This window comes from Bos indicus, chromosome 6 (genome assembly GCF_029378745.1).
Source record: "Bos indicus isolate NIAB-ARS_2022 breed Sahiwal x Tharparkar chromosome 6, NIAB-ARS_B.indTharparkar_mat_pri_1.0, whole genome shotgun sequence".
NCBI classification, from domain to species: Eukaryota; Metazoa; Chordata; class Mammalia; order Artiodactyla; family Bovidae; genus Bos; species Bos indicus.
Window position 1 is genome coordinate 110,099,871 of NC_091765.1, and position 72,089 is coordinate 110,171,959.

Below are 72,089 nucleotides of genomic sequence, written 5' to 3' on the forward strand. Positions count from 1 at the left end.
CTCGATGGACATGAGTCTGAGTGAACTCCGGGAGTTGGTGATGGACAGGGAGGCCTGGCATGCTGCAATTCATGGGGTTGCAAAGAGTCGGACACGATTGAGCAACTGAACTGAACTGAACTGAACTGATGTGAAAAGCCAATTCATTGGAAAAGACCCTGATGCTAGGAAAGATTGAAGGCAGAAGGAGAAGGGGTCAACAGAGGATGATGGTTGGATGGCATCACTGAATCAATGGACAAGAGTTTGAGCAAACTCCAGGAGATAATGAAGGAGAGAAGGCTGGTGTGCTGGAGTCCATGGGATCACAAAGAATTGGGCACGACTGAGTGATTGAACAGCAACAACAACAATTCTCTCAGTGAGCCCTGCACACGTTGGTGGGGATGAGCACTCTGAACTCTTTGTGGGCAAATACACTGATAAGGGGACATAGAGAAGGTTGTTGCTTAGGGGGCATCTCTCTTAACTCCCTGGAGGATCTGGAGGTCGTTTAAAGTCTAGAGTAAACCACTGTGGTGAGAATCAAAAAAATCTGAGTTGTTAAAGTGACACCTTTTATCCCCAGAGGTGAAAGGTTTCCCCCACAATCAGGGGGTTAGACGTGTTTTAGCATGTTGCATTGGCCTGTCTACCAGATGATCTAGTGTCTTTAGATGAGATTTGTAAGTCAGGAGTCTATTTATTCCCCTGTATTGGTAATTTAGCACACAAACTCTTCTCAATCTAATCCCAGGTCTGCCTTTAGAGTTTCATATTCTACCTTCACTTCCTCCACACAATTTATGATCTAGCCACATACACACAAAATGCCACTCTCAGGAATTGCTCTGCTTTCTTATATCACTCTCTAAGCTCTCTGCATGTGGTGTGTTCTCTTTTTGGAATACTTAGGCTCTCCCTGTGCTTTGGGCTTCAGTTCAGGAATGGTTCAACACAGAAAAGAATTATTTCTCCCAACTTCCTTGACCTTTACTGCAATGTAGCTAGATTAGGAGTGCTCTCCTCTGTTCTGGTGTGTTACATGTGCAAGCTACATAATATTTACAGCTTATCTCCTTGCAAACAAATTATGTGCCTGCTTGCGCACTAAGTCTCAGAAACAGTTGGGCTTGTAATTTCTTCTACTTGAATGACATTACTCCAGATGCTCCTTATGGCTGCCTCCTTTTCACCATTCAGGTATCAGGTCAATTGTTACTTTTATTTGCTATTTTTCAGTCACTCAGTTGTGTCTGACTCTTTGTGACCCCATGGACTGCAGCACACCAGGCTTCCCTGTCCTTCACTGTCTCCTAGAGTTTGCTCAAACTCATGTCCATTGAGTCAGTGATGCCATCCAACCATCTCACCCTCTATTGTTCCCTTCTCCTCCTGTCTTCAATCTTTCCCAGCATCATGGACTTTTCCAATGAGTGGGCTCTTCGCATCAGGTGGCCAAAGTACTGGAGCTTCAGCATCAGTCCTTCCAATGAATACTCAGGGTTGATTTCCTTTAGGATTGACTTTTATGTAAAGGTCTTTTATAATTTAAAACAAAGAAGACCTACCCTATGCCAGTCATTCTCAATCACTCTCAACCACTCTCTCTCACCTTACCTTATTTTACTCCTACCTGATGTCATCTTCGGAGAAGGCAATGGCAAGTCACTCCAGTACTCTTGCCTAGAAAATTCCATGGATGGAGGAGCCTGGTAGACTGCAGTCCATGCGGTCGCTATGAGTCGGACACGACTGAGCGACTTCACTTTCACTTTCACTTTTCACTTTCACACAATGGAGAAGGCAATGGCAACCCACTCCAGTGTTCTTGCCTGGAGAATCCCAGGGACGGCAGAGCCTGGTGGGCTACCGTCTGTGGGGTCGCACAGAGTCGGACACGACTAAAGCGACTTAACAGCAGCAGCAGCAGATGTCATCTTATTTACTTGGGTACCAATTTATTGGCTTCCACCAGAAATAAATTGCCTTCAGGGCAATGATGGCCCATTTTTTTTTTTATTGTTGCATATCTAGCAACTTGACAATGCCTAATGCATAGTAGCTGCTCAATAAAACTTTTGTTGATTGGCTGATTGTCATCTCCATTAGATAGTGAAACTTTAGAAGAAAAACATTGTCCCTTTTCATACCCATCACCTATTACAAGGTGTGGCACATGTTATGTGCTGCAATATATATATATATATATATATATATATATATATATACATGTATGTATATATATTGATCAAATGCATGACATTTTTCATTAGCCAATCAAGGACTAGTTATGCTTGAGAGGCAAAGAAGACAAGCAATTCTGTGGAGTGTAATTAGTGGGGAGGGGGGCTCAATAGAGACAGGCTGGAAGACAGTAAATTATTGATTACAATACCAGAGAAAGGGAATCCAGTGCTTTGCATGTTGTACAAGCTCAACACATGTTTATAACATTGACTTAACAAAATGGGGTTTTATACTTCAATGCTAATTCTTTAAAAAAAAAAAATCCCATTTGAAACCTACCATGGAATCACCTGCTGCTTCATTCAAGTGGCGGGGGTGGGGGTGAATTGCTTTGTGACAGGGGTCCGACAACATGCTAATAGCCAAATCTATTTAAGACACAATGTTGACATCCAGGAAAGCTTTCTTTTTCTTCCTTGCCCCACTCCCACTTCCAGAAAAAGAAGAATGCTGCTCTCCTGAGAGCATGACAATGGCAGTCCACAAATGAACCCTCTTCCTTTGAGAGAGACTAAACTGTAGGGGAAAAGATAATTGCTTAGTTCCTTTATCTCCAAATCATTTGTAATAAAATCTGAAGTCACACCACAAGGCCTTTCATGAGGATGTCATAAATTAAGATGCATTGGCCTATCTGGTGCATCTGTTCCATTCTCTGGCCCTTTGTCTTCTGCAAAGAGCACACCAACCTCAATACCCAGCAGACAGCATTTACGCAAATGATGCCGTGGTCTACAGCATTAATATTCAGTGATTGTCTGTCATAGACACCTTACTGTACATCTGTTATGCAAATGTATGTTAATTCCGACTCACTGACAGCTGCCTAGCTTCCCTCCCTAAAATGATCTTTTCCATTTTGAAGTTTGCAATCTGTTCCCAAAAATGTTAATCCAACAATTAGCTGAAAATTGCTAAACAGAAATTGTACATGTTCAGTCTAAAATAGAAGGTAGCATTTTAAAATAGATGGCGAACCTTCTTCCCACGCCATTTATTTCATATGTGCTTCCACACATTGTAAACACTGATCTCTGCACAGCTTGGCTTGGGGCAAATGAAGGGTTTGTCTATCCGGATACTAGGAGCTTGACAAGAAGGAATGGTATCACCATCCCTGTCATTCATGGAACTCTGGCATCAAAGATGCTTTTAGGGCCACACAGTGTTTCCCTCCAGGTCTGAAATGTCTCTGTTATCGACATTAAAATAATTAGTATCAAACACTCAGATATTGATACATGAATAAAGTGATGAATGATTGAGGAAATACATCTAAAGAGAATATCCCATGAGACACAGAACACAATAGACACTCTGTACATATTTGATGGATGCTAAAAAGATGCTTTCATATTTACTATCTCTATCATTTTGAAGAATAAATGAAGGTCTTTGGAACAACAATAAAGCTATCTATTTAGATTTTGAAAGGGATTATGGTAGTTAAGATAGGGCTTTCCTGGTGGCTCAGTGATAATCTGCTTGCCAATGCAGGAGATGCAAGCTCAATCCTTGGTCTGGGAAGATCTCCTGGAGAAGGAAATGGCAACCCACTGCAGCATTCTTGCCTGGAAAACCCTGTGAAGAGAGGAACCTGGCAGGCTACAATCCTGACATAACTTAACAACCAAGCAAAAACAGCAACATGCTGCTTGAGTATATTAAAAAAGACCAATCACATTAAGCACTTAGTGAAAACCTACCAAGATCAAGTAAGCACTTATATGGGACCTACTATGTGCTAGTCAGTGTGTTGGCCACATGAGCTAACTTTTCACAGCATTCTTGGGAGGTGAGTGTCGTTATACATCTCATTTTAATCATGCAGATCTAAGTGAGAGGTGACATCTACATATCGCTAATTTTCTGTATCAAGGAAAGCGAGTGAGTGAAAGTCACTGAGTTATGTCTGACTCTTTGTGACCCGATGCACTGTAGCCTGCCAGGCTCCTCTGTCCACGGAATTCTCCAGGCCAGAATACTGGAGTGGATAGCCTTTCCCTTTTCCAGGGGTCTTCCCAACCCAGGAATTGAACTCAGGTCTCCCATATGGCAGATTCTTTATGAACAGAGCCACCAGGGAAGCCCAAGAATACTGGCGTGGGTGTATCAATGAAACACGCAGACAAGTGGAAGACCACAGAGTGTGTGCAGGGAATGAGACGCTACAGTCTTCTGCTTTAACCAGGCTGTTTCTGACTCTCCTCAGGGGACATCTGTTGCTTGGCCTTCTAGAAGACCTAAAGCCCAACTGAGGGAAATGGGTTTGAATCTACTCAGCTCCAGTGATCTCGAGGACTCAGTTTCTACAGGGTATTTACAGACGGGATTCCTCTCTCACCATTAAGAATCCAGTTCTAAAATAATGGTGTGAAACCGGACGCTTCCGAGGCTCTACACTAGTCTAACAATTTTTCCTTTGTAATTCATTTCTGCACTAGTAATGAGAGAATGGATGAATAAAATATATTGAAGATGTCTTGGATAGATGATATATTTTCACTCTTTTTTAGTGACTCCATCACTGAGATGGATACAGTACAACAAATACTCATCATTCTCAGAGGAATTCTTATTACTATTTTGAGAGATTTCAAGATTTTCATATGTTGCAACTCCATTTTATTTCCACTTCATTCTAATAAACTTGATCTTAGGTTATATAATTAGTTGTTATAATGTCTCACATAAGTGCTATCATTTAATCAGTATAAGGTAGCAAAATTTCATAAATAATTCTGAAGGAATTCTGTAACTTTATTTAGATACTGGATTTTTCAAAAGCTAATATATAGAGAGAACTAATTGCAAGACCGTATCTAATCAAGTTCTAGTATCATATAGAAGGAAGCAGAAGCATTAAGAGATTAAATATTTTGTTCACGTTTATATAGCTAGTAAATAGTAAAGCTGGGATTTGCCCCTACACTAAGTCTCTTTGGTGTAGGAAATGGCAACCCACTCCAGTATTCCTGCCTGGAGAATCTCATGAACAAAGGAACATGGTGGGCTCAGTCCATGGGGTAACAAAGGGTGGGATGTGACTGAGTGACTAACACTGAATCTCTTGTTTCTTTTCATATTGCTACACTATGTACTAGCTTCTCAATTATTTTTTTCAAAGAAGAGAAGATTAAAGTAAATCGGCAGTGCGTCCTCCAAATGTTAAGTGGTGTAATTTAGTTTTTCTGTGTGCGCTGTCTTGATGTTTGGAGGTTCAGATTAGAGGATGGTCAATTCTCTTTATTGAGCATTCAGTTAAGACCTTCATTCTCTTTCTTTATCAGGATATCATATTTCAGACCATAATACATCTGCCTTAATCATCCTGGTCCAGGTACCAGGCAACCAAGGGCAACCTCTATGCCCCAAAGCCTGCTGAAATTCTGTACATTAGCAGCTAATCCTAAACTTAGGCACCCTGCCTTGCCCATTTATTCCTGTAGGAATCACAATAAAAAGTTCTTGCTCACAGTTTTTCTCTCTTTCTGCCTTGTGGTCGTCCCTGGTCCTTCCCCAGGGGACCCTACACTTTTCTGTGTTCTCTGCAGGGAATGGTGACTAAAATAAAACTTGTAAACCTTTTTTTGATTTCTCTTTCTTTATCTACATCTGTTCTCACTACACCTTACTCAAGGTAATGTGGTTACAACAGGCAGTAGGTGGTTTAGGGATTAATAATTCACCAACAGTACTTACTGCAGCTCAGAAACTCTGAAAGCCTGGGCACCTGGCCTCATGGTCAGTGAGGGACAGACCTCCCAGCATTATTTTGTTTATCTGTGAAAATGGGAATAATTTCCATCTCAAAAGAGTTGGTGTGAGTTTCCAGTGAGAAGGACACAAGCTACAAAAGCTAGTCCTGTGCTTGGCTCGTGTTAGATGCTCAAAAAGGACGCCCAAGGAAAGGAAGAGGGGAACACATCCTTTCTCAAAAATTATAGTCAAATATACACATTTGTCAGTGTGTGTATTTTTGTTTTGTATTTCGCAAAGTACTTTCCTAGATACTTTCTGGGTGGCTCAACGCAGTGCAGGAGACTCGGGTTCAATCTCTCATGAGGAAGATCCCCTGGAGAAGGGAATGGCAACCCACTCCAGTATTCTTGCCTGGAGAGTCCCATGGATGCAGGAGCCTGGTGGGCTACAGCCTGTGGATCACAAAGAGTTGGACACGCACACACTTCCTAGATACTATCTCATTTGATTCCCTAAAGTCTCTGCTGAAACAAAATGAACTATTTCAATAAAGTCCATTTTGCAGATAGAAAAACTGAGGCATAAGAAAATTAACTGCATTGTCTGAGATCACTTGCTTGAACTGAATAGCAAAACAAACCAAAATAAAAATACCTCATATTCACTCAGTGGAAAGCTTAGTAATCATTCACTTAAAACATATTGCATTTTTGGCGGAAGTTAGCTGCACTGGTTAATCGGTATATCCCTGCAGGGGTCAAGAAAACAGGGTCAAGATCACAGTTCTGCATTTCTATGGGAAATTAATATCTCCTTTACCCTTTGTGATGATTTACAGCACTGAAGTAATTGTATTCATCACTTGTACTTTTTTTATTTTTTGTGTTTAGTACATTATTTCATAAAACATATATTCTCTGAACTTCACAGTTAGGGATTTGGAGTAGTTTCTGTTGTTCTTGCCACTTAACTTCTATTCTTATCTGCGTTTCTGACCAAAGCTGTTATACAAACCATGAATAATCAGATGGTAAAGTGCACAGAACCAGTGGCTGGAATTTTATTTCCTGATTCAAGGTTTCATGTAAATGAAATGCAAGGATAAGGTTTGGAAGCAGAATCTATTACCTTACACCTACTCTTCAATATGTAGAAATGCCTGGGCTCCAAATTATGCCAGAGAGAAAGTCTGCCTTCACTAGGAAGAAAATCTTACCCAACTCAATTTACTACGTAAGGATGGAGACCACATACAGATTTTGATGGTTAAGGCCCACTAGTAAAACATGCTCCAGTAAATGTCTTTTATTTACAAATTAGCACCTTTGCCTCACTTTGAGGAGCTGCTAATGGGAAGAGTGCAGAGAGACAAAAACATGGGAAGGAGGCAGAAAGTTCTTTCCAGAAGAGATGCAGGAATGGTCTCTGTTACTGATATTTACAGGAAATTTCTGAGGCAGGCAAGGTAGCAATTTTAATCCTCATTTTATAGTTGAAGGAAATTTACACCCAGAGCAATTTTACTACTTGCCTAGAATATTCTTACTGGAAAGAGTCACAGCCAAGCCTCAAAGCCAATTTTCCTGACTCCTGCTTCACAGGTTTTTCCACATCCGCAGATGGTGTCTATGGGCTTGGCTTTCACTTTCAAGCTTCACTGACCCTGGATGATGATCTGGGCATCTGAGCCCAGGCAGAGGTGGAGGGGCCAGACATGGTGTGGGCAGCCCACCCACTCTTGCTGCAGTTCAACGGACCCTCCTGATGCACGTCCTACCCTGGAATTGTGATTTATCCCATAGACAAAGCACAAGGAGCATCCATTATCTGGAGAAGCTCCCAGAAGATAAGGTCCCTCTGCACCCAGCCGATGTGACTGTTTCGCTGACTTGGACAGCATGTTGGAGTCAGAACGGGCAATCCACAGGAAAGAGACCACCAAATGGAAGGACCCAGTGAATGCAGCCATGCCACAGACTTAACGGTGTGTATCTGTCCCCACTGTGGATTTGATCACCCTACCCCTGCCTTTGACATCAATTTTGGAAACTTTTTTTTAGTTATTTTATACTGCAGGAGCAAACCTTTTATGTGATATCATTGAAACCAATCACTGCTTGACTAATCAGGAAGGTCAGTTAAATTGAAGAATCATGAAACATCATATATGCCTACCTTAAATATTTCAGCTTAGTATAGCAGGCATTCATTCAGTGAGGATTTGGCAAAATCTTTGACCTATATACAGGTCTCTGACTGGATTTTCACATTGTATGTTCATTGTAAACCTCATTCCTAAAGACTTCTTTAAGACTTCCAATTTCAGTTTCCTTTAAATGGGATAAGATTTAAAGACATTTCTGAGAGAATAAAAATTTAGATTATTTCTACATAATACTTTTTATTTTCTATTTTTAATGTAATGTTGCCATAAATGAACTAATCTGATATGTATTTTAGTGACTTACCAAACCCATTTAATGCAAAACATTAAATTAACCTGGTTTTAATAGAATTAGACAGAAAAAAATTGTTCTAGGGAAGACAATGTGGGGTGGGATTTATATGCCTTTGAAAGAGTTGGTCTCACCATTTTCCAGCAGAACATGCTTCAGCAAAGTGTTTTATCTTATTAAACTCTAGTTGCTGGTGACAATGACAATGATGAGTAACTATCTTGCAAGGCTATTATGCAGCTTCAGTGAGTTGGTGTTTGTGAAAGAATTTGGATGCTTGAAAGGCCAAAAAATTATAAGAAAATGTGGGAGGAAATGTGCTTCTCAGGCGGTGCTTGTGGTAAAGAATCCTCCTGCCGATTCTGGAGATGCAGGAGACACATGTTTGATCCCTGGGTCAGGAAGATCCTCTGGGTGGGAAATGGTGATCCATTCCAGTATTCTTGCCTGGAAAATTTTTCTGGACAGACAGGCCTGGCAGGCTATAGTCCAAGGAGTCGCAAAGTTGGACACAACTGAGTGAGTGAGTGAGTGAGTATACACATGCATGAAATGAGATGGGGAAAAAAAGGACAATACAGGAAGCAGCAAATAGGGCATGAGAAAGATGGCTGTCTCTCTCTGCATTCATTCTTGCCATCAGGTAGGTCAGAGTTACAGACCTGGAAATCACTAAATAGCCATATAATTAGTGCATGCTGAATACCAGTGAGTGTTGTATAGCGTTTATGCCTGAAACGTTAATAAGGGACACATTTTGGACCACTGGAGAGAGTAAGGTCAGTGTGCTTTGCCAGGAAACAAGTGTTACACCAGGAAGAAGAATCAGGGTTGTAGATTGAAGGAAAAAAAAAAATAGTGGAGACTTTCTAAAAGAGAAGATCCATAACTCTGGCCATGAAGCATGATAGATATGGCTGAGTTTTGGGGATGGATGGGTGGTTCTTCCAGCAATAATAAGCATGCCAAACAAGGAAACTGTACCACGTGCCTCATGGAGAACCATCAAACAAAATCATGATAGTGCTCCTGAGAGCTTTTGCTATTCCCTCATCTTTCTGTGCAAAGTTAGCCTTTGATTTAATCTCTTTATCCCCCCAGCTCTCCACGGGGTGTAAACAAACACAAGTCTGATTCACAGGGCTGTTTGTTTTTCCAGCACAAGCAATTGCTGTGGAGAACAAAATGAATTCAGAAACACTTATAGAACTGGAAAGAGGTGTCATTGGTATTTTCAAGTGTTCATGCAAATTACCAAGGGCCTAATTCATCCCATGGTCCTTTTCTCAAAAGCACAGCTTGATATCAAAGAGGCAAAATAAATGTGCCTGAAAAAAGCCAGTGTCCGCTCTTGCTGTCTAGCTGGAGAGATCTAGAAAAAAAGAGAAGAAATATTCCCAGATCTCCCTGTTAATCCTGTATCTCAGGCTTTTGACCCAGGGGGAGCAGCTTCTTGATAAACAAGATCACTTTTTAAATAAGCAGAAAGGAAATATTTCTTCAGAGATTGTTCTGACAGGTTCCAGGTCTTGAGGAGCTGAGTCGTTTTTCCTGTTCAAAACTCACTGATAGATTTAAATTAGGCACAGTAGAAACTCGAGTCTACAAAAGTTGTGCAATTCACAGAACACACATTTGGAGACTTCAGCATCCATGTCTCTTGGTTTATACCACACATGATGTTTTTGTTGTTGTTGTTCAGTCACTAAGGTGTGTCCGACTCTTTTCGACCCCATGGACTACAACACTAAGGCCTTATATGTAATCCTCATAAAAAATAAGCCAACAGCTCCATTACAATCTACACTCACACGTACGTGAGATGGAGGTGCAGTGGTCATCGCAGACCTTCTGGCTTTAGAGCAGAAGCTGTTGAAAGCTGTTTCTCCTAACACTTTCCTCCTAGATACCCTGGGGTGATGATGGTGAAAAGTCCCCATAAAAAGCCCTTCATCCCACCAGGTCAAGAGAGGGCAGTGCTTGAGCACAGGTACCAGTCTGTGCGGAGATCTTCCCCGAGCTCACCCTGACCGGCCTCATGAGGGCATGAGGGTGCCGGGCATCCATCCAGACCCTTGGCTGTCAAGCCGCCTGGTGCCTCCACGGACCCTGAGATCAGGACCATTCACACAGGCTGCTGGCACTCAGGCTTTCCTTGATCTCTTGTCTTGAGCCCCATGATTTCTTCTTCTCCGTGAGCTCCCTCTCTCTCTGCTTTCTTCCCATGTCTACTTGGCTGCCCTCTGCCCTCTTGGCTTTGTTTTCTGCTCCAGCTGCTCTGGCTCTTTCTCTGGCTGAGCCTTACTGCACACAGCCAGCCCACTCCCTGATCCTTCTGTCTCTGGCAGCTTCAGACAAAACTCCCGCTTGACCAAACTCCAACCCCCAGCGCCCACGTGGCCCCTAAGGCGGGATTCCTCCAGTGCTTTTCACATGGCTGAGCAGGTAAATCATGTGGTGGGTTATACAGCTCTAGCTCCAGAGTGGGAGACGGGGGTTAGAAAGCCTTTGGTATCAGACTTGGGCTGATCTCCCAGCCTCACCTGTCACCACTCCTTGGTTCCCCCGCAACTCCTATTCTCCCTTGTCTGAGGGACTTCACACATGAGATTCCCCCTTCCTGGGAGACTCCTCACCCCCGCTCTCCACCACTCTGACTCCAGCTCATTCTTTGGGCTTCAGTTTGACGTCACCCCCCTTGCGGATCCCGCATTGCTGTGTCCCCCAACCCTGGCCTGAATCACCTAGGTGCCGTTTCTTCCTTCTCCTTTGTCACCCAGCACCTCTCCATCACCTCCATGAGGGCTGCGTGCCTCACTGCACAGCACAGTTTAGAGAACTTTGTAAGAATTCTCAAAACTGATTCTCCCCCACAACCATGAGACAGATACCATTTTTTAAATATTTTAATTTCTTTATACAATTATTAAAGGTTATATTCCATTTACAGTTATCACGAAATATTGGCTGTATTCCCAGTGTTGTAGAATACATCTTTGTAGCCTATCTTCCACCCAATCGTTTGGACCTCCCACTCCACTCCAAACCAACCAGTAACCCATTTGTTCTCTATATATCTGATAACCACACACTGGTAATTAGTTTGCTCACTATATCTGTGAGTCTGCTTCATCTTTAATGATTGATTTACTATTTTTATATATGTGTGTAAGGCTACACAGGCAGTTAGGTGCCGTCAGGGGTCGAACCCAGGCCATCTTGCTCTGGAGCCTCTTGCTGTCATTATTCTTACCTTCCTCTTCTGTGTGGCATTTCTCACACCACATGGCACTGTCTGATCATCCCTGTTTCATTCACAGCTGCATCCTAGCATGAAGTATATATCCTGATGAAAAATAAGCTCAATTAATACTTTTTTTGTGCAATACGTACCTGAATTCTGGTTATAGATATTTTGTGTCTCACAAATTCAAATAACACATTCCTGATTCTTGATTTGATGAGATCAAATGTGACAGAAAAACAAAGACGACCAGCTGACGGGTGTGTGGTCTTTGGTCCCTTAACGATCTCTATGTTAATCAATCTTATTTGATAGGAACAATTGCAGCCAAAAGGAAAGTGTTGTCTGTCTCAGCCCCACATTTTACTCAGTCAGATGGAGGCGGACCATTTAAAATGACTTGTACAAGGTCACGCACGGAGCTGGTGACAAACAGGAAGCCAGGTTGGCTGACCTCCAGTCCTGTGTCCTTTCTCTGCACCTGGTCAAACAGAAACTCCTATCACACGAAGGTGAGCAGGTAAAACAAGCACCAAATATGCAACTGGCTTGATTCTGACTGCAAATAACGCCAACGGGCCCCTGGCTCCAGCACTCCCTGGGACGGTGATCAGCCCAGAGTCAACACAGGGCATCTGATAGGGAGGCACGATTGGGCCAAGAAGGGCTTAGACTCTGCAAAGCTCTAAGAGTGTTTTGCTTACAGTTCAGTCTTTATTGCTGTGTGAACTTGAGTGCATTCTTTTACTTCTCTGGTCTCCAGTCCCTTCTATAGTATGACGCAGTGTTTTGAACTGAATGTTTGCACCCCCCTTAAATTCCATGTTGGAACTCTAACCTGGAATGTGATGATATTTGGAGTAGGCCTTTGGGAGGTAGTTGGGTTTATGAGGTCCTGAGTGTAGGAAACCCTGTGAAGGAATTTAGTTGTTAAGTCACTAAGCCATGTCAGAGGACGTCCCTGGTGGCTCAGACAGTAAAGCGTCTTCCTACAATGTGGGAGACCCGGATTCGATCCCTGGGTCGGGAAGATCCCCTGGAGAAGGAAATGGCAACCCACTCCAGTATTCTCGCCTAGAAAATCCCACGGACAGAGGAGCCTGGTAAGCTATAGTCCATGGGGTTGCAAGGAGTCGGACACAGCTGAGTGACTTCACTTCAAGCCATGTCAGAGTCTTTGTGACTTCTTGGACTGCAGCATGTCGGGCTCCTCTGTCTTCCACTATCTCCTGGAGTTTGCTCAAATTCATGTCCATTGAGTCAGTGATGCCATCCAATAACCTCACCCCCTTCTCCTGCCATCAGTCTTTCCAGTATTAGGATCTTTTCCACATCAGGTGGCCAAAGTAGTGGAGCTTCAGCTTTAGAAACACTCCTTCCAATGAAAACCCTTCCAGGGTTGATTTCCTTTACAGTTGACTGGTTTGATCTCCCTGCTATCCAAGGGACTCTCAAAAGTTTTCTCCAGCACCACATTTCAAAAACATCAACTCTTCGGCACTCAGCCTTCTTTATAGTCCAACTCTCACATCTATACACGACTTCTGGAAAACAATAGCTTTGACTATTGGATCTTTGTCAGCAAAGTGATGTCTTTATTTTTTAAATATGCTTTCTAGTTTTGTGACCCACTCCAGTACTCTTGCCTGGAGAATTCTATACACAGAGGAAGTTTGCGGGCTACAGTCCATGGGGATGCAAAGAGTCAGACACAACTGGGTGACTATCACTTCACTTCACCAGATTTGTCATAGTTTTCCTTCCAAGAAGCAAGCATCTTTTGATTTCATGTCTTCAGTCACTCTACACAGTGATTTTGGAGCTACTCCCCCCCAAAAAATTGTCATTGCTTCCACGTTTTTTCCTTCTATTCACCATGTAGTGATCAGACCAGAGCCATGAACTTTGTGTGTGTGTGTGTGTGTGTGTGTGTGTGTGTGTGTGTGTTTAATGTTGTATTTTAAGCCAACTTTTTCACTCTACTCTTTCATCTTCATCAAGAGGCTCTTTAGGTCGTTTTCACTTTCTGCCATTAGAGTGGTATCATCTGCCTATCTGAGATTGCTGATATTTCTCTCAACTGTCTTGATTCCAGCTTGTGATTCATTCACCCCAGGTTTTTGCATGATGTACTCTGCATAGTAGTTAAATAAGCAGGGTGACAATATACAGCCTTGTCATACTCCTTTCTGAGTTTTGAACCAGTCAGTTGTTCCTTATCTGGTTCTACTTGTTGTTTCTTGACCACATACATATTTCTCAGGAGACAGGTAAGATGGTCTTGTATTCTGTTTAATAATTGTCTGCAGTCAAAGGCTTTATCATAATCAATGAAGCAGAAGTAGATGCTTTTCTTGAGCTCTTTTATTTTCTCCATGACCCAATGAATGTTGACAATTTGAAGTCTGGGTCCTCTGCCTTTTCTAAACCCAGTTTGTACATCTGGAAGTTCTTGGTTCACTAATGCTGAAGTATAACTTGAAGGATTTTGAGCATAACCCTGATATTGTTAATAATAGCATGTAGAAGGAGTGCAATTGTACAGTAGTTTGAACATTTTGAGGCATTGAATTTCTTTGGAATCGGAAAGAAAACTGACCTTCAGTCTTGTGGCCCCTGCTGAGTTTTCCAAATTTGCTGACATATTGAGTGCAGCACTTTTACAGCATCACTTTTCAGGATTTTTAAGTAGCTCAGATGGAATTCCTTCGCCTGCACTAGCTTTGTTTGTAGTAATGCTTCCTAAGGCCCACTTGATGTCACACTCCAGGATGTCTGGCTCTAGGTGAGTGACCACACCATCATGGTTATCTGGGTCATTAAGACCTTTTTCGTATAGTTCTGCATGGTCTTGCCACCCATTCTTAATCTCTTCTGGTTCTCTAAGATCCTTGTGGTTTCTGTCCTTTGTTGTGCCCATCTTTGCATGAAATGTTTCCTTGACGTCTCCAATTTTCTTGAAGAGTTCTCTAGTTTTCCCCATTCTGTAGTTTTCCTCCATTTCTTTGCACTGTTCACTTAAGAAGGCTTTCTTAATTCTCTTTGCTATTGTCTGGAACTCTGCATGAGTTGGCCACTGATCATGCCACCATCTATTTAACTAGAAACCAATTACAACTCCTTTCTTCCTAGAAAACTGAGCTCTTATAAAGAGAAGCATATCAGTGAGCTTACCAATATTTTTTTATGCTCATAAATATATTTTCATCTGACTTTGGCACCAAAGGTATTTTGAAAAGGCATTTTTTTTCAGGGAAGTCAGAAGTTTTTCCCAGATCTCCTAATACCGTAGTGTTTACCACACTAGCTCTTCCTGTAAGGATGTTGAATTTTATTTTTGTCCCAAACATATATATTACATTACACATTTAGGGGGTGATATATAGAACTGGGTGTATATTCAAAGGTTATTAGCCAGGGAGTTGAGAAAAAAGCGATATCATGCCAATAATTACAAGAGTAGGTACCAGAATTGAGGAATTTCTCTGTGCCAGATGAATTATACACATCTTTCTAATAAGCCTTTCCTGAAATGTGCTCTGAGGACTATTACTATTAATTACTGAATACTACTATGTAGTCTTTTCCCTTAGAGAGTAGATCTTATAGAGAACACTCTGCATATAATTCACAAGGATTACTTGTTCCCTCCTCCTGCCAGAGCACTTAACAAGCTCCAGTCTTCACTGTTGGCACCTGCTGGGATTCCTAGAGGTAAAACCCTAGAGGGAAATTGTGTATTCCCTCCTAAATCTGTGTTCCCTCAAGAGTTTCTTCCTCATCCTAATTCATACTTATGCCCTAGAAATTAGTCACAATCACTCCTTAAGATTCCTCACCAGCTTATGGTCCCAGTGGCTTTGCTTCAGATACGCAGATCTCAGCTGTAAACCTTTGGATTCAACTGTCTCACCAGACTCGGAGGTAGTAGTGTGTTCTCTGACCTCAGTTCAATGATGGATTCAAGAAAAGTCCTTGATGTTCAATTTGTTCAGTTCTTCTTGTTGTAAGGATGGAAGTAGGGATTTTCAAAGCTCTTTACATGTTGGACTTGAAGTCAAATATTATTTCCTTAAATTTTCAATATTTTCACTAAATACAGAATTTAGGGCTTTTTAGTTCTTTCAGTATTTTATGTATGGCACTCCATTACCTTCCTGTTTACACAATTTATAGTAAGTCTGCTACAAGTCTTACAAATGCTTCTCTCTCAGTAATCTCTCTTACATCTTTTTCTGACTCCTAGATTTTTCTTTTTGTCTTTAGATGTAAATGGTATTATTATGATAGAGTTATGTGTAGTTTCACTGATATTTATTCTACTTTATGTTCTCTGATCTTGGATTTATGGTCTGGTATCTCTTCTTAACTTTGGAAAATTCACTGTCATTATTTCTTCAAACATTTCTTCTCTTCTTCATATTTATTCATATTTATTCCAATTCAATATATCTCAGAGATCATTTGATATTGTCTCTCATAGACATCATATTGAAAAGCAGAGACATTACTTTGTCAATAAAGGTCCGTCTAGTCAAGGCTATGGTTTTTCTAGTGGTCATGTATGGATGTGAGAGTTGGACTGTGAAGAAAGCTGAGTGCTGAAGAATTGATGCTTTTGAACTGTGGTGTTGGAGAAGACTCTTGAGAGTCCCTTGGACTGCAAGGAGATCCAACCAGTCCATCCTAAAGAAAATCAGTCCTGAATATTGATTGGAAGGACTGATGCTGAAGCTGAAACTCCAATCCTTTGGCCACCTGATATGAAGAGCTGACTCATTTGAAAAGACCCTGATGCTGGGAAAGATGGAGGGCAGGAGGAGAAGGGGATGACAGAGGATGAGATGGTTGAACGGCATCATCAACCCAATGGATGTGGGTTTGAGTGGACTCCGGGATTTGGTGATGGACAGGGAGGCCTGGCATGCTGTGGTTCATGGGGTCACAAAGAGTCAAACAGGACTGAGTGACTGAACTGAACTGAGCTGTCTGATGCTCTGTCCTTTTTTTTTTTTTTTTTTTCACTCTTTATTTTTCCTCTTTGCATTTCAGTTTGGGTGATTTCTATTAATCTGTTTTAAGATCACCGATTCTTTGCTCAGTTGAGCCAAGTCTATTAGTAAGCCCAGTGACAGTATACTCCATACTTAGTATAGTGTTTTTTTTTTTCCCTTATGGATTCTATATCTAATAACGTTACTTATCTGATCTTGTATTTTGTCCTCTAATTTTTTCCAGTAGAAGCTTTAACATGTTAATCATAATTATTTAAAGTATTTTGTCCGTTAATTCTAATATCTATGAATATGTGAGTCTGGTTTTGATACTTGCTCTCAGACTGTGTTCATTCAGCTTCTGTTTATGAGTCATACTTACTGTTTTGTTAAAACCTTGGCATGTTGTGTAGGGTAGTAGGTACTAACATCAATAATATTTATGCTAGGAGATAATCATACCTTTTTTCCCCTCAGCTCTTTAATGTGGTGACTTGTGCTATTCTATTCAGGTTGCAGAGAGTCAGACACTATTGAAGCAGCTTGCACACGCTCACACTCAGAATTTCAATTGGGTTTGAAGCTTTCTCACCATCTGGATCACCTGGTAAAGAACCTGCCTGCCAGTGCAGGAGACATAAGAGACTCGGGTTCCATCTCTGGGCTGGGAAGATCGACTGGAGAAGGGCATGGCAACCCACTCCAGTATTCTTGCCTGGGAAATCCCATGGACAGAGAAGCCAGTCTATGCGATCGCAAAGAGTCAGACACAAATGAAGCAATTAAACCCACACGTGCCTCTGGGTCTTTCAATGACTCTACTCTCCAGAGAAAATCTGTCTCTTGCAGTGGTCCTTGCTGCATTCCAATGTTATTTCTACCCAGTGCTTGTTGGTTTGAGGTAGAGGCATCTGGGGACATTCTCTGATGTTTTAAGCCTTAGGCACTGTGAAACTGTGCCTTGTGGGTTTGGATTCTACATGGGTCTCTTTCCTCTTCTAGATGTAATACTGGGTCTTGCATTTATTCTTTGTCATTTCTCAAGGATGGGATTTTATTTCACTATTTCCTTCCCCTCCAGCTTCAGGGGGTTTCAATCGATGCACTCAGGCTTAAGTTTGGTTGCTTTTCTTTATGTAAGTTAAGTGTTTTAAGTTGAGACAGTGGATTTGGGACTGGGCGCAGTGTCAGCAGTAACTCATATTCCTCTCTCCTAGACAGGACCATGGAGAAAGTTTTCTTGGGATTCCCCTGTGTGTTCTTGTGAGCACCTGTTAGAAAAGCCTGGGAGAATGCATTAATATCTCTATGTCCTTGGCCCATAGTAACTTCACACTCTCTCTCACAGTAATATACACAACCTTTAGCTATTTATTAAAATTAGCTAGTGGACTTTTTTTTTTTTTGTCAATCTATGCTGCATTCCCCTGGTAGCTCCATTGGTAAAGAATCTACCTGCAATGCAGGAGACCCTGGTTTGATTCCTGGGTGGAGAAGATTCTCTGGAGAAGGGAAAGGCTACCCAACTCCAGTATTCTGGCCTGGAGAATTCCATGGCCTGTATAGTCCATGGGGTCACAGAGTCAGACACGACTGAGCAACTTTCACTTTCTTTCATACAGCATTCACTGGCAATGTGCCACAAAAGTAAATGCTTAAGTACTGCTTTTAATTACTGATGTGTCTCTCCATCAGGAAAAGTTCAAGGAAGTGTTAGTTGCTTAGTCATGCCCAGCTCTTTGCAACCCCATGGACGGTAGCCCACCAGGCTCCTCTGTCCATGAATTCCTCTGGGCAAGAATACTGGAGTGGGAAGCCATTTCCTTCTCTAGGGGATCTTCCCGACCCAGGGCTTGAATCCTGGTCTCCTGTATTTCAGACAGATTCTTTACCATCTGAGACACCAGGGAAGTCCTATATCTCTCCATATTTTAGGTTAATTATTTGTCCTTCTCACCTAAATTAAAAAAAGAAAAAAAAAACCCAAAAAACTGTTTTCCCAGCAGATTTTCTTGTTACAAGGGTTGGAAAGGTGCTCATTCTAGTTATCTATGAACTGAATTTCTGGCCACTCACATTCAGTTTTTCACCCTAAAGTTTGACATTTCTTTATTCAATCTGCTAGATTTTATTTCCTTGCCCATATAATGACTAGCAGTTCCCTTAATCCAGACTCCTTGGTGCTTACATGCCTCAGCTATTCCCAAACCAGAATAAAAACTCTCAGACTTCCTGAAGATAATTTTTTTTTTACATCTATTTTTTCCCCATGATATTTCCATCATTCATCTTGCTTCCTGGGTTAAAAATTTATAATTTAATGAATTTTGTGTACCTACAATCTTAAAAGAATGAATACAAAGCAGAGCATAGAAATCATAAATTAAGTTGACAAAGTTCTCTCTTCTGTGGAGGCCACATTCCAATCAATAATATAATGTATGCATATACCTGAGATAGGTAACTCAGTGTATAAGGCACAAATCAGAGAAACAAAGAATGTTACAAGAACACAGTTTTATGTGTGTAACAAAACATGTGCTTTAAAAACTGTATGTGCACATTTGCATTTTAAATATTTATACAAATTCACCATGACCATGTAATACTAATGTCAAATGAATTAATATGGAACATAATGTATCTATTTTAAGCTTTTATTTATTTACATTTTTTAGATGTGTGATTATATAGCTGGGATTTTTCCCATTTGTTCCATGGAAGGTGCTAGTGAGGGTATGTAAAACTTCACACAGAGGCAAATCCCCACCAGTAACAAACTGAGCATGCTACGCTTACAGGAAAGGTTTTGAAATATAGCTCTGATTATGTAAGAGAACTCTGGAGCAGACGGGAAACTCAAAAGACAGTGCACTTTGAAAGACTAGTGTGAAAGTGCATCCCAGAATACTTGTATTTCCTATGAGGGTGCAAGTGAGATAGGAGGAGGAAAGTGTGAGGGTAGTAGATTGGTTATGTTTAATGCCTAAGCACAAACTTTCGATTTTCTAAAGAAATCCTTCTAAAGATGGAAGAAGATTTCTGGCAATTTTGGACATAATGGAAAGACTATTCTTGAAGATGCATGCTAGAGCCAGGCTGGAAATATTGTTGGCAGCAAAAATGATACAACAATAGCTTCTGAAGGTTCAGAATGTAGCAGCACCAAGTTCTGCACACCTTGTACATGACTATCAAGCAGTCTCAGAATAAGTCTGTGAATACATATTGCATTCAGAGTTATGATTAAACCTGGAGAAAAAGAGAGAGAAAGTGGTTCAAGGAAGGGCTCAAAGCAGCTGCCACTACATTAAAGCATGGTGATAAAGTGAAAGTGAAAGTCACTCAGTCATGACCGAATCTTTGCGACCCCTGGACCATACAGTCCATGGGATTCTCCAGGCCAGAATACTGGAGTGGGTAACCTTTCCCTTCTCCAGGGGATCTTTCCAACTCAGGGATCGAACCCAGGTCTCCTGCATTACAGGTGGATTCTTTACCAACTAAGCTATTAGGGCTCAAAATTAATATCACATGTTAAATCTCCTTTTTGAGTATATTGTTATATTATCTTGTACAATTCTCTATATGTTTAGATTTTTTTAAATAATAAAAATATGGACAATCCAGGTTTATTTCCAGTTTTTGATTCTACTTATATATGGAGGAGAGGTTCTCTGTTGAACTATGACTTGACATGATGAAAACACATGCTCACACAAGCATATATGCAAACAAGAGAATGATTAGATTAACTATTTAATCTATTACCAATGATGTAGCCAAACAGGGCAGAAACAGATGTAGCACTAAATCAGCATGGCTTTCCTTGGTTCCCCCAAATTCCTGTGGGGGTCACAAAGTTGTGTCACTCTTGCAAGGATAAGTATTACAGGAAGTGTAAAGTTCAATTTTCACTCTATCTTTTCTGTTTTGTACACGACCTTATATCATGCTTCTATAAATGCTTCCATTAATACTGTGTGCGCTGCTTTATAAGAGACATTCTCTAATGTTGAATGTTATTCTTTCTAAAACCAAATTCTGAGTCTGCAGGTTTGCATACTTACTTGGGGAGAAAACTGGGTCAGCAACTGATATCCCAGAATTATTGTGCCACCTGATTTCTAGCAGGTTGGAAGCTAGCAGCCTTTTAAAATGTAGGTTAACAGAAAAAGTGGTAGATCCCCCCCATGAAGAATATTAAATGAGAAATTAGGTAAATGGTGGAACTATTTAAGAAGAAAAGAAAACTATTGGAAGAGTAGGTTTAGGAAAGGGAGAACTTAAGAACTGTGTTTTGATTGTATGTATGAAAAGGCTTCTTGACTTCCAAAGGGAGATTCCAAGCGCACAGTTAGATACATTCACTGGCTATGTGGAACCAAATACTACTGGTTCAAGAGAATCAGTGTCACAGTTGTGGCTGAAAATTGGTCATGCGTTAGGAGAATCTGCACCATAAAAATTATTAAATGCTACAAATCTTTTTTTTTTTTTTTTTCTTTTACAGAGCCCATAGGAATACAAGGTACAGAGAGCTGCAATGAAGTACAGCAAGGATGTCAGATTGAAGACTGAGATTTAATAGTCATCTGTTTATAGACAGTATTTATATTGGATGAGGTTACCTTGGGAGGAAAGGTGGAGAAGAAATAAAGTCCAGGAACTAACATCTGGGTCCCTCCAGAGTTCAGAAGTTGGAATGATCAGCAGTGGGAGTCATTGAAGTAAGAAGAGAACCAGGAGAACATGCTAAGTGAAAAGGTTGTTTCAAGAAAGAGACCAAACAGTTCTGTTCAATCACAGTAAGGGAAGGATTAAGTAAAACAATGGTTAAACGTTAACAGTTCATTTTGGCAACGTGGAATTATTGGTGATAGTGATTACTTGTCACAGGGGTGGAAAGGGTGGTGATCTTATTGGAATATGTTTAGAAGAGAATAATGGCTTTGTTTTTTCTCAATTCACTTAACTACTTCCAGCTTTTCTCCTAAAGCATAGGATTTTCTAGGCTCTTTCAATAATTAATTAGTTAATTAATTTTCTATTTATTTTCCTTATTTTATTCATTGTGCTTTGCACTTTTCTTTAAATCATTTTCACTTAATAATGTAGGAAGATGATATTAGTAAAGCATGGCACATTTAAGCAATATAAGCTATTCCCTAAGTCCTATGGGAAGAACAGCCAAGCTAGTCTTTAGCACATGGCTTCCTCCAACCTAGATTTGCAAACAATGTGAATGCATTCAGGCGTGACAATTTTGTTAGAGTGGGTGTTCAATTTGGATGATTTTAATAAAATATTTTTGCAAATTGCTCCAGCAAATATTTGGATAGTGGAAGCTCAGATAATGAGAGAGACATGCAAAACAAATGAGAATAATCATAAAGAATGTTTCATGTTCAAAAAAAAATTATGTGGAGTAAAGGCAAGACAATGTAGTGGCAGTACAGCCTAGGTTTCAAAAATCTGACTTTGAAGTTTGGTTCTGCAACTCAATGCCTGGTACTACTACCTGTGTGACCTCGGCTAGCAGGTAAGCTACTCTAAGTTTTAATTTTCTCTACTGCAAAATGGGGTTATCATAATAATATCTCAGGATTGTCAGGTGGCTTGAAAGGGATGGTATACAGAAAGGGTTTAGTGTAATACACAGCAGCTAATAGATATCCTCTGCTGCTGCTGCTTCTAAGTCGTTTCAGTCGTGTCCGACTCTTGTGACCCCATAGATGGCAGCCTACCAGGCTCTGCCGTCCCTGGGATTCTCCAGGCAAGAACACTGGAGTGGGTTGCCATTTCCTTCTCCAATGCATGAAAGTGAAAAGTCAAATTGAAGTCACTCAGTCGTGTCCGACTCTTAGCGACACCATGGATGCAGCGTACCAGGCTCTTCCGTCCATGGGATTTTCCAGGCAAGAGTACTGGAGTGGGGTGTCATTGCCTTCTCCAAGATATCCTCTAAATGGTAGCTAAAATAAAACAGAAGAGAGCATTAGCAGAGATGATCTTTTGACATGCATGCATGCATGCTAAGTTGCCTCAGTCGTCTCCAACTCTTTATGATCCAATGAACCATAGCTAGGCAGGTTCCTCTGACTGGGATTCTCCAGGCAAGAATTCTGGAGTGGGTTGTCATGCCTTCTTCCAGGGGATCTTCACCTCCCAGGGACTGAATCTGCATCTCCTGCATCCCTATTACTGCTCATGCTTAGATGCATGGTAAGAAATACTGGAGCCCCCAGCTCTCTTTTTCTCTAATTTTCTATTATCTTACCGTGTAGACACAGAAATAGTCAAGACTGGCTAAACTGGAAAGCAGAAACAAGCAGAGAAATAGTGCCTTAAATGTTTGGGTCAAGTACTTTGGCTCAGGACAGTATTTACTTAATATATGAACAGATTATAAACTGACAAAGCCAAGGAGCTCTCCAATCCCAACCTATTCAGTATCATTATCTTGAACTCAGGAACCACCATTTCATCTAAAATACACTGAGGTTATCTAGTTCAGTTCCCTTATTCTACAACAAAGCCGCTGAGGCTTAGAAGGAAAATGACTCAGACAGACTCCTAAGCCAGCTTCTTTTGTTTAAACCAGATAATCTATGTGGCCTGCTCTGTGTAGTTCAAGAAAAAGGATGAAGTTACTTGAATCTCTCACTCTGAAGGACATTTATTTCTTTTAATATATAGAAGCTCAAACACATTATAGTACTTATCTAGATCCAAGTCCTTATTTTTCAGAGGAAGAAATGAATGCATGTAGAGGAGAAATGGATTGCCCCAAGGTCAGCTAACGATACAGCTGAGCTTGGAATCTATGTTTCCTGACTTACAAACCATTTCTCGGTCCACTAAAATAGAACACTCAGAGGATGCTAAGACTCCAAAGGACATGTAATTGAATTCTGAGATGCTGTCAAATATTAAGAATGAATAGTTGCAAGCTCTTCATTTAACAATAGCCAAGACACTCATCTTGCCTTTCCACTGAAAAATATCAAGTGAGGGACTAGTTTTGCAAACTTTTCTTCTAAGAGACAAACTCCACAGGCACATGGTCTTTTCTTTTTTTCTCAGTGAGTTGAGTTCATGCATAGAGCTTCCATTAAGTTTCCAGTAATCTTTTTCTGTTAATTTCATGAAGAATAGTGTCTATTTTATCTGGAAATATCCTCATCTTCTAGGATACTTTGCTAATTCTTACCAATTCTGAAGAGTACAATTTTGGTTGTGTGAATGAGATTCACTGATAATTAGGCTGTGTGTGTGTGTTAGTCACTTAGTCATGTCTGACTCTTTGCAACCCCATGAATTGTAGCCTGCCAGGCTCCTCTGTCCAGGGGATTCTCCGGGCAAGAATACTGGAGTGGGTTGCCATGCTCTCCTCCAGGGAATCTTCCTGACCGAGGGATTGAACCCACATCTTTTATGTCTCCTGAATTGGCAGGTGGATTCTTTACTACTAGGGCCAACAGGAAACACATACTAATGTACTAATTAGTGAGTATTAGTGTAGAGTGTGGAGAAGGCAATGGCACCCCACTCCAATCCTCTTTGTTGCCTGGAAAATCCCATGGACGGAGAAGCCTGGTAGGCTGCAGTCCATGGGGTCACTAGGAGTTGGACATGACTGAGCGACTTCACTTTCACTTTTCACTTTCATGCATTGCAGAAGGAAATGGCAACCCACTCCAGTGTTCTTGCCTGAAGAATCCCAGAGATGGGAGAGCATGGTGGTCTGCCATCTATGGGGCTGCACAGAGTCAGACACAACTGAAGCGACTTAGCAGCAGCAGCAGCAGCACAGCAGTGTATAGTGAGTACATACTACCCATGAAGTAGCTTAGTGTTATTGGAAAGTATACTTGGATTAGTTGTACACTATAAAAATAAAATTAAAAAATATATTTGTTTTATTGTTTAGTTGCAATGTCATGTCTGACTTTTTGTGACCCCATGGAAAGTCATCCACCAGGCTCCTCTGTCCATGGGATTCTCCAGGCAAAACTACTGGAGTGGGTTGCCATTTCCTTCTCCAGAGGATCCTCCCAACCCAAAAATCAAACTCATGTCTCCTGGACTGTCAAGTGGATTCTTTATATATATATATATATATTTATTTTAATTGGAGGCTAATTACTTTACAATATTATAGTAGTTTTGCCATATATTGACATGGACCCACAGGTGTACATGTGTTCCCCATGCTGAACCCCCTCCCACCACCCTCCCCACCCCATCCCTCTGGATCATCCTAGTGCACTAGCCCCAAGCACCCTGTATCATGCATCAAACCTGGACTGGTGATTCGTTTCACGTATGGTAATATACATGTTTCAATGCCATTCTTGCAAATCATCCCACCCTCGCCCTCTCCCACAGAGTCCAAAAGACTGCTCTATATATCTGTGTCTCTTTTGCTCTCTTGCAAGTGAGGTTATTGTTACCACCTTTCTAAATTGCATATATATGCATTCAGTCAGTTCAGTCGCTCAGTTGAGTCCGACTCTTTGCGACCCCGTGATCGCAGCATACCTGGCCTCCATATCGATCACCAACTCCTGGAGTTCACTCACACTCATGTTCATTGAGTCAGTGATGCCATCCAGCCATCTCATCCTCTGTCGTCTCCTTCTCCCCCTGCCCCCAATCCCTTCCAGCATCAGGGTCTTTTCCAATGAGTCAGCTCTTCACATGAGGTGGCCAAAGTACTGGAGTTTCAGCTTTAGCATCATTCCTTCCAAAGAAATCCCAGGGCTGATCTCCTTCACAATGGACTGGTTGGTCTCCCTGCAGTCCAAGAGACTCTCAAGAGTCTTCTCCAACACCACAGTTCAAAAGCATCAATTCTTTGGCCCTCAGCTTTCTTCACAGTCCAACTCTCACATCCATACATGACCACTGGAAAAACCATAGCCTTGACTAGACAGACCTTTGTTGGCAAAGTAATATCTCTGCTTTTCAATGTACTATCTAGGTTGGTCATAACTTTCCTTCCAAGGAGTATGTGTCTTTTAATTTCATGGCTGCAATCACCATCTGCAGTAATTTTGGAGCCCCAAAAAATAAAGTCTGACACTGTTTCCACTGTTTCCCCCTCTATTTCCCATGAACTGATGGGACCAGATGCCATGATCTTAGTTTTCTGAATGTTGAGCTTTAAGCCAACTTTTTCACTCTCCTCTTTCATTTTCATCAAGAGGCTTTTTAGTTCCTCTTCACTTTTTGCCATAAGAGTGGTGTCATCTGCATATCTGAGGTTCTTGATATTTCTTCTGGCAATCTTGATTCCAGCTTGTGCTTCCTCCAGCCCAGCATTTCTCATGATGTACTCTGCATATAAGTAAAGTAAGGAAGGTGACAATATACAGCCTTGACGAACTCCTTTTCCTATTTGGAACCAGTCTGTTGTTCCATGTCCAGTTCTAACTGTTGCTTCCTGACCTGCATACAAATTTCTCAAGAGGCAGATCAGGTGGTCTGGTATTCCCATCTCTTTCAGAATTTTCCACAGTTTACTGTGATCCACACAGTCAAAGACTTTGGCATAATCAATAAAGCAGAAGTAGATGTTTTTCTGGAACTCTCTTGCTTTTTTTGATGTTCTAGCAGATGTTGGCAATTTGATCTCTGGTTCCTCTGCCTTTTCTAAAAGCAGCTTGAACATCTGGAAATTCATGGTTCATGTACTGCTGAAGCCTGACTTGGAGAATTTTGAGCCTTACTTTATTAGCGTGTGAGATGAGTGCAATCATGTGGTAGTTTGAACATTCTTTGGCATTGCCTTTCTTTGAGATTGGAATGAAATCACCTTTTTCAGTCCTGTGGTCACTGCTGAGTTTTCCAAATTTGCTGGCATATTGGGTGCAGCACTTTCACAGCATCATCTTTGAGGATTTGAAATAGCTCAACTGGAATTCCATCACCTCCACTAGCTTTGTTCATAGTGATGCTTTCTAAGGCCCACTTGACTTCATATTCCAGGAAGTCTGACAATAGGTGAGTGATCACACCATTGTGATTATCTGGGTCGTAAATCTCTTTTTTGTACAGTTCTTCTGTGTAGTCTTGCCACCTCTTAATATCTTCTGCTTCTGTTAGGTCCATACCATTTCTGTCCTTTATAAAGCCCATCATTGCATGAAATGTTCCCTTGGTATCTCTAATTTTCTTGAAGAGATCTCTAGTCTTTCCCATTCTGTTGTTTTCTTCTATTTCTTTGCATTGATTGCTGAGGAAGGCTTTCTTATCTCTCCTTGCTATTCTTTAGAACTCTGCATTCCAATGCTGGTATCTTTCCTTTTCTCCTTTGCTTTCATTTCTCTCTTTTCACAGCTATTTGTAAAGTCTCAGGCAGCCATTTTGCTTTTTTGCATTTCTTTTCCATGGGGATGGTCTTGATCCCTGTCTCCTGTACAATGTCACGAACCTCAGTCCATAGTTCATCAGGTACTCTATCAGATCTAGTCCCTTAAATATGTTTTTCACTTCCACTGTATAATCATAAGGGATTTGATTTAGGTCATACCTGAATGGTCTAGTGGTTTTCCCTACTTTCTTCAATTTAAGTCTGAATTTGGCAATAAGGAGTTCATGGTCTGAGCCACAGTCAGCTCCTGGTCTTGTTTTTGCTGACTGTATAGAGCTTCTCCATCTTTGGCTGCAAAGAATATAATCAGTCTGATTTTGGTGTTGACCATCTGTTGATGTCCATGTGTACAGTCTTCTCTTGTGTTGTTGGAAGAGTGTGTTTCCTATGACCAATGCTTTCTCTTGGCCAAACTCTATTAGCCTTTGCCCTGCTTCATTCCGTATTCCAAGGCCAAATTTGCCTGTTACTCCAGGTGTTTCTTGACTTCCTACTTTTGCATTCCAGTCCCCTATAATGAAAAGGACATCTTTTTTGGGTGTTAGTTCTAAAAGGTCTTGTAGGTCTTCATAGAACCATTCAACTTCAGCTTCTTCAGCATTACTAGTTGGGGCATAGGCTTGGATTACCATGATATTGAATGGTTTGCCTTGGAAATGAACAGAGATCATTCTGTCGTTTTTGAGATTGCATCCAAGTACTGTATTTTGAACTCTTTTGTTGACCATGATGGCTACTCCATTTCTTCTAAGGGATTCCTGCCCGCAGTAGTAGATATAATGGTCACCTGAGTTGAATTCACCCAATGCAGTGCATTTTAGTTTGCTGATTCCTAGAATGTCGACGTTCACTCTTGCCATCTCCTGTTTGACCACTTCCAATTTGCCTTGATTCGTGGACCTAACATTCCAGGTTCCTATGCAATATTGCTCTTTACAACATCGGACCTTGCTTCTATCACCAGTCCCATCCACAACTGGGTGTTGTTTTTGCTTTGGTTCCAACCCTTCATTCTTTCTGGTGTTATTTCTCCACTGATCTACAGTAGCATAGTGGGCACCTACTGGCCTGGGGAGTCCCTCTTTCAGTATCCTATCATTTTGCCTTGTCATACTATTTATGGGATTCTGAAGACAAGAATACTGAAGCGGTTTGCCATTCCTTTCTCCAGTGGACCACATTCTGTCAGACCTCTCCACCATGACCCGCCCGTCTTGGGTGGCCCCACACGGCATGGCTTGGTTTCACTGAGTTAGACAAGGCTGTGGTCCGTATGATCCGATTAGCTAGTTTTCTGTGACTATGGTTTCATTGTGTCTGCCCTCTGATGCCCTCTTGCAACACCCACCATCTTTCTTGGGTTTCTCTTGCCTTGGACGTATGATATCTCTTCACGGCTGCTGTATTGGTGTTTTTCTTTCTGGCTTACTTCACTCTGTATAATAGGCTCCAGTTTCATCCACCTCATTAGAACTGATTCAAATGTATTCTTTTTTGGCTTAGTAATACTCCATTGTGTATGTATATCACAGCTTTCTTATCTATTTGTCTGCTGATGGACATCTAGGTTGCTTCCATGTCCTGGCTATTATAAACAGTGCAGCTGTGAACACGGGGGTACACATGTCTCTTTCAATTCTGGTTTCTTCAGTGTGTATGCCCAGCAGTGGGATTGCTGGGTCATAAGGCAGTTCTATTTCCAGTTTTTTAAGGAATCTCCACACTGTTCTCCATAGTGGCTGTAGTAGTTTGCATTCCCAAAAACAGTGTAAGAGGGTTCCCTTTTCTTCACACCCTCTCCAGCATTTATTGCTTGTAGACTTTTGGATAGCAGCCGTTCTGACTGGCGTGAAATGGTACCTCATTGTGGTTTTTGGTTTGCATTTCTCTGATAATGAGTGATGTTGGGCATCTTTTCTTGTGTTTGTTAGCCATCTGTATGTCTTCTTTGGAGAAATGTCTGTTTAGTTCTTTGGCCCATTTTTTGATTGGGTCGTTTATTTTTCTGGAATTGAGCTGCAGGAATTGCTTATATATTTTTTGAGATTAACTCTTTGTCAGTTGCTTTGTTTGCTATTATTTTCTCCCATTCTGAAGGCTGTTTTTTCACCTTGCTTATAGTTTCCTTTGTTGTGAAAAAGCTTTTAAGTTTAATTAGGATTATTTACCATTAAGCCACCTGGGAATATTCTAAGGAAAGTCAGGGAAATTTAAACATTACAAAATTCTTCCAGCCCTTTGCCATCCTGGCTCTACTGTGCATTGTGTACATGAATCATGCATTGACCTAAGCTCCCCATTGGCAGAAATACCTGCTCAAACATAAAGAGCATCAGTCTCCTAGCATCAACAAAATAACTCCTTAGGAGATAGCCTTCCTCTTAATGTTATAAGGGACCATGATGACCCATGACTCACTACTCGATTTGCATGTGCAGATCTGGATTGTGTAAACTGTCAATATTTCATAACATAACGTACAGCCCTCTGTATCAACAATTTACATAGCTGCGCTTTGACTTCTAATATGGAAACAGTTCTCAGAGCTTTCTGAGAGGCTGTTCCTGGGTTGTAATCCTCAATTTTGCACAAATAAAAATGTTCATCTCTTTCTTGGATTAATTAGTTTTTTAATCTATGTAAATGTATATTGCAAATTCTAGGACACCACTTAGAAAAGAAGTATAACCCATAAGCTCAGAAAAGAGAAAAAAATGAATTAAAAATGCTCTTAAAGCTACTAAAGATAGGAAGATAAAGACAAGAACAAGGTCAATGAATAAAAAAATAGTAATGAGTATGACATATTAATCCAACCATATTAATAATCAGTTCAAACATCAATGGTCTAAATGCATCAATTAAAAGATAGAGTGGATCAAACAAGATACAACCATATTTTGTCTACAAGAACCACCCTCCCCCCCATAAAGACATATAGAGATTAAAAGTCAATGGATAAAAAAAAAAGAAAAGTCAATGGATGGAGACATATTTTTGTGTGTGGCATAATTCTAGCTTTGTAGAGTTGCCTGTGAGTGAATTGTATGTTAGTGAGTGTTTTTATGGCCTAGGATTTTAAAAATATGAACTGGCATATTAATAGTTGTCATTATCATGTGTAAGTTATTTTCTAAAATTATTTAATTACTCAATTACTATCAGATGGTGGCTCATCAGTAACGAATTCTCCTGCAATGCAGGAGACACAGGAGACTCAGGTTTGATCCCTGGATTGTGAAGATCCACTGGAGGGGGGCATGGAAACTCATTCCAGTTTTCCTGTCTGAAGAATTCGATGGACTGAGGAGCCCAGGACTGAAGTGAATGAGCACGTGCACACACAAACACACACACACACGCATATTATTCATAGTATTTTTGAAAGTGAAAGTCACTCAGTTGTGTCAGACTCTTTGTGACCCCATGGACTATACAGTCCATGGAATTCTCCAGGTCAGACTACTGGAGTGAGTAGCCTTTCTCTTCTCCAGGAGATCTTCCCAATCAGAGATCGAACCCAGGTCTCCCGCATTGCAAGTAGATTTTTTACCAGCTGAGCCACAAGGGAAGCCCAAGAATACTGGAGTGGGTAGCCTATCTCTTCTCCAGCAAATCTACCCAACCAAGTAATCTAACCTGGGTTTCCTGCATTGCAGGTGGATTCTTTACCAACTGAGCTATCAGAGAAGCCCTTCACACTTTGTGAAATTATATTAAAATTCTAACAACAAGATTGATAAATGAACAAAGTATATAAACAAAAAATTCACAGCAGGAGAAATGCAAATGTCCAGTAAATATATAAAATAAATATTCAATATTACTAACAATCAAATAAGTGTAACAATCAGAAAATGTCATATTTTTCACTCAAAGTAGCAGTTTGAAAAAAAATTGACATTCACACTGAAGGTGTGTATTGAGACATTCCTTAATCATGACCAGTAAGAATGTAAAATTCAGCAATATTTAAAAAAAATAATTTGCCAGTATTTATGAATACCTTTACTAACAGTTACTTTTTAAGTCTGTAAGGACTCTTGGAATCTATCTTGGATTAGTTTGGACTTGAGACAAAGATGCATCTGTTATATTCATCAAAAATTTTTTTTTACAATAATTAATGGTGGTAACAAACTTATGCATTTAACAGTTGAGGAACGATTCAACAAATGATATTGTATAGACAGGATAAAAACAATGCATGCTTTTTCAAAGAGAATGTGTGTGTGTGTGTGTGTGTGTGTGTGTGTGTGTGTGTGTGCACATGTGTGCTCAGTAATATCCATCTTTGTGACTCCATGGACTGTAGCCCACCAGGCTCCTCTGTCCATGGAATTTTCCAGAATAGACTATTCGAGTGGGTTGCATTTGCTCTTGCAGGAGATCTTTGTGACCCAGGGTTTGAACCCATGTCTAATGTGTCTCCAGCAATGGCAGGCAGGTTCTTTACCAGCCAGGGAAGCCCTCAAAAAAGAATAAAGACCAAAAAACCTATAACAGAAGAAAATAAGACAGTATTCATATTATTCCCATTTTGAATATTTAGATGTACATAAAAACATCAACATGCGGAATGTGGTTCTCTTTGCATTATAGGATTATTGGAAGCATTATTACTTCTTTACAAAATTTTTTGTTTGTGTACTTCAGAAATATGTAAAATAAGGTCTTAAAATTCAGATCAAGGATGTTAAGTGACCTGGACATAAAGACCAGGTACTTTTCTGCGGAAGTTCAGACTTTTTCCCGTGTTTGCCGTGTCCCCCGTACAGTGCTGCGTCACAAGGCTGGGTGCTTCTTACATGAAACCATATTGTTTGCAGGGACATTCTGACTCAATGCAAAAATTCTGGCTTTTCAAATTTTCAGTTTTAAAAAGATGGCAGATTTCCTCATCCTTTTCCAGACCCTTGTCTAATTTCTGAGTGTAGACTCTTTCTAGCTCCCAACTCAGAGACTGTTGGGAATGAGGGATATTGATATGAAGTTCAAAAGTGAGCAAGTGTCCACTCTTTGCGATCCCACTGTAGCCCACCAGGCACCTCTGTCCATGGGATTCTCCAGGCAAGAATACTGGAGTGGGTTGCCATGCCCTCCTCCAGGGGATCTTCCTGACCCAGGGATCCAATCCATGTCTCTCATGTCTCCTGCATTGGCAGGTGGGTTCTTTACCACTAGAACCACCTGGAAAGCCTCAAATCCATTTCTAATAGAGGTTTATTTTTAGATACTAAAAAAATTTTTTTAATACTAAACAAAAATAGTATGTTGTTGTTGTTCAGTCTCCAAGTCATGTACAACTCTTGTCAACTTCATGGACTGCAGCACGCCATGCCAGCCTGTCCCTCACCATCTCCCAGAGTTTGCCCAAGTTACAGTCAATTGCACCAGTATTGCCATTGACTCATGTCATCCTCTGTCACCCTCTTCTCCTTCTGTCTTCAATCTTTCTCAGCATCAGAGTGGTTTCCAATGTGTCAGCTGTTCGCATCAGGTGGCCAAAGTATTGGAGTTTCAGCATCAGTCCTTCCAATGAGTATTCAGGACTGATTTCCTTCAGGATGAACTGGTTGGATCTCCTTGCAGTCCAAGGGACTCTCAGGAGTCTTCTCCAGCACCAGAGTTGGAAAGCATCAATTCTTTGGTGCTCTTCCTTCTTTATGGCGCAGCTCTCACAACCAGACATGACCACTGGGAGGACCACAGCCTTGACTAACAGAGCTTTGTTGGCAAAGTGATGTCTTTGCTTTTTAACACACTGTCTAGGTTTGTCATAATTTTCCTACCAAGAAACAAACGTCTTCTAATTTCCTGACTGCAGTCACTACCCACAGTGATTTGAGAGCCCAAGGAGAGGAAATCTGTCACTACTTCCATCTTTTCTCCTTCTATTTGCCATGAAGTGATGGGACTGGATACTATGATCTTAGATTTTTTAATATTTAGTTTTAAGCCAGGTCTTGAACTCTCCTCCTTCACCCTCAACAAGAGGCTCTTTAGTTCCTCTTCACTTTTTGCCATTAGAGTGGTATCATCTGCAATATGAGGTTGTTGATATTTCTCCTGGCAATCTTGATTCCAGCTTGGACCTCATCCAGCCTGTCATTTCTCATGATGTGCTCTGTGAATAAGTTAAATAAACAGGGTGACAATATACAGCCTCGTTATACTCCTTTCTAAATTTTGAACCAGTCAATTGTTCCATGCAAGGTTCTAACTGTTGCTTCTTGACCTGCACACAGGTTTCTCAGGAGACAGGTAAGATGGTCTGGTATTCCCATTTCTTTAAGAGTTTCCCACAGATTTTTGTGATCCACACAGTCAAAGGCTTTAGTGTAGTCAATGAAACAGAAACAGATGTTTTTTTCTTGAATTCCCTTGCTTTCTCTATGATCCAGCATATGTTGGCAATTTGATGTCTGGTTCCTCTGCTGTTTCTAAACCCAGCTTGGACATCTGTAAGTTCTTGGTTCACGTAATGCTGCAGTCTAGCATGCAGGATTTTGAATATCCCTTACTAGCATGGGAGATGAGTGCAACTGACCAGTGGTTTGAACATTCTTTAGTACTACCCTTCTTGGGAACTGGGATGAGGATTGACCTTTTCCAGCCTTGTGGCCACTGCTAGGTTTTCCAGAATTGCTGACACATTGAGTGTCGCACTTTGATAGCGTCATCTTTTAGGATTTGAAATAGTTCTGCTGGAATTTCATCACCCACCCCAGGTTTATTGACAGCAGTGCTTCTTCAGTCCCTCTAGACTTCACAATTCAGGATGTCTGGCTCTGGGTGAGTGACCACACCATAGTGGTTATCAGGGTCATTAAGATCTTTTTTGTACAGTTCTGTGCAAAATAATAGTATGTTATATTACAAAACCCTACATTGTTTTATAGAAATATACATCTTTCCACACAATTTACTTATGGCGTGATTTCAGTTTTGTGAATAATGTTGTGTGTGAATTAATGTCTATGGTGTAAGTCTAGAAAAATGTGAATGAACATATTAACAACTATTATTTCTTGGTGCTATGTTTATAGACGAATTTTTATTTATTGCTCATTTCTTATCTTCTAAAAGTAGTTAGTAATTCTATATTTTCTGATAGAAAGCTATATTTTATAGCTTTTTGAATAAGATAAACAATGTGGGTGTTTAACATAACATAAACCTTATATTGTTTGTTGTTCAGTTGCTCAGTCATGTCCGACTCTTTTGAGACCCCATGGACTGTAGCCTGCCAAGCTCCTCTATCCATAGCATTTTCCAGGCAAGAATATTGGAGTGGGTTGCCATTTCCTCCTCCAAAACATTATATAAAAAGCAGAAAATTGTATATTGCTTGTATGTTCTATAAACACTGTAGAATTTAATAAAATAAAAGTTAAATGTCTCATAATTTGTGTTAGAGATGAAAGAGCAAGCATTAGAAGTATTCATTGTGTATATTTCCTCATTATAAACAATAGCAAGTTTACATTTTAGCCTTGCCTTTTTAGTTTCTCTGCACTCTGATTTCAAAGTGGCAATATTGAAAAAAAAAAGAAAGAAAGAAAGAAAGAAACTCAGCATCCATTATCTCCTTTGTCTCCAAGATAATATTCTATTAAACTGACTTCCTGCTGAAGGATGCATTGACACGAATGTTACTCAGAAGCAGAAGAAAGATTAGGATCATCCCCACGTAGGCATGAGCACCATCTGGACCAGGGCTTCTCTGTAGACCAGAGTCGGTTCAATCACCCCTTCATCACAGATCCAGACCTGGCAGATTTCTAACACACACAGCCACCTGGAGGCATAGCGCTGCCCAAACCCAGCTGAGCTTTCACTCTGTGGTTTTCATTCTCTTGTATTTGATGTCCAGCACGCTTCCCTCTGATGTTGGCTTCTGAATTCCCTGACTTATGATCAGCATTAGAGAGAACTGCAGTGATGCTCAGATGATTTGCGAAGACCTGCAGCAGCAAATGCCTTCCAGTGTTCCCTAGATCCCACACTGTTCATCATGTTTCCTTTTCTCTTTTTTTCCAAACAGCATCTATTTCCAAGCCCTTTCCCCCATTCATTCTTCAATCCTAGAATTTAAACTCTCAAAAGTATTTACATTTAAATGGAGTGCTGAGGCCTTTTGGTGTTTGAAAAAAGCTTTTGAGATTTTTTTAATGAACTTCTAAGAGGTACTTGGATTGAAGCATTGCCAAGAGTAGGTCTATTCGGAACAATGGGAAGCCTGGGTTCAATTTAGAACTAGCCGGTCATCAATTCAGGACAAATTAGAGCCTTCAGAACTCTGCAATTGTTCCTGCTCCTTAGCCTTACGTTCAAGACCTTTGCCAATCGGTTACTGCTTACTTTGTCAAGCTCATCTCTGACCCGACAGGAGCCACAGCAGCCTTCCTGCTACTCCTCAGATGTTTCTGCTTTCCTATGATCTTTCCTCCTCTCTTCATCAATTGCCTTTTCAAAATTCATGGGCTAAGTTCAATATCACCTCCATCATGAAATTTCTCTTTGCTGCACATGGGTGGTTTAGGGAAAAGTGTATATATTACTCCCCAGAAATTTCTAATTTTCTAGCTTCTACAAGCCCTCAGAAGTTACATAACTAAGACACATATAATACAGCTCTATTTTAGGTAAGATAAAACATCATTTATTTTGTATAACTTCTGTGTAAACAAAGTCATATATATTTACTTATTTATGTTGGAGTCTGATTTACAATGTTTTGTTACTGTCTTCTGTACAGTGAAGTGAATCAGCTATACACATATATAACATATATCCACTCATTTTTAGATTCTTTTCCCATACACGTCATTACAGAGTGTTGAGTAAATTCAAAGTCATGTTTATGAAGTTCTCCGGATATAATAAGTATCTCCATAGCTCTGGAAATTGGGTAAAGTTATTTACCCCATCACTGCCCCCAGAATTTCCACTCCTGAAAAGCAATCTTCAAAAGATTGTAATAAAGATTAAATGAGGAAATCTATGTAAAAATCTTAAGAGAAATATCTGGCAGATAATAGCAGTTCATTAAAAAATTTTAACAATCCTTATTAACCAATGTTCTCTTCCTGGCTCTATCTGTGTGTGCTCAGTCGCTAAAAGTCTTGTTCACCTCTGTCTCCCATAGCTCAGCAGGCTCCTCTGACCATGGTATTTCCCAGGTAAGACTACTAGAGGGGGTTGCCATTTCCTGCTTGAGGCGATCTTCCTGGCCCAGGGATCAAACCCACATCTCCTGTGTCTCCTACATTGCCAGGCGATTCTTTACCCGCTGAGCCATCTGGGAAGCTTGCCTGGTTCTGTGCTTATTTGAATAAGCTCTTAATGGCAGTATTTAGTGCACCTGTGTTCAGGTTCTTCCCCAAACACCACATTCTATTTGATAACAAGAACCATATGAACACAAAGCCCAAGATCATGTGTGTGGTGTGTTATAAGCTTTTAATACACTGTTCATGCAGTACAGTCAAACTAAACCCAGAAAAAATATAAGTCCTCTGCTATTTTAATGGCTCCATATTGTTATCTGACAACATGAACAAATAGATGTACCAAAGGATGTGATTGATGAAGTCAGTTTGACTTTCAAATAAACCTCATTCTCACTTAGCTCTCACTCTGTTGCTTCTTTTGGAAAATGAAAAAAGATCAATGTTTCCCCCAAATAACATGATGATTCCTTTGACTTTTGGCTGCTTTATTTTTTCTTTGGAAGGCAGACCACAATAGGGTGCATGTTATGGGCAGATGACATTTCTTTTTGTAATTTAGATGAAAGGACTATGAAATATTGGTATTTGGTTGAACATACTGGGCTGTTCCAAACAAAGACTTTTGATCCTGAGTGTAGACCTGCCAGGACTCTATATTTCAGATTGATGGATGATCTTTCCAGCATCGTATTTTCATTATTTTCTACTTTCCTGTTCTATGTGTCAAACCACCATTAAATCACAGATACTAAATGCTGAATAAAATAAAACATCTATGAATTAGAAATGAGTCCTTTCATTTCCTTAATGCAGCTCTCTCATCCCATGCTGCATTTTACATCATTCATCTGGTTTTCCCAGTCTCCTGGTATATCCTTCTTTTTGAACTTTCGGTTCCTCACATTTTAATGAAGTCAGTGTGAGGGAACAAAATGGCTTTGAGCTGAGTGTCAAAGGACCTGACCATAGTCTCAGATTTGCCTCAGCTAGTGTTGTGCCTTGAGAATCTCTTTTCTCATCTTTCAATAAGAAAAATGTACAACATGGTCTTTAAGTCATTGAAACTCTATGATTTCTGATTTTTATCTAGAGCTCTGCCCCTTGATAATCTATTTTGAAAAAATGGATCCTTTCCCCACCTTTAAAAAAAAATTCATGTTGACCAGTATTTTAATTATGTCTCCTTTTGTTTACTTTCTACTGAGGGCTGCTTTGAAAAATAATAAAATAATCTGCAGTAAATATTCTAGCATAATTTACCTTCTTTTCTAGTTCTAGTTAAGCTCTGCCTTCTCTACTTCCTCTATATCATACTTGTTTATATTATTCTTTTATTCTAAAGTCCTCTTTGATTCTCCCAATATTTCACAACCTCAAATTTAATTCATTAGCAAATTCTTTTATAAGTTTATTAAAGTACATAGCTACTGTGGGCCAAAACTGGGTTATTTTGCTGTTTTGGAGTGTTGAATAAATAAAATTCCCATTCTCTGCCTGAGCTTGAAATTAGTTAAGATGTAGATTAAAGAAGATGAGATGAAGATAAGTATAGCCCGTTGAAGCTGTTGGAAGATGCTACATTTCAGTTCAATTCAGTTTAGTCACTCAGTCGTGTCCGACTGTTTGCAACCCCATGAATCACAGCATGCCAGGCCTCCCTGTCCATCACCAACTCCTGGAGTTCACTCAAACTCATGTCCATCGAGTTGGTGATGCCATCCAGCCATCTCATACTCTGTCGTCCCCTTCTCCTCCTGCCCCCAATCCCTCCCAACATCAGAGTCTTTTCCAATGAGTCAACTCTTCACATGAGGTGGCCAAAGTATTGGAGTTTCAGCTTTATCATCATTCCTTCCAAAGAACACTCAGGGCAGATCTCCTTTAGAATGGACTGGTTGGATTTCCTTGCAGTCCAAGGGACTCTCAAGAGTCTTCTCCAATACCACAGTTCAAAAGCATCAATTCTTTGGTGCTCAGCTTTCTTCACAGTCCAACTCTCACATCCCTACATGATCACTGGAAGACCCATAGCCTTGACTAAATGGACCTTTGTTGGCAAAGTAATGTCTCTGCTTTTCAATATGCTATCTAGGTTGGTCATAACTTTTCTTCCAAGGAGTAAGTGTCTTTTAATTTCATGGCTGAAGTCACCATCTGCAGTGATTTTGGAGCCCAAAAAGATAAAGTCTGACACTGTTTCCACTGTTTCCCCATCTATTTCCCATGAAGTGATGGGACCAGATGCCATGATCTTTGTTTTCTGAATGTTGAGCTTTAAGCCAACTTTTCCACTCTCCACTTTCACTTTCATCAAGAGGCTTTTTAGTTCCTCCTCACTCTGCCATAAGGGTGGTGTCATCTGTATATCTGAGGTTATTGATATATTCTCCTGGCAATCTTGATTCCAGCTTGTGCTTCTTCCAGCCCAGCGTTTCTCATGATGTACTCTGCATATAAGTTAAAAACTGCATTTAGTCTGTCCCAAATTCCCAAAGCAGGATAGTGGTATTTCTCCCAATTATTCTCCCAAATATCTCATGTAGCCAGGTCTCTTCCCTGTTCCCTACAGAATATGCATGGGAATAGAAAGGTGAATGGGCACGAGAGAGGCCAGAGTGTTACTTATGTAGGTTCTACCTCAGAGCAACATGAGTGTGTGGATTCTAGTGTCTACCAACACAAGGGCCTGGGGACTTCGCAGTAAGTCACCCAGGAGCATCTTTTCTGTGGAATTTATAGTTTGCATAAAGAATATAGAGTTTGAAACATAGTCAGAAATGTGTAAGTGTGTCATGCAGAAATATGCTAAGGAATGTAAGACAGGGAATGTAAGACAGGAAGCTTACCTCCCTCCAGCGAGTCAAAGAAAGCATCTCTTAGGAACTGATGCATGAGCAGAAGCCAAGAAGCTCACTGATGGGATGAGAAGAGGGTTCCAGGCAATGGGAAATGCACAAGAAAACTCGTGGCACCTTTGGAGAACTGGAGTGAAAACAGGGTCTGGACCAAGAGTGTGAATGGCACCAGATGAGGAGGAAGGGAAGGGCTGAGCCCAGTTATGCAAGCTAGAGCTTAGACTGTATCCTAAATGACAGCAAGAAGACTCAGAGATTCTGAGCATCTGTAGAAATCCAAGGAAAGATGTCCAGTCATCAACTGGGTGATCAGGATATCTGAAGAGAGGACCACTGAGAAAAGAAACACAGTTGTCTAGTGAATAAGTGTTGAAAGACTAGAAGAGTCTTTGCTTGATCCCCAGAAACTCCAACATTTGATGACTGGGCAAATAAAGGTAGAGAGTTAAGACCAAAATGAGAAATCAGAAAAAAACAACAACAAAAACAGAGTGTTTGGAGATGGAAGACACGGCCACTTTCTAATGCTACCAAAGAGGCCAAGCAGGATGAGGACCGAAACAAGCCGACAAGCCCACTTCAACCTGTACCCATTTTTCTTTCTGCCTACAACAGGGAAGAGAGAGATACTATTACATTTTTCCCCTTTTTTTCTATACTTCATGTCTTCATTGCTCATTTGTTGATTTATCCTAAAATATTTTGGGTGAAAATGTTTTTCTCGAAACACTCCTAAAGGCAGTTCAGCTTTGGTTCCCTCATGTTGACTGCTCTACTGAAACTCCTCCCGCTAATGTTGCCAGAAATATTTCTTAAGGGAAGTTAGGAGTTAATAGCGGAAATGTCAAATATTTTCAGTTTTGTGTTTTTTAAATTTCTTTGTAAAGTAGAAGAAAGTGTTATCTACTAAGAGTGAAGGGAGAAGAAGAGGGATTTGACCTTACAACAGTGAAAGGGTAGGATAACTAGAAATACATATTTAAATATTTGCGGGCAGATTGTTTTTACCTCCATATGGCCATTTCTTTTGAATATTGAAATATGTGGATGTTTCAATTAAATAAAAGTGAAAATGATTCTAGCAGAGAAAGCTTCATCAGAATCAGGTTTATATATTGATGAGATTTTCTTCTCCTCATCTTTTTTTGTTTTTTCATTTCCTCCTTCTCTCTTTTCTTGCACTTTCTTCTGTCTTCTTTTGTCCTGCCTTCTCTTCTCCCACACTCCTTCTTCCTCATCTTTCCTCATTTCCCCCCACCTTCATAGCTGGTGGATTATGAGGCATACCCAGGGAATTAAGCTGCAGCTGGATAGACCTAATATTGAGGAACTGTTTATTGGCTTCTCTGCTGGGGCTCAGAACACTTGCCCTTCAAGAGTGCACCTACTGGAACTCTTGCACTGCTGTTTTCTCCAGGTCATTGCCATCTCCCTGGTGTCCGCTCTCTCTATTAACTTCTTTGATACTGTTCATTTGGGGAGTTGGGCTCATTCCTATCATTACATCATTTCTCTTTTGATCCTCTTTCCTTTCTTCTAGGTTTCTCTCTTAATATTCCTTTGGGGCTTTACAATGCTATCTTTCCCCCACTACAACCTCCTCCAGGATAAGACCCAGAATCATTCTCTTACCTTTTTACAAATGTCTAATCTGCCCCAACAGCATGTAATACAATAGAGGGACAGAGACCAATAGGATAGGAACCTTGACGTCAGTGAGGATACCATATGAGTGTGTGAGCAGGGGATGGGGTAGGCGGATGGGACCATGCAGAATCCTATAAATGCAGACATGGGCAAACTCATGAAATAACAGGACAGTGCAAAAGGAAGCAGCTATTAGAACTGCTTTTAAAATCAAAGAAGAGTTCACTGAAGAGAAAGTCCTTTATTTAGATGAATAAATGTAGAAATGGAAAGAAGGGAATCTCAGATAGTGTCCAGCATCAGCAAAGGCACAGAGACACATCACTTAATGACATGTTTGAGGGGGAATTTAAGTTTTTAAGTACAGCTGAAGCAAACAGGTGAACACTAGGGGAAAAGCCTAGATGTTGGGGAGCATAATGTGAGATTGGTAAACGTGGTTCCCGAAACTGTGCTGTGTGATGCTAAGACATTTGGATAGCCTGGGAAATCTCAATTTCACATTTTTAAGGGAGGATGTCAACATGAAAAAAATAAGATCAAGGCATCTTATCCCATCACTTCAAGGCAAATAGAAGGGGAAAAAGTGGAAGCAGGGACAGATTTTCTTTTCTGGGCTTCAAAATCATTCCAGACAGTGACTCCAGCTGTGAAATTAAAAGACGCTTGCTTCTTGGAAAGAAAGTTATGACAAACCTAGACAGTATATTAAAAACCAGAGATATCACTTTGTTGACAGAGGTCTGTATAGTCAAAGCTTTGTTTTTTTCCAGTATTCATACACAGATATAAGAGTTGGACCATAAAGAAAGCTGAACACCAAAGAGTTGATGTTTTTGAACTGTGGTGTTGGAGAAGACTCTTGAGAGTCACTTGGGCTGCAAGGAGATCCAACCAGTCCATCCTAAAGGAAATGAACTCTGAACATTCATTGGATGAACTGACGCTGAAGCTGAAGCTCCAATACTTTGGCCACCTGATGCCAAGAACAGACTTAGAAAAGACCCTGTTGCTGGGGGAAAACTGAGGGCAAGAGGAGAAGGGGGAAGCAGAGGGTGAGATGGTTAGAAAGCATCATTGACTTAATGGGCATTAATTTGTCCAAACTTGGGGAGTGAGTGAAGGACAGAAGAGCCTGGTGTGCTGCAGTCCACGGGGTCACAAAGAGTCAGACATGATTTAGTGACTGAACAACAGTAACAACAACAAAATGGAAGACACATCACACACGGAGATGCTAGTTTATTCTCTTAACCTCACTGGGTGATCTTAGATGAGCAAATAATTGTGATACAGGGAACAGAATAGGAAACCTGTTCTAAAACAACATGGACACCTTTAAAGGATCTGCCTTTCCACATAAAGATCCATGACAAATACCTACAACCTGTGTTGATTCATAGACTTCATACTTTCTATTTGAAAGGAGATGGGAGGTTGCAAATAATAAACAAGTTTTAAATGGCAAGTCATAATCACACAGTAGAATATTTATGTGTGTGTGCCTGCTAAGTAGCTTCAGTCATGTCCGACTCTGCGATCTATGGACTGTAGCCTGCCAGATTCCTCTGTCCTTGTATTCTCCAGGCAAGAACACTGGAGTGGGTTTCCATGTCCTCCTCCAGGGGATCTTTCCAACCAGGGATCAAACCCATATGTCTTATGTCTCCTGCATTGACAGGCAGGTTCTTTACCACCAGTGCTACCTGGGAAGCCCAAGTCAGCTATACATATACCTCAGCTCAGTCACTCAGTCATGTCTGACTCTTTAAGACCCCATGGACTGCAGCACACCAGGCTTCCCTGTCCATCACCAACTCCTGGAGCTTACTCAAACTCATGTCCATCGAGTCTGTGATGACATCCAATCATCTCATCCTCTGTCATCCCCTTTTCCTCCCACAATCAAACTTTCCCAGCATTAGGGTCTTTTTAAATGAGTCAGTTCTTTGCATCAGGTGGCCAAAGTATTGAAGTTTCAGCTTCAGCATCAGTCCTTCCAATGAATATTCAGGACTGATTTCTTTTTGGATGGACTGGCTTGATCTTGCAGTCCAAGGGACTCTCAAGTGTCTCCAACACCATAGTTTGAAAGCATCAAAAAGTACCAAAAGTATCAAAAGAATATTGATAATCACACAAATAACTAAATGGTAAGAATTGTGTTTCCTGGAATCTTCACAGAGTTTGGTTAACTCATTGGATTTAATGAATCATTCACTATACAGAAGTTGGGTAGTTTGCACCTTTTGTTTTTTCTTCCTCAGCAACTGAAAAGCCAGATCTGAGTAGAATAAGGAGTTGAGCAGAGAAAATTCCTGAGTCTCTCTTTCTCCAGCTTTTGTATATCGTGTTAAGAAGTCTGCAATCTTTATTTCAGCTTGCCTCAGGAGAAATCATAAGCCTTCCAAACAGAGACAGATTCCATTTCTCTGTAAGTATCTGATAAAAGGAAGTTGGAAATTTCCTAGGCCTTGAATTGCTTTAAATCTCAAATTGAGTCACATGTCAAGAACTAATGCCTTACTTCCTTTGACCATCCTGTTCTTGTTTTTCTTACATGATTTTAGATCTAAGACTTGAGAAACAAAGATGCTGTCAAGTTTATAGAAGATCACACATCACCTAGTTTTAAAAGAACAACTTTTAATTGGCTTTTGATTCCTCAAAAATAGCTTTGGTTTGGCAATTCCTCTAAGGAATGCTAGATGCCTTAGTTCAACTCACGGAGTTTGTGAGAAAGGAAACAGAAAGCATCACGAGTTTTGAGAGTGAGCACTGGCTCATGCGACAGGAGAAGTGGGTTCTACTCTTAGCCTTGCCTTATCTGTGTGGCTTTTGATAAATTGCTTTTTGTTCCTGGACCTCAGTTGCCTTATATATAAGGTCAATGTTTGCTTTAAATATTCTTTATGGCTTTTGCTCTGCTGCCATTCTGTGACTTTAAGGATATACATATAGAGAGTAAGTCTGCTACATATGAATGAGATTTGTTCCAAGAGCCTAGTTTGGAAGTTCAACAGTTAGCCTAGGCACTCAAATAACACAGCTGGCTATTGAGTCATGTACTGTAATGGCTGGTTTATATATATATACACACACACACACACATATATATATATTATTTTTTTTTTTACAAATAATGTGTATAAAACAAACAAGCACAAAAATAAATAAAAGCTTTTTAATCTTACAGTACAGTACCTTGAAAAGTACAATAGCACAGTACAAGAGCTGGCATACACAGGCTGGTATCGAGTGAACAGGCAAGAAGAGTTACTGACTGGAGGTGGGAGATGGTAGAAGGATCTTCAGCAATAGGAGATGGAGGGCAAGCTGCAATCTCACTCATGCCTGACGTTGATAGAGCATGTGTTGGCATCTTTGAATGTTTACAACTTGAAGGTTCATATATAAGGGCCTTATTGTACTTCTCTATGCCAATGCCTGGCCTATGAGCCCACATTTTAAGTGCTGACAGTTGACTTTTCTTTTTGTAAAGCAAGTGCCTGACTTAAGTTTTAATTGTCAAGTCAGATTCTTCAAAGAGCCATCTAGAATAACACACCACCAGCCACTCTTTGCGTCTGCAGTTTCCTTTGCTTTAGAGGTCTTGTTGGCTCCAATAACTGATCATTTGGGCTCCAATTTTCTCTCTCCTTCATCTTGAAACTCCAGCTCTTATGTTTTAAGTTCACCAATAGAGTAAGCCTCCAAAACCCTACATCCTCACCCTTGACCTCAATAAAAGCAGAACCCTAGGCCCATATGTGTGCTCCCTCTCTCTGTCTCTCCATGTGCTCTCACCGTGTGGACGCAGGTGTGCTATGTAACTTCAAGGTTCTGTAAGCAATAAACCCTTATTTTCCCCAAATGTCCTAATGCTTATTGCTGAAGGATGTCTTCCTATCATGATAAGAGCCACAAGGGCTGGTCCAGGCACAGCACTGATTATTGATGGCCTGAGACCAACACAGCTCCATGGCAGTGTTATAGGTGATGGTTGTTTAGTCACTAAGCTGTGTCTGACTCTTTGTGACCCCTTGGACAATATTATACTAATTATTATAACCCCAGTTTTTGCATTAATATTCTATTATTATATCTCTTACAAAAGAAAAACAAAAGGAGGCTTAATAAGGTTGACTAGTTGTCCAGGGTCACAAATGTAGTAGGTGGCAATGCATGTGTGCTCAGTTATGTCCAACTCTGCAACCCCATGGACTATAGCCCACCAGGCTTCTCTGTCCATGGGATTTTCCCAGCAAGAATACTGGAGTAGGTAGACATTTCCTCCTTCACAGGATCTGCCTGACCCAGGGACCACACTCATGTATCCTGCATTGCAGGTGAACACTTTACCACTGAGTCACCAGGGAATCCCAGGAAGTGGCAATAGTCTGTTTATAGGAGGTTTTAATGAAACAAGTGAATATTTTTGTTTAAATAACCACTACTTACTTACCACAAAGTCAGTTAGGAAGATGCCACAGAAACGGAATAATTTATTACCAAAGATCAAGTCAAGCAGACATCAGTTGGCTCCCCATCATTTATTAAGAGAAAACAGGCTTGCTCAGATGTCATTCTTTTTTTCTCTGAAAGTCTAATACAATTCCCAGGATTTTGTCAAGTCCAAGAGTCTTTTGTTCATTGCTCATTGTCATCTCTCAACTGGTGTGTGTGTTGTCGCTTCAGTCGTGTCCAACTCTTTACGATCCCATGGACTGTAGCCCGCAAAACTCCTCTGTCCATGAGATTCTCCAGGCAAGAATACTGGAGTGGGTTGCCATATCTTCCTCCAGGGGAATCTTCCTGACCCAGAGATTGAACCTGAGTCTCTTAAGCCTCCTGCATTGGCAGGTGGATTCTTTACCACTAGCACCTGCTGAAACTCCCTCAACTGGTACCCTATTCTTTTTAACCTCTTAGAAATTACTTTTGGCATACAAAAAGCTGTACTTATTTAATGTACGTAATCTGATGTATTTGAAGACAGATACACACCCATGAAATTATCACCACATTCTGTGCCATAAACATATCCAATACCTTCAAATATTTTCTCCCATCTTCTTCATTTAGTATTTTTTTGTAAATTAATTTATTTATTTTAATTGGAGGCTAATTACTTTACAATATTGCAGTGTTTTTTTTTGCCATACATTCACATGAATCAGTCACAGGTGTACATGTGTCCCCATCCTGAACATCCCTCCCACCTCCCTCCCCATCCCATCCCTCAGGGTCATCCTAGTGCACCAGCCCTGAGCGCCCTGTCTCATGCATTGAAGCCGGACTGGCAATCTGTTTCACATATGATAATATACATGTTTCAATGCTATTCTCACAAATCATCCCACCCTCGCCTTCTCCCACAGAGTCCAAAAGTCTGTTCTTTACATCTGTGTCTCTTTCGCTGTCTCGCATATAGGGTCATCATTACCATCTTTCCAAATTCCATATATATGCATTAATATATCGTATTGCTGTTTTTCTTTCTGACTTACTTCACTCTGTATAATAGGCTCCAGTTTCTTCTACCTCATTAGAACTGATTCAGAAGCATATGATAAAAGCACACCATTAGATTTACCCTCTCAGCAAAATTGTATGTATACAATGCAGCGCTGTTAACTACAGGCCTTGTGTTTGCAAATCTCTAGGTCTTATTTATCTTGCTTAACTGAATCTGTGTACCCTCTGATCAACAGCTGTTTTCTTTCTTTGTCCGAGTTAGCCTCAGTCATAGAACATTGCTTCTTTGCTTAGATTTTCCCAAAGTACCATTTACAGAAGGCATTCGTGTGGAGGAGAATTTTACAGGAGATTTGAGTTCAATGGCAGACATGTGGAGCTGTGCAAGAGGAGAGCAGAACTCACAGCTGAATGCCAATGGTTAAATAGTACTCTTATTTAAAAGCTCCTTCACTCACACCTGCCACGGGTAGTTCTCAATTCTTTATTCCTTCCTTCCTCTCCTGCCTCCCTCTCTCCTTTCTTTCTTGTTTTCTTTTCTTCCCCTGCCTTCAGAGTTTCATCTTCATTTCTCTCTCCACCTTCCTTCTCTTACACTCAAGAATTCCTCAGCAGCTCTGATGCAAGGTATTTTATTGATCTCTGTATTTCACTCTGGCACATTTTGATTTGTCCCCAAACATTCCAATTAAGGTGAGCTCTAATATAAGAGAGTCTGTTCCCCAGGAGTGGAATCCAATCAACCTCGATTACTGTGGGTTTGCTCCTTTTTATCTCTCTTTTCACTGTCTCCACCTTCTTCCTTCCTCTTTTACCATGCTTTAAGTAGATATAAATGTATGAAGATGTGTATTTCTTGAGGAAAAATCGATACTGTCCTTTGATAACTGCTTTGAGTTTGTGTTTCTTTTTTCCCCTACCCTTCAATCCATGAAGTTGAGCTTTGATGTCTGTGGCTAAATCTAAAGCCTCATCATTCATCAAGTCAGTATGAAAATAGGCTTATAAAAATCACACAACCGCCTTGTGAACTGCAGTTCTGTCAAGCCAATGTGGCTCACCTGTCAGGTTTAATATGGCAGGCTGAGATAGGTCTGTCCTTTGATTTCATGCTGCCTCAGGTAAGGATGACAGTGACATTATATTTTCAGTTTGTATGTATATTATGAGGAAATATCAGCCTTCACCCAACTCACCTACTTGTGTCTTTGACCTTTCCTGCCTTCTAGTCATTCCTACCTTCTGGCACTGAATAAGTCCTCATAGGGCACAACCATGATTTTTCCACTTCTGAACTCATGAATTTTCCATAACTCAGCTTCTAAACATGGAGCCAGAGGACTTGGCATTGTATCTTGACTTCTCATCCAGGATTCTGTGACTTTGGGTAAATCACTTCCATCACTGAATTTTTATGTCCATATCTTTAAAATGAAAGTGCAAGTGTGAGTCGCTCAGTTGTGTCCGATTCTTTGCAGCCCCATGGACTGTGTCTTGCCAGACTTCTCTGTCCATGGAATTCTCCAGGTAAGAATGCTGTGGGTATCCAGGCAAGAGAGTGGATAGCCATTCCCTTCTCCAGGGGATCTTCCTGACCCAGGGATCAATTCTGAGTCTCCCGCATTTCAGGCAGATTCTTTATTGTCTGAGACACAAGGAAAGGATGAATTGGCAACACTGACTCAATGGACATGAGTAAATTCCAGGAGGTAGTGAAGAACAGGGAAGCCTGGCTCGCTGCAGTCCATGAGGTCACAAAGACTCATCCATGACTTAGTGACTTAATAAAAATAATTTTTAGAATGGGCACATTCTCGGACTGTGAGAGGTTTATTGTGAAGATCCACTTTTGAAATATGTTCAAGAGCTTATAAACGCAAACAAATTATGCAATGTAAGTTGTAATTCTCACAGGATGAAACAACTCTCTAAGTCTTTTGTTTGAAGCTTAAATTATGTATCTACTCATATCTTAAACTTTCTATCATCTTACATTCAAAGTGAAAAGTTTGTGCAGAGGACAGAGCACTGGCAAGTACACTTTACAGTGCAATTTACAATGATCTATTACAGTGGATCCTGTGTTTCATGAGCTATATGACCTTGGAAGAGATAGACAGTGTTACTAATTGTACATCTCAACACCAATGAAGTGCTTACTTCTATAAACATACCTACATTCCAGTATTATCTGTTAAGTTATATAGAATAATGGTAAATAATTAAAGTCTATCAAACAAAAAATCAAGTTTATATTCCTTTAGAGGGTCCCACTGTGCCTAGCAAATTCTTAGATACATAGTAACTTTGCAAACTCCATAAATCCAATGCAAGAATTCACTCTCTTCTTGCCACAGCACTGTTCTCAGCTTAGTGGATAGTCTCAATCTCCTAACTCTAGAAACATTTATGACATTTTCCACACTTCCTTCTCCTTCTTCATCTACTGTCAGTCACCAAATCCTGTGGATTCTACTAACTCAGTATCTTTGAAATTCCCCTGCTCTTTACTGCTACCTCTTTTTATTAGATCTTCAAAACTTGTTTTCTGATTGACTTCACCACACTTCTTTCTGGTCTTTCCTATTTAAATTTATTTTCATCGTGTTATGCCACCTATCACTTGGTTATTGAAGTGACCATTTTCGTATAGAAATCTAATATGACTTTTTCCTACTGTGGACGTACTGTGCTGTTGCTTGAGTTTGAAACCAAACTGTCTGAGATTCTGCCACTTTTTATCTCTGTGGCCTCAGTGGAATTATCTCCGTTTGTCAATTTCTTTCTGTGGCGACCACGAGTGTGTGCCTTTCAGATCTCCAGCTGCATGGGGCTCAGATGGACTGATGGGCCTGGGTGTTGCACTCTGAAATACAGAGTACCATGCTTTCCACAGGCTCCACTGAGAAGTGACTGAAAACAGAAGGGCTTCTGAAGCAGGCATATTTCTGGGGTACACAGCATTCCTCTGAAAGTGATGTCTGGTCTGAAAACATCCCACTGGCTTTGCGGAACATCCTCAGATTCACTACAGTGTTAAACTCTTTCCCTCAGTATTTCTTCCTTCCTTTTCTTCTTCACAAAGGCTAGCCCTGCATTGTGGTCTGCGCAGCTCCACCAACCTTCACTGATCCATTTCCTTTTCCCTCACAGATATTTCCTGTAATGAACTTCTTACATATTGAATTCTGTCTTGATATTTTGCTTCTTAGAGGATCTAGACTAATCCACTTCATCTGTAAAATAAATGTAACTGTAGTGTCTTCTTCATAGGAATATGATGAGTATCAAATAGCATATGGATATAAAACACTATAAAATAGCTTGCTGCTATTATGATCATTATTTTCTACTTACTCAACACAGCATACTGTATCATGTATCAGTTATATATACACATATACACTCCTCTGCCAAAAAGAGAATCCCTTTTATTCCAGTCATGCAGAGTAACAACTTATCCATCAGGCCAAGCTCTTTACTCATCATCTATGTCATGCCTTCTTTAGCTCATCTTTTTGTTGTTGATGTTTTCCTCTAGCCCTGGGTATATCACTCTCCTACTACTTACATTAGCACTAATCACATTGTTTGGCCACTAATTAACGTGGCTACCTGTAGACTCTGAGTTCGTTAATGGTCTGTGTTTTGTCATACCTACTTGTGGTGTTGATAGTACTGTGCACATTTTAGAGGCTAACATAGTAGGTTTTAAACAATACATTGAGCAAATGAATGCCTGTAAAAATGTATCATGTTGATTTGGTAGCAATATAAGGGATAAAAGAAGCCATGATATCACTCATGCTGTGACATCTGGTTTCCTTTGTTTGACTAAAATCTGTTACACGTGGAACTTCTTAAATTGTTCAGTATCAACCAAGTTAAATAGCTGTCCTTGGTTTTAGTAGAAAGGCACCTTAATAAAAAATAGATGCTATTCTTCCATAAATCACTTTGTCCTTCTACAAGTGTCTTCAGGCTCTAACAAGTTATAATTCTAAGTCAAAGTCAGGCAAAAGCTGCTGAAAACTCAACATTAGTCTTAGTTTCATATTTTTATCCTGAGCCTTCAACAAGGAGTTTAATACAGGCTCGAGAGGATAAGGCTGGAGCAATGTAGTTCCTTCAATCTTTCAATGTAGTTCTATCCCAATCTTTGCCCCATATTCCTGTCCAGTTGATTCTACTTTTAGTGTGCATTTATACTCCAAATTATACCTTCTTATATGAAAACTAGTAAATGAGTAATTGGAAGGAGGTGAGGTCAGAGAGATAACAAAGAGCTAAATTGAGAACATTTTAAAGACCCTGGATTGTACCCCAAGTGAGATAAAGAAACGCTGAAGGCCTGTTTTCAAGGTTTCCAGGTACACACCTAGAATCACAAACTTTTATGTTCCTCAGTAAAATGAACACGTGGATCTAGGAACCAGTGGGTAGGCAGGCATGGCACTTTAACTATCACTCCCAGTGATCCACTTGGAGAATTTAAGCTTCCTTTTCCTGCAACTGTACACTCTGCAATGGTATGGATTCTAATTTGTAAAGTGGGAACATTTCTACAAGTGGGAAAAACAAGAGTTTTACATTGAGCTATGGTTTGTGCCCAGGAGCTTCAGGTTTCTTGCATCCAGGGACAGCAGATAAGAGGGCTCTACAGTCCATGGAATTCTCTAGGACAGAATGCTGGAGTGGGTAGCCTTTTCCTTCTCCAACAGAGATGGTAGCTGAAGGAAAAGGGGATGCAGATTGGAGAAAGGAAGATGGAGATGAGTATTAGTTGTGGCCCCAAGACTAATTACCTAGACAAGAATTGTAGGTTTTCTCACTAACATCTCTCTTTTAAATTCCCTCTCAGGAATCCAGGAGGAGTTACCCCTCCACCATTCAGTGGATATGACTGTCCTTTGGGAAATGCTGATGCATCATACAGACCTTCCTTCAAAGAAGGACTTACTGCCTTACTCCTGGACATGCTGTAAGTACACAGCTTTCAGTGTCTGAAACTATGGTGGTGGTGATTTAGTCGCTAAGTTGTGCCTGACTCTTGTGACCCCACGGACTGCAGCCTGCGAGGCTCCTCCGTCCCTGGGATTCTCTAGGCAAGAATACTGGAGTGGGCTGCCGTCTCCTTCTCCAGGGGCCCAAAACTATAGATCTTGCCTTACCAGGCCCATCTTTCTCAAAGGCATGCTTTTCCCAGAGACGCCCATTTCAATGGCTGATTGAGATGGAAGAGTAATGGTCCAGTGTGGGGCAGTTGTAATAGGATATTGTCTACCCAGAGTTTCCTGTGTGCTGAGTAGAGTTTATCAAAACCATATTTCAGCTGTACATCTCCCTCTGCCTGATCCTGCTTCCCTTCTCTTTCTACAGGCGTTGGTCACAAAGGCTTCTATAACAAATATGCCACTTGATAAACTTTGTCTGAATCTGTTTATCAAGAAGCACAACCTGTGACAGATCAACAGGTGACTTCTGTTTCATGAATGGCCTTTTTTTGTTGTTTTCTGATAACCACTTATGGGTATCAATATCCAAATCTTAGAGGCACATGGGTGAATTGGGGCTGGAGATAGCTCAGTTGGCCCAGACTAAATATCTAGAAAACATGAGACTCTCGGGCTAATTTTAGATGCGTGGAGAGAAAGAAAGGCAAAAAAGAAGAGGAGGTGAGTCAGAAAATGGTATAAGGCTGGGACTACATGGGGTGGAGCAAGTCACTGAAAAAAATTTGGGTGCTGATGTGGTCAAAAGAATGACTTTTAGTAGAAGAATATCTGACAAATATTGTGTTTTTACACAATGTAAATACACATTTATGTTGTATGGTTTATCTGAAATAAGTTGTTCCTTCATCTTTGTGTTTGCATGCTGTTTCTTCAGTTCTGTCCTTCATCTTCAATATCCTGTAAAAGTCTGTCATATAAAGAAGCTTTACATGATAATTGTGGGGAGACTGAATTATGCCTGGATTAGTATCGTATAGAGCAGGGAGCAAGCTGATCCATTAACGTATCAAATTCATTGGAATTGGGAACTCAGAGTCATAGGGGACCGTGGTGACACAAACTCTAGGAGTCGGGATTGAATCACATCTAAATCTTAAGCAGTACTTGGTTTATATCTATTCACTTATTTGTTTTATTCTCTGATTGTGCTTTCTTACAGTGGTTCCCATCATGCAACATAATGGCATATTCATAAATAACACTTCTGAAATGTTTGTGGAATAAATGTATATGGATATACATTAGTATACTTGGTTGTACAAGTATCTTTCTTCCTACTCAACTATGAACCTCAGTGAATCTGAGCCACTTATTTTTTTATTACCCAAAGTGCCTAAAACAATGCTTGGCTCACAGTAAATCAGTTACTTGTTGAGAAGAATTCCTTAAAGCTGAATGTCATCTCAAAGCAAGACACTGATGCCAGCTATCAATTTACTGCCTTTCAGCTCTTCATCTACCCTTCATTGCCTACTCTATGATGATAGAGATGACTTCTGTGAATGTTCCTTCTTCGCTGCCTGGCACAGTGCCCAGTTCTGTTAGTAGAGGGAACTGGGAAGGCACTGCAGGAGGAAGAGTTGCTTCTTGGCTCTGGTGTGCTCACTTATCAGGATCTAATTTTGCACTGACGTACCCAGCACCTGGTCCCTACAGCATGCATAGCTTCTCAGGACCCGGCTCCTGTGGTGCATACTGGTCAAGCCCACCCAGTGGCCAGCAGCTTCCCTCAGCAGCTGCTCTTCATCATATACCCTGATCAAGTGAGGTTTATCCCAGAAATGGAAGAACTCTTCAACATATGTAAATCAATCAATGTGATAAACCGTATTAACAAACTGAAGAATAAAAACCATATGATTATCTCAGTTGATGCAGAAAATGCTTTTGACAAAATTCAGCATCCATTTATGATAAAAAAAATTTCTGGAAAGTGGGCATAGAGGAAACATACTTCAGTGTAATAAAGGCCATATGACAAGTCCACAGGAAACAGCATTCTCAACAGTGGAAAAACTGAAAGCATCTCCTTCCTCTAAGATCAGGGATAAGATAAAGGTGTCCATTCTCTCCACTTTCATTCAACATAGTTTTGGAAGTCGTAGCCATGGTAATCAGAGAAGGAAAATGAAATAAAAGTAACCTTGGGTAGGTTTACAGTTGAATGCCTCCAATGAGATACCTACTTGTGAACCGTCTTTCTCAGGACCTTCAAAGATGGCTTTCTAGCAAGTTTTAGAAGAGGGATTTTCAGAAATTTCCCCTGGCATGGCAGTACAGAGATATCTCTGTCATCTAGTGAGTTGCTAGCATGCCCTTTCTGAGAAAGTCTGGATCTCAGCCCTGAGGGTCTTCTGTCTCAGTCCTGGAGACACCAGTTGGTCTTTATACTTGAAATTCCTGTATTCTTTAGCATTCACTCTACTTATTGCTGGGCTTCCCAGCTGTTGCTAGTGGTAAAGATACTGACTGCAATTCAGGAGCTGCAGGAGCTGTGAGTTTGATCCCTGGGTCAGGAAGATTGCCTGGAGGAGGAACTGGCAACCCACTCCAGTTTTTTTTGCTGGAAAATCCCATGGAGAGAGGAGTCTGGCAGACTACAGTCCATAGGGTTGCATAGGGTTGGACACAACTGACTTAGTACACACACATGCTCCTTACTGTCAGTATGTAATTATTTCAAACCCCTTTTATAATGAGGTTCTTTATATTAAAATTTACCCTTTACCCTAAGTCACTGTGAGATTTCTGTCTCCTGATTAGATACTGACTATATAGTAACAAACTCAAGACAACTCTGAATGGAAAATTCACTTTTCCACATATTTATAAATTTCAGATATTTTTCACAGGGTCCACAGAATTCAGCAAACTTAAAATCTAGAGGAAATTCAGATTAATGCACTGTTCTCTAAAGTAGTAATAGAATTCATAGATCAATTATCCAGAAATATAAGCATGTATGTCAAATGTATTAAAAGATGTGAATGCTAGGTACAAAGAAATAGATTTTGGTTTTGGCTTTAGCTATGAGACTTTCTCTGGAGAAGGCAATGGCACGCCACTCCAGTACTCTTGCCTGGAAAATCCCACGGACGGAGGAGCCTGGTAGGCTGCAGTCCATGGGGTCGCTAAGAGTTGGACATGACTGAGCGACTTCACTTTCACTTTTCACTTTCATGCACTGGAGAAGGAAATGGCAACCCACTCCAGTGTTCTTGCCTGGAGAGTCCCAGGGATGGAGGAGCCTGGTGGGCTGCCATCTATGGGGTCGCACAGAGTCGGACACGACTGAAGTGACTTAGCAGTAGCAACAGCAGCAGCACAGCATGAGACTTTCTCAGAACCTATATCATGCAAATGTGAAATATGAACTTCTGAGGGGTGGATGCCATACCAATGGTTTCCAAAGTCTATTTAGCCACATTCTCTGACCTTAGCATCTTACCAAACATGTGGTTCTCAGATGTGTGCTGAAAAGCTGCCTGTAGGATTGTCTGGTAGGTGGTTCACATATCAGCCTCAGAATCACCTGAGAAATAGTTGGAAATGCAAATTCTAGGGCCCAGCCCATCTTTCTGAATCAGAAGCTCTGAGTGTGAAGTCTATCAATCTGTATTTTAAAAATGTCTCTAAGTGATTCTATCTACACCCATAGATATGCACTCAAGTTTGATTCATTGATTTAACTCACTGCTGCTGCTGCTGCTAAGTCGCATCAGTAGTGTCCGACTCTGTGTGATCCCTTAGATGGCAGCCCACAAGGCTCCTCTGTCCCTGGGATTCTCCAGGCAAGAACACTGGAGTGGGTTACCATTTCCTTCTCCAATGCATGAAAGTGAAAAGTGAAAGTGAAGTCTCTCAGTTGTGTCCAACTCTCTGCGACCCCATGAACTGTAGCCTACAAGGCTCCTCCTTCCATGGGATTTTCCAGGTAAGAGTACTGGAGTGGGTTGCCACTGCCTTCTCCAGATTTAAGTTCAGCTCAGTTCAGTCGCTCAGTCATGTCTGATTCTCTGCGACCCCATGAATCACAGCGTGCCAGGCCTCCATGTCCATCACCATCTCCCGGAATTCACTCAAACTCACGTCCATCGAGTCGGTGATGCCATCCAGCCGTCTCATCCTCTGTCCTCCCCTTTTCCTCTTGACCCCAATCCCTCCCAGCATCAGAGTCTTTTCCAATGAGTCAACTCTTTGCATGAGGTGGCCAAAGTACTGGAGTTTCAGCTTCAGCATCATTCCTTCCAAAGAAGGACTGATCTCCTTCAGAATGGACTGGTTGGATCTCCTTGCAGTCCAAGGGACTCTAAAGAGTCTTCTACAACACCACAGTTCAAAAGCATCAATTCTTCGGCACTCAGCTTTCTTCACAGTCCAACTCTTACATCCATACATGACCATTGGAAAAACCATAGCCTTGACTAGACAGAACTTTGTTGGCAAAGTAATGTCTCTGCTTTTCAATATGCTATCTAGGTTGGTCATAACTTTTCTTCCAAGAAGTAAGCGTCTTTTAATTTCATGGCTGCAGTCACCATCTGTAGTGATTTTGGAGCCCAAAAAAATAAAGTCTGACACTGATTCCACTGTTTCCCCATCTATTTCCCATGAAGTCATGGTACCAGATTTAACTCACTACTATTCCTGTATAGTGAGGAAGCACAATCTCAAAAAAAAAAAAAAAAAAAAATTCAGATACTTCCTGATTCAAACAGCTTGCAAGAAAAAATAAAAATGTTCTATGTTCAAACAAATTCCCATTTCTGGTTCTTTCTTCTATGTTCACCTTCAGTTGTGACTGCCTCTGAAACCTTCCCTTAATTATTACTTTCCATTTTGTGTGTGTGTGACAGGAAAACAGAAAATGGGCTTGCATGTATTAAAAAGAACAAGCCAACTGTATAAATATAAAACAGCATTTCGGATCCAGGAAGCAATTTGCCCCTGAGGTGCTCAAACACTAAAGCATAAACCATTTGCTGGAACATGGTATAGAGGAGTCAAACATCAAATGAATTCTGGACCAGAAGAGATGGTCTTTGAAGGCCATTCATTCATGTGATTTCTCATTTTTATGATTTCATAGTATGATTTTTTTAAACTCTTGTCAAATAATTCAAAATGTTCTTGTGAGAAGAAAAATGTTTTTAATTGAGATAGAATCCTACTGATCTCTGCCTCCCCCAGCTCTCTCTCCACAAAAACGTATGCTGGTCCAGATGCTTCTTTTCATTTTCCATTTAGGTGGCATTTTCAAATATAGAAAACAATTTTGTAAACTCCCTGCCGTTTCTGTTTTGCTTGTGCTCTGCAGAGGCTCAAATAATTTATGGAAAAACAGCACCTGTGTTTTCCCCGGGAATGGCTTTCACAATATTGATGAATTTCAAATGAAGGGCATCTACCTCATTCAAGTTAAATGGAAAGTTCTCTCTACATTTCCAGACAATGATGACAGAACATGCTCCAAAACTATTTTGAATCAGGAATAAAAACACAAAACTGTATGTAAATATTTCCTTCCTTTGAAAGAAAGGAAGATGGTAGAGTCAAACAATTTTATCAGAGGAAGAAATTCTAGGGTTGATGTTTTTTGAGGATTTATCCAATAAGATTGATTCATTGTTTCATAAAGCCAGAAAAATTTTCTGATATACTCATTTACCTATTAAATAAATATTAATATTGATTTATTCAACCTCTGCTGTATCTGAAATCATAATAAGTGAATATATTTTATTGGGATTCACAATGGACATTTGGTTCAACAAGGAGGACTGAACTTAAGCTTATCTCTGCTTTCAGCTCACGTGGGGGCTCTGTGAACTATGGCCTACAGACTGTTTTTATAAATAAAGTTTTATCAAAGCCACAATCATTCATTTACATATTACTTTTTATGGTTTAATAGTACTGCTTTTTTCTTTGTTTCATTTTGAGTAGTTTCTACTGTTATACCTTCCTGTTTACTAATCCTTTCCTATGAAAGGTTTTCTCTGTCACTGATCCCATTCATTGATTTTTCCCCCTTCCATTTCACAGATAATCTTTTTCATCTCTAGAAACTATATTTTGATTTAAAAAAATATTTTCCATGTCTCTACTTAACTGATTTAGCTTTCTTTTCTTTAATGTCCTTCTACTTTGAAAAAGAAAAAGTCTACATCGCTCCCAGGTCACTTTAGATTCATTGGCCTTTGTTTTTTCTCATCATGGGTTATAATATTTCGCTTCTTTGGCTTCCTGGTAATTTTTAACTTGGTACAGACATTGTGAATTTTATCTTACTGATGATGGGTATTTTTGAATTCTTTTAAATATTATTGGACTTTGTTCTGGGATGCAATGGGATGCAATTAAACCATCTGAGGTCAGGAAGACACGATTACAGAGAAGAGGATTAGAAGAAAATAGTAGCGTGCCTGGTACACAGATCCAGGATTTACCTGCCTGAATGAAGCAAACAATCAAACAAAGGACAAAACATATGAAATAATGGTTTGGAAGACACTGGACATGAGGAAAGAAAAGACAATGATCCCTGAAAGATGCAAAACAAGGTGAATCAGAAACACAATTGGAAATCTTGGAATAATAATGTGGTTGTTGGAAAAGAGCTTGGAAGCCATGCTCAGGAATTGCAGCACTCATGAGTCCAAGGTTTCCCACCCGATGTACCAAAATACTGACGGACCCCTCTGACCACAAGCAAAGTGGTCTGTTTATTCCTGAGTGTTATACTGATAGTATTATTTTCTATGTATTATAGAATGAAGAAGCTAGGGAAGAATATGCTTAATATCTTAATATCTAAAAGACAGCTTTTAAGACAAGAGAAACAACACTGTTTGTATAAAAAGCATGCCTCAAATGTATATATGTGTGTTTGTGTGTGCTGTACCGTGTTTAGTCGCAGGTCAGTCGCTCAGTCGTGTCCGACTCTTTGCAACCCCATGAATCGCAGCACACCAGGCCTCCCTATCCATCACCAACTCCCGGAGTTCACTGAGACTCATGTCCATCGAGTCAGTGATGCCATCCAGCCATCTCATCCTCTGTTGTCCCCTTCTCCTTCTGCCTCCAATCCCTCCCAGCATCAGAGTCTTTTCCAATGAGTCAACTCTTTGCATGAGGTGGCCAAAGTACTGGAGTTTCAGCTTTAGCATCATTCCTTCCAAAGAAATCCCAGGGCTGATCTCCTTCAGAATGGACTGGTTGGATCTCCTTGCAGTCCAAGGGACTCTCAAGAGTCTTCTCCAACACCACAATTCAAAAGCATCAATTCTTCAGTGCTCAGCCTTCTTCACAGTCCAACTCTCACATCCATACATGACCACAGGAAAAACCATAGCCTTGACTAGATGAATCTTTTGTCGCTCTGCTGCTGCTGCTGAGTCGCTTCAGTCGTGTCCGACTCTGTGCGACCCCCATAGACGGCAGCCCAACAGGCTCCCCCGTCCCTGGGATTCTCCAGGCAAGAATACTGGAGTGGGGTGCCTTTAGTTGCTCAATTGTGCCCAATTCTTTGCAACCTCTTGGACTGTAGCCCACCAATCTCCTCTGTCCATGGGGATTCTCCAGGCAAGAATACTGGAGTAGGTTGCCATACCTTCCTCTAGGGGATCTGCCTAACCCAGGGATCGAACCCAGGTCTCCCACATTGCAAGTGGATTCTCTACTGTCTAAGCCACCAGGGAAGCCTATATATATCTTTTAATGTATATATACATATATATATATATATATATATGTATATACACATTTGAAAGTTACTTAAAGAATAGATATTAAAAGTCCTCAGCATAATAAAAAAAATTGTAGCTGTGATGATGGATGTTATTGGAATTATTGTAATTATTTTGCTATGTATACATATATCATTATATTCTATACTTGAAACTCATATAATGGTATTTGCCAATTAAATCTCAATAAAAACAAATAAGTAAAAAAGAGTGTCTTGTAGTGTGGTTGAAAAAGGATTTGATGGCTAAAGAGAAATGGAGTTAGAAATAAAAGTTAAAAAGCTTATAAAATGCCCAACAGTTAATTTTCTGACACTTGAATAGATAATCAGAAAAGTAAAAACCTTAGAAACTTAATTTTTAAAAAATCTTTTAAGGAAGATTCAATTGCACAAGGTGTTATTTTTTAGGTGTACAGACAACATATCCAAAGGAAGAGCTGATATTATTTTGCACATGAACGTCAATAGCCAAGAAAAATTCGTCAGGCTGGAAAAAACTGGGAAGGATTATCTCTAAGGAATAACCTACTAGTCCTTGAAGAACCAGATTTTGTTCTTTGTAAAATTCTTAGCCATTGTGCAGAGAAATGACAAATTCATTATCTCTTCTAATAGCTTCCAAGTAAGCTGTAAACTAGAAAAGCTGTGGAACTTAGAAAAAAATCACTAATGCACAATAGCACCTGTTAAATACTTTCATTTGTTGGGAAAAAATACAGAAACTGTATACACCTGGTCTATGGTACCCTCAAGTGCAGGCACAGGATTGTCCCTTCTGGAAGGGACCTCTGAGACAAGGCATCATTTGGGATGTGGAGTGTGTCCTGTGGTTGGTGATGTGCAAACAGGGTTCAGAGAGGTAATGGATGAATCTGCCAGTGAGTTTACAGGAAGAAAACCTTTAATATGCCTTCTCACTAATACCCATGGATTTTATGATAATCTGATCAGATATTGAGAGACATCATAAAAAACAATACCATGTTATGTTTACCTACTGTATTATAACTTGAAACATAAGTCCTTGGGATTCATTTAATCAATCATCAATATATTATTGGTTTCCTATTATGCTGTGAAGAAGCTGAGTGCCGAAGAATTGTTGCTTTTGAACTGTGGTGTTGGAGAAGACTCCTGAGAGTCCCTTGGACTGCAAGGAGGTCCAACCAGTCCATCCTAAAGGAGATCAGTCCTGTGTGTTCATTGGAAGGAATGATGCTAAAGCTGAAACTCCAATACTTTGGCCACCTCATGCGAAGACTTGACTCATTGGAAAAGACCCTGATGATGTAAGGGATTGGGGGCAGGAGGAGAAGGGGACAACAGAGGACAAGATGGCTGGATGGCATCACCGACTCAATGGACATGGGTTTGGGTAAACTCTGGGAGTTGGTGATGGACAAGGAGGCCTGGTGTGCTGCGATTCATGGGGTCTCAAAGAGTCAGACATGACTGAGTGACTAAACTGAACTGAACTGAACTGATTATGCTCCTGACAGTGTGCCTACTCTAGGGCACAGAGGCCAGGTCATTGGCCTCAAAAGCTCAGACTCCAGTGGAGAAGAAAGAGTGACCTGTATGTAATATGATGAGCTAAACATGGTCATTGCGTCAGATTCTCCCAGCAGCCTTTTCAAGATGGCACAGCACATGTTGACCAGTTTTAACTGCAGAGGCACTCACAGTGTCAAGTTCTGTCTATTAGTAGCCCAATCTGGGCTAGAATAGGGTTATTTGGGATCCTACTCTGGTTCCCTTTTCTCAATGGCTGGTTGCTGTAAACACCCCATGTTCATCAGGATGTAGTCCTGCCTCTCAGCAGATGGTTCAAGAACACTGTCTCTAGATCTAGATTAATAAGGAAGATTTCAGCTGGCACTCCCCATTGAGGGAACTTGAACGAATGGCTAGAGATCTCCAGTTCCAGAAGTGCCAGGTAATGCCATCTAAGTGCTGTTTATCCCTTACTGGGTCTTGCACCGTTTGGGTTATAGTAGTTCAGTTTCTTTTTCACTTTTCTGTGCTTGTCGTAAGTAACCCTCTCATACTGCTTTCAATATGAAAAAAAAAACAAGAGAATTCCAGAAAAAATATCTACTTCTGCTTTACGGATTAGGCCAAAGCCTTTGACTGTGTAGATCACAAAAACTGTGGAAAATTCTTCAAGAGATAGGAATACCAGACCACCTGACCTGCCTCCTGAGAAATCAGTATGCAGGTCAAGAAGCAACAGTTTTAACCGGACATGGAACAACAAACTGGTTCCAAATTGGGAAAGGAGTATGTTAAGGTTGTATATTATCACCCTACTTATTTAACTTATATGCAGAGTACATCATGTGAAATACTGGGCTGGAAGAAGCACAAGCTGGAATCAAGATTGCCAGGAGAAATATCAACAACCTCAGATATGCAAATGACACCATCCTTATGGCAGAAAGCAAAGAGAAACCAAAGAACCTTTTGATGAAAGTGAAAGAGGAGTGTGAAAAAGCTGGCTTAAAACTCAGCATTCAGAAAACAAATATCATGGCATCCGGTCCCATCACTTCATGGCAAATAGATGGGGAAACAATGAAAACATTGAGAGACTTTATTTTCTTGGGCTCCAAAATCACTGCAGATGGTGACTGCACCCATGAAATTAAAAGACACTTGCTCCTTGGAAGAAAAGCTATGATCAACCTAGATAGCATATTCAAAAGCAGAGACATTATTTTGCCAACAAAGGCCATTGTAGTCAAAGCTGTGGTTTTTCCAGTAGTTATGTATAGATGTGAAAGCTGGACTATAGAGAAAACTGAACACTGAAGAATTGATGCTTTTTAATTGTGATGTTGGAGAAGACTCTTGAGAGTTCCTTGGACTGAAAGGAGATCCAACCAGTCAATCCTAAAGGAAATAAGTCCTGAATATTCATTGAAATGACTTATGCTGAAGCTGAAGCTCCAATACTTTGGCCATGTAATGAGAAGTACTGCCTCACTGGAAAAGACCCTCATGCTGGGAAAGACTGAAGATGCGGAGAAGGGGACGACAGAGGATGAGATGGTTGGATGGCATCACTGACTTGATGGACATGAGTTTGAGCAAGCTCTGGGAGTTGGTGATGGACAGGGAAGCCTGGTGTGCTGCAGTCCATGGGGTCACAAAGAGTCGGGCACTACTGAGGGATGGAACTGAACTGAACTGATTGCTTTCACAGCAGTCATTTCACCACTTGTTGAAAGTGTCCTCAAAGCTGATACAGTTCAGGCCTTGCTGTTTATCTCTGAATCATAACAGGTTCAGCCCAGAGAGACGTTGACTTTCATTAAAAACAATAGCAATTGTCCACTCCCCTGCAGTAATCACTAGCTTGTTCTTTCTGTCTGTGAGTCTGTTTCTGCTTTATTATATTTGTTTGTTTGTTTTACGATTTAGATTCCACATACAAGTAAAAACGCAATGTTTTTCTTTGTCTGACTTATTTCAGTAAGCATAATACCCGCCAGGTCCAGCCATGTTGTTGCTAATAGCAAACTTTCATTCTTTTTATGGTTGAGTAATATTCCATTATATATATATAATGGGCTATATATATATATATAATGTGCTATATATATATAATGTGCTATATATATATAATGTGATATATATATATCACATCTCTTTATTTTTCATCTGTTGGTGGACACTTACATTGCTTCTACAATCTTGGCTATTGTAAATAATGTTGCTATGAATGTTGGAGTGAATATATCTTTTTGGATATATGTGTGTTTTTGTTTTTAATGATTTTGCTTTTAGGTTTTTGTTTTGTTCGGATAAATACCAGGGAGTGGACCTGATGCATTGAATGGTAGTTCTATTTTTGAGTTTTTGAGGAACCTCCATACTGTTTTCCACACTGGTTGTGCCAATTTACATTCCTACCAACAGTGTATATGGGTTCCATTTTCTTCACATCCTTGCCAGCATTTGTTATTTATCTTTTGGATGATAGCCATTCTGACTGATATGGAGGAAAGACAAAATCAGTGCAGGGAACTAAGAAGTTCAAGCCACTAAGTACAAAGTAAAGAAATTACAAGGATATAATGTGCAGCATACGCCAATATTTTATAACTATCTTTGAATTGAGTATAATCTATAAAATTAACGAATTACTAGGTTGCACATATGTTGGAGGTTGTTCAAACCAATATAATATTGCAAGTCAACTATACATCAATTTGAAAATGGGCAAAAATAAGAACAGCAGCAACAACAATAATGACATAACTATATACTCATTTGCAGGCTTAGAAAAAAAAAATAAGGGTCTATTGCTGGAGAGTTGAAGACTAGAAAAGTAAGAAATGACTCTGAAGAAGTTCTATTAGAGTTTAAGCTCTGAGAGTTTTAGAATTCCTTGATTAAAGAGGTCAAATTTCAGAACTGTGACTTTAGAGGCACTATTTTAGACAACACTAATGACTTACCTGAAAGCATAAAATGTTCAAAGTTGTCTGGAAATGTAAGAGAATCAGGCAAACACAGTGATATTGCCAACAAAAACCAAAACAGAACAACAACTGTGTTTCTAGCATGTTCTTTGTCTCATCTGGTCTGTTTCACTCCTTATTCCTGAACCAGATCCCTATCCAGATCAATTTATGTTCTGGTCTTTTCTGACATGATCCATCTATCTCATTAGAGTTGAAGCTCCTTCAGACTAAAATATATGTTATATTCTTCTTTACAAACTCAGGTATTAGCACAGACTCAGGCAGGCAGCTGGAACTCAATAGTTTTCTATTAAATAAGTAAGACTTTGTATCCATTAACAAATAAAGAGTCTAGATTTAAACTTTTCCATGGGAATTACTGAGATGTAGCCCAGGCTCCACAGGTTACACATAAAACATGTAGTCTTAGGAAAGTTAAGTTTCTTAATATGAGAGAGACATTTAATAAAGTGTGATCATTTGTATGATATTCAGTTTATTTATTTTTCCAAAAAGCACTGCTTTTATACATATGGGATGTATTATTACCAAGTTTTCACAATTTGTCAGTGTTTTTCCAGAAATATTGATTACGTGTGTATTAAGACAAATGTCCTGGGGCCAAATAATCTGAAAAACATTCAGTGGTGCGCTGGAGCTGTCCTAGACTGCTTTGTGAGATCCAATCGGTAAGCCTCTGCTGCAAATCAGTGATTAAACACAGTTGTCAATAAAACAAAAATCATATATGCTTGCAAATAAAAACTTGCATGAAAACAAATATAATAAATACATAAAGTTTACTACTTCCTAGTTATTTCATAGCATTTTACTATTATTATGCTATTCAGGGTGTATATGTCTATTGTACCTTCAAGACAGAAATACTACTGCTCATTTCTTGCCAACCGTGGTCACTCACATCACATTGGTGGCTTAAAACTGACCCTTATGGGAATATTTACACAATAATAATCAGTAAATAGTGCAAATCAGCTTAACTTAGTGCCAGGAGGTCAAATAAAGTTTCACTATATTGAATATGATTTCTAAAAGGGTGAGAAATAATTTAACAGAAAAATCACATATCATACTTGATAAATTTATTGGCAAAACAGTTAAAGGACTTATCTGCATCTACATATATCAACTCATTGTTGAATTGTGACTATACACTGTTTATGGATACAAGAATTTGGCCAAAATCAACAAATTTTGTCATAATCACTTGCTAAAATAGTTAATGTATATGAGTATAGCTGTGAAAAGAAGAGAAGCGAAAAGCAAAGGAGAAAAGGAAAGATATAAACATCTGAATGCAGAGTTCCAAAGAATAGCAAGAAGAGATAAGAACGCCTTCTTCAGTGATCGATGCAAAGAAATAGAGGAAAACAGCAGAATGGGAAAGACTAGGGATCTCTTCAAGAAAATCAGAGATATCAAAGAAACATTTCATGCAAAGATGGGCTCGATAAAGGACAGAAATGGTATGGACCTAACAGAAGCAGAAGATATTAAGAAGAGATGGCAAGAATACACAGAAGAACTGTACAAAAAAGATCTTCACGACCCAGATAATCACAATGGTGTGATCACTGACCTAGAGCCAGACATCCTGGAATGTGAAGTCAAGTGGGCCTTAGAAAGCATCACTATGAACAAAGCTAGTGGAGGTGATCGAATTCCAGTTGAGCTTTTCCAAATCCTGAAAGATGATGCTGTGAAAGTGCTGCACTCAATATGCCAGCAAACTTGGAAAACCCAGCAGTGGCCACAGGACTGGAAAAGGTCAGTTTTCATTCCAATCCCAAAGAAAGGCAATGCCAAAGAATGCTCAAACTACCGCACAATTGCACTCATCTCACACGCTAGTAAAGTAATGCTCAAAATTCTCCAAGCCAGGCTTCAGCAATACATGAACCCTGAACTTCCTGATGTTCAAGCTGGTTTTAGAAAAGGCAGAGGAACCAGAGATCAAATGGCCAACATCTGCTGGATCATGGAAAAAGCAAGCGAGTTCCAGAAAAACATCTATTTCTGCTTTATTGACTATGCCAAAGCCTTTGACTGTGTCGATCACAAGAAACTGTGGAAAATTCTGAAAGAGATGGGAATACCAGACCACCTGATCTGCCTCTTGAGAAATCTGTATGCAGGTCAGCAAGCAACAGTTAGAACTGGACATGGAACAACAGACTGGTTCAAAATAGGAAAAGGAGTTCAACAAGGCTGTATATTGTCACCCTGCTTATTTAACTCATATGCAGAGTACATCATGAAAAACGCTGGACTGGAAGAAACACAAGTTGGAACCAAGATTGCCAGGAGAAATATCAATAACCTCAGAGATGCAGATGACACCACCCTTATGGCAGAAAGTGAAGAGGAACTAAAAAGCCTCTTGATGAAGGTGAAAGAAGAGAGTGAAAAAGTTGGCTTAAAGCTCAACATTCAGAAAACGAAGATCATGGCATCCGGTCCCACCACTTCATGGGAAATAGATGGGGAAACAGTGGAATCAGTGTCAGACTATTTTTCTGGGCTTCAGAATCACTGCAGATGGTGACTGCAGCCATGAAATTAAAAGACGCTTACTCCTTGGAAGGAAAGTTATGACCAACCTAGACAGCATATTCAAAAGCAGAGACATTACTTTGCCAACAAAGGTTCATCTAGTCAAGGCTATGGTTTTTCCTATGGTCATGTATGGATGTGAGAGTTGGACTGTGAAGAAGGCTGAGCACCGAAGAATTGATGCTTTTGAACTGTGGTGTTGGAGAAGACTCTTGAGAGTCCCTTGGATTGCAAGGAGATCCAACCAGTCCATTCTGAAGGAGATCAGCCCTGGGATTTCTTTGGAAGGAATGACGCTAAAGCTGAAACTCCAGTTCTTTGGCCACCTCATGCGAAGAGTTGACTCATTGGAAAAGACTCTGATGCTGGGAGGGATTGGAGGCAGGAGGAGAAGGGGATGACAGAGGATGAGATGGCTGGATGGCATCACTGACTCGATGGATGTGAGTCTCAGTGAACTCCAGGAGTTGGTGATGGACAGGGAGGCCTGGCATGCTGCGATTCATGGGTTCGCAAAGAGTCGGACATGACTGAGCGACTGATATGATCTGATTAAAGTCATCATTTATCTTCTTTTTCTCCTTCCTTCCTTTGCTGAAATATTCAGTCCTAAAGACATTAGGTAGAGTCAAGCAAAGTTGGTGTCCATGATAGGTGACTGTGAGGCCTTATTGGCCTAGAGTAGGCTGTTGAGGACCAAGGTAGATAAAGACGGTGTCCCCTTTGAGGGGTTGGTCTGGCATGTAGTGTTAGATCCCAAGCAGGGTGTTGAGATTGCCCATTTCCAGAGATGGCAAAGTGTAGGCTGTCAGAGCCTGAATAGATTAAGGAAGTGGTTCATCAGGGTAAGGGAGTTCCCATATAGGGGCAGCCAGCTTAAGTGACTGGGATTTTGTGGGTGAAGAGAGTATCCAACATGGGGACAGTGTTGGCTGCCCAGTGTGGACTGCTGGATCCTGAGTGGAGTCAAATGGCCAACTATATAGGGGCGGTAGTGGTGACCATGAAATATTGGTTACACACAGAAGAACTGATCAAATAAGTAAATATTACGAGTAATAGAAACCAGTTTTATTACTGTGAGAGAAAGGACTTACAAATATTGAAATAAAGCAACTTAGAATTGAGCCTGCAGGGTTAGATTAGCATCATAGGTATTTAAAACACATGAAAAAATGTCAATATATCAATATATATTGTAATATATCAATGTAAAGACATGTGCATATGTATCTGTGTGAACATTCACATGTATTTGTCTATACCACTGATGGGCTCTGGGAGTAGAAAAGCACACCCAGGAACCAGATCTTAGCTTCTAAAAAATGTGATCTACAGTATTTAAACCAAAAGGAACCAGGAAATCATGGAAAAACTTTGATTCTTGGGCCAGGTCAGTGAAAGTGCAAGATGAGACTGGAACATCTTGTACTTGAAAGCAAGAAAGTGTTCAAGAATTAGGGGGGCTTATCAAAAGGACACAGAAGCCAGCTGGAAGCATTTACATTGTCCAGATTTGGGGAAATTTCAGCATCAAAATAATGAATGGATTGAATTATAACCCATTAAATAAAATAGGAACATATGACTCTATATTTTTATAAATATGCAAATAATAAATTAAAAATTGAATGAGAAATAACATACTTATGCAGAGTCAAAATACCTCCCCATAAAATCCTTGCTAAATAGAAAAGGGATTAGAGTAATGTTATGGTGGGAAGCCTGGCAGACACCACCTTAATCCAATGATCAAAGCAAGCATCATCACATATGGGATAAGTCAAAAACATGTGGACCGGATAGGAAGCATTGCATCAGTGATATTCTTGCCAAAGATACACAGACTGCATCTAATCAAATCTAAATTTGGGGATGTTCTACAAAATAACTGGCTTGTAATGTAAAAATATCAAGATCATGGAAGTCAAGAAAGACTTTAACAAAGATCTCAGACAAAAGTTAGAATAAAGATACATATAAATGAAATGCCACACATGATTCTGGACATGATCATTTTTCTGTAAAATACTCTATTGGGATAATTAAAAAATCTTTAATAGAATCTGAACTTTGGATGGTTGTGAAATATCAATATTATTTTCATTATTTAATGAGCATTTAAAAGAATATTCTTCACATGGAAACACCACTAAAGTATTTGCGGGTGGTAGATATCAAGTAAGTGATGAGCTAAGGGAAAATTTATTTCTACTATAACTGAAACTTTAATTTTGAGATAAAAACAATGCCACCATGTCATATGACTTAGCAAGTTCATTCCTAACTATACAGCCAAGAGATATAAAAGAATATATTTACACAATATACACAAAAATTGTATCGAATTACCCAAAGTGTACTAGTCCTGCTGCTGCTGCTGCTAAGTCGCTTCAGTCGTGTCCGACTCTGTGGGACCCCAGAGACGGCAGCCCGCCAGGCTCCCCCGACCCTGGGATTCTCCAGGCAAGAACACTGGAGTGGGTTGCCATTTCCTTCTCCAATGCATGAAAGTGAAAAGTGAAAGTAAAGTTGCTCAGTCATGTCCGACCCTCAGCAACCCCATGGACCGCAGCCTTCCAGGCTCCTCCGTCCACGGGATTCTCCAGGCAGGAGTACCGGAGTGGGGTGCCATTGCCTTCTCCATACTAGTCCTAATAGCTGGAAATTGGAAACAACCCAACTACCCCTCAATAGGAGAGTAAATAAACACATTTGTAGAATATTCATGCAACAGAATACCAGTTAAAAAAAACAAAACACCACTAATACATGCAGCAACATGGATGATTCTCAAAAATATGAGTGAAAAAACAGAATGAAGACAGACACTATATAATACCTATTGAATGATGCCATTTATAAAGTCCAAAAACAAGCAAAGCTAATCAATGATCTGGAAATTAGAAGAATGGTTGCTTTTTAGGAAAACTGAATGAAAAAGTGCAGACAAAAACTTTTCCAACACAATGTTCCATACCTTAACCAGGTGATCTGTACACTGGTGTATGCATTTGGCAAAATGCATTAAGATGTACAATTATGATTATGCATCTCATTGCAAGTAAACTGTACTTAGATAAACCACTGTAATCATTTAATAAATACTATGGAGAAAAATTCAGACTTCTTAATATTCTAAGTTCAGCATTTATGAGTAAAATATCAACAATCTCAACTCCTCTTTCTGCCTTGCATTTATTCTCCTGCATTTCTGTAGTAGTCCATTTACACTTTTCATGAAGAAAAAGAGCAAGTTGTTTGTAATGACTTGTAAGCAAATTCCTTCATAAACATAAAACTTGCAGGAAGTCTCTGAAATTATAAAAGTTTGAACAAGAGAGCATTTTGGTCTAATGTATGCAATCCAATATTATATAGTGCCTTATGTCTAGGGAATATATTAGCAAAAATTACCTTTTATTACAAAGCACTAGGCCTTCAAGAAATTCTTTATGATTCACTAAAATGGTAGCAAAGTGTGGAATATTTTGTGGTTGTTGCAGCATTTTCCAGAAACCACACACCTTATATTGAATGAATCTATAATTGTTGGGCAATTTCTTTTTTGAGCTGAACAGCACTTTTGAGACTATGTTTTTCTGAGAGGTCGTGAAAAGAAAATTGGAAATATCACATATCTGCTGACATGACATAGAAGGGGCCTTTCACTTTACATTTTCTTTTTACTTCTGAATGAAGGCAAAATGCTCTTTAAAGACAAAAATGCTTCCTTTGGGTTCTCTGTTCTGAATGAAAACTATTTATCCAATAATTGGGGGCTACATGTCTTACAAATAAAAACTAGGGTCAGAGGTTAAGTTGCTTTGTTATTTTGTAAACCTGGGGAGTCCACTGAGTCTTATATAAATCAAATGTGGGCCTTGAAAACACTAAATTGTCTTAGTTTTACATTCTCTTAATATGCTATAATTTTAAAAGAGAAATATCTGAAGATATTTCAAGATAATTGCTCCCCCCGTTTTTCCTCTTTCAAGTAGGAGTGTTTACTCTGAAAACTTTCATTGAGTTGAATTTTTGATCGATAGGCTATTGATATGTATGATCTCCCTACAAGTCCACATGAGGTCTCTCTCCACCTCAAGCAGAATTGCATCACATTGCCATCTTTGTGGGTTTGACGTTAGAGTTACTGTCAAAATGACAAGCTGCGTTTATGACCTTGCAACGAACAGGTATTTCTTCTTATTCTGTCCTGGAGCCTGGGTTTTATTGGAGCTAGTGAAATAAGTGAAGATTTATGCAACTCAGGATCTGAACAAAAAATTTAAAAAATACAATTCTTCCATTTTAATTAGCTCCCAAGATGACTTCTCTATTTTAGAAACAGTTCAGTTCTCTTTAACACAAACGGTGGTTCCATAATGAACTAATTGGGTACTCTCTTTGTGAAAACAGCAATTAGCTCACGTGGTTGTTGGATTCTTGCCCCTTCTCTTTCCCCTTTTGATACCAATGCCTCATCACTCCTGACCAACTTCCTTGTGTATCCCTGTTCTCATTGATCCTTCTTTTTCCTCAATATAGTTGTATGTGCACAACCATGTGTAAAATAAATAGCTGATGGGAAGCTACTTTACAGTGCAGGGAGCTCAGCTTGGTGTCCTGTGATAGATGCATGGGATGAGGGGGTGGGAGAGAGGTCCAGGAGGGAGGAGACACATGTATACACACAGCTTATTCACTTAGTTGTACAGCAGAAACTAGCACAATCAGTTCAGTTCAGTTCAGTCATGTCCAACTCTTTGCGACCCCATGAACTGCAGCATACCAGGCCTCCCTGTCCATCACCAACTCCTGGAGTCCACCCAAACTCATGTCCATTGAGTTGGTGATGCCATCCAACCATCTCGTCCTCTGTCGTCCCCTTCTCCTTCTGCCCTCAATCCCTCCCAGCATCAGGGTCTTTTCCAATGAGTCAGCTCTTCGCATCAGGTGGGAAAAGTATTGGATTTTCAGCTTCAACATCAGTCCTTCCAATGAACACCCAGGACTGATCTCCTTTAGGATGGACTGGTTGGATCTCCTTGCAGTCCAAGGGACTCGAAAGAGTCTTCTCCAACACCACAGTGCAAAAGCATCAATTCTTCAGTGCTCAGCTTTTTTTTTATAGTCCAACTCTCACATCCATACATGACCATTGGAAAAACCATAGCCTTGACTAGATGGACCTTTGTTGGCAAAGTAATGTCTCTGCTTTTCAATATGCTATCTAGGTTGGTCATAACTTTCCTTCCAAGGAGTAAGCATCTTTTAATTTCATGGCTGCAGTCACCATCTGCAGTGATTTTGGAGCCCCCAAAAATAAAGTCTGACACTGTTTCCACTGTTTCCCCATCTATTTCCCATGAAGTGATGGGACCAGATGCCATAATCTTCGTTTTCTGAAAGTTGAGCTTTAAGCCAACGTTTTCACTCTCCTCTTTCACTTTCATCAAGAGGCTCTTTAGTTCCTCCTCACTTCCTGCCATAAGGGTGGTGTCATCTGCAAATCTGAGGTTATTGACATTTTCCCGACAATCTTGATTCCAGCTTGTGCTTCTTCCAGCCCAGCGTTTCTCATGATGTACTCCACATAGAAGTTAAATAAACAGGGTGACAATATACAGCCTTGACGTACTCCTTTTCCTATTTGGAATGAGTCTGTTGTTCCATGTCCAGTTCTAACTGTTGCCTCCTGACCTGCATACAGGTTTCTCAAGAGGCAGATCAGGTGGTCTGGTATTCCCATCTCTTTCAGAATTTTCCACAGTTGATTGTGATCCACACAGCCAAAGGCTTTGGCATAGTCAATAAAGCAGAAATAGATGTTTTTCTGAAACTCTCTTGCTTTTTCCATGATCCAGCGAATGTTGGCAATTTGATCTCTGGTTCCTCTGCCTTTTTAAAACTAGCTTGTACATCTGGAAGTTCACAGTTCACATATGGCTGAAGCCTGGCTTGGAGAATTTTAAGGATTACTTTACTAGCATGTGAGATGAGTGCAATTGTGTGGTAGTTTGAGCATTCTTTGGTATTACCTTTCTTTCGGATTGGAATGA

General features: G+C 40.2%; 1 long non-coding RNA gene across 1 annotated transcript; it reads left to right on the forward strand.

Moving 5' to 3' along the window:
• The first annotated feature begins 7,589 nt into the window (after positions 1–7,589).
• On the forward strand, positions 7,590–54,403 carry LOC139183680 (uncharacterized). The gene is made up of 5 exons (XR_011567275.1): positions 7,590–7,915; positions 21,139–24,450; positions 51,081–51,200; positions 51,599–51,693; positions 52,394–54,403. It is a non-coding gene; the product is annotated as an uncharacterized lncRNA (long non-coding RNA).
• Positions 54,404–72,089: the final 17,686 nt, after the last annotated feature.